A 72,089-nucleotide genomic window follows, 5' to 3' on the forward strand; every position below is an offset into this window, starting at 1 on the left:
GGAGTCCACCTAAAGAAAGGGCTCTTATACTTAAACAGATACAGAATAAGTGTCCTGCCAAGTATAAATCAGAAAGGTTATACTGTGCCGAGTATAACCTGGAAGTCCCAAGGTCAATAAAGGGTGATGGAGAATGACCGAGCTAAGATCTTGTGGGACTTCCAGATACAGACGGACAAAATGGTGGTGGCTAACCAACCGGACATAGTGGTGGTAGACAGACAGAAGAAGATGGCCACAGTGATCGATGTAGCGGTTCCGAATGACAGCAACATCAGGAAGAAGGAACACGAGAAGCTGGAGAAATACCAAGGGCTCAGAGAAGAGCTCAAGAAGATGTGGAGGGTGAAGGTGATGGTGGTCCCAGTGGTAATCGGAGCACTAGGTGCAGTGACTCCAAAGCTAGGCGAGTGGCTCCAGCAGATACCAGGAACAACATTGGAGATCTCTGTCCAGAAGAGCGCAGTCCTAGGAAAAGCTAAGATACTGCGCAGGACCCTCAAGCTCCCAGGCCTCTGGTAGAGGACCCGAGCTTGAAGGATTGACCGCCCACAGGGGCGAGCAGGAATTTTTAAAAAAATATATATATAGGCAGGTAAATGGAAATGGATTCACCAGCACCAGCGTACTGATGTGTACATTGCTGTTGCACAGTTTTATTTTTAATTTTTTCAAAAGTGACCTTAGACAAGAAAGCTTAATTTGTGCTAATTTCTACAGATGAAATTTAATCTTGTACAAAATTGAATCAAATTGAATCATAGATCAAATCGAATCAGGACCTTTTGAATCAGATTTGTATCAGTTATATAAATAGTGATGATACCCAGGCCTACTGTTAACCATTTTAAACCTCTAGCAGTTCACCACTTACTTTTGTACTATTACAAGCTATTCACTGGGCTTTGTGCCATTTAGAGACATTTGAAACACCTGGGGCTTAGCCCTAAAGGGTAGTATGCATGTGGGATTTTTTTTTTTGGGGGGGGGGGTTAGAAATGACTGAAAGATTAATTGGCTCTGTTTTGACTTTTGTTCAAAAAACAATGACTTCATATAGGGAAAAATATATATCACATCTGCAGGACACCTTAAGCTAGTTTTTTAATTAAGCAGCAAGGCAGAACAAAGTCAGGGCTGTATCAAGACATGAGGACTAAACCCCAATTCAATCAGACACAGAACTGATCCAGAATTAAAACAGGACTACAACAGTTCAAAATCAGGACTACTTAGGACTTAACCAAGACAGAACCAGAATCAGAACTAGATGATAGTAGCACTAAAAATCATCATAGACCTGCGCTACACTTATTTTTTAATTCTACCAAAGTAAACTATTTAGATTGAGAAAAGTTTATATATTTAGCCTTGTTGTGCAAACAAGCCTGCATAACTTAATAAATATAGAAGTTGAAAACTAACAAACCTAAAAAGAAACACTAGGTACGAGATACATGAGTACCTATGATACGGTGATACTTTTGGTAAACAACCATTTGACTAACATGTCTGTCTCACCTGCTCTTGTTCCATCTCTGTTCTGTCCAGGGGCGATTCTAGGATCAGAGCTTTGGGGGTGCTGAGCACCCAGAGAGCTGCCCATCCAGGCAAGGTAAACTTTACTCGTCACGATGGAACTTCTTCCCTGTCTGCATCCTTAAATGTCTCCAGTTGTCCCAAGTTCCCTCTGACTGTCTCCTTGGTGCATCTGAACCCCTGTTCCTCCCTGTCCTCATCGTCTGTTGTCTTCATCTCCATTATCAGTCATCAAAATTTAACCATCTCTGTGCAAGTCTGCAAATTTCTTTATTAAACCATAAGTTTCTTAAATTCATCAAGTCTCTCTGTGCCTGGGTCCTCGTCACAAAACATGACATCACTGTTTTGTACATTTTAACACAATTTAATCCCCACATTTGTGAAAGAAAAGCAAAACACTTTTTTGAAAAGTCTGTAACAAAACCATCAAATCTGATAAAGGTTATTTAAATGCTGCCAAAGAAGAATGGATTGGAATTAAAAAATAAAAATACATATCCTAACCTTAATTACTGTGGGAGACTAATGAATGATGCTCACAGTGAGTAAAAAGTAAACTGAGTGCATTTTTTGGACAGAGATTCACTTTTAATGTGTATGTATAATATAATACAGATACATAAAAAATACACTCCAAAAATAGAAGTCCTTGAAATGTACAAAATATTATTAAAAGATTAGAAAAATGGAGACACCTTAGCCTATGGTACAATGTATACAATGTATGAAAAGATCTTTACTGCAGATACTCCTATGGCTCTGCAGATTTTTCCTTTTCTTTTAACCTATGTCGCCTCACCTTGAGGTTGGCAAATCTGGCTATCGCATTTTGGTGGTCAAGTCTCTCAAGCATCTCTTTCTCAACTGACATCACAGCCAGGTGCTGGAGTCTGCTTTGACCCATGGTCCTTCTCAGCCAGGTATGGAGCTGATGAAAGACTCTAAAAGACCTTTCACAGCTACAGCTGCTAACTGGGTTTGTTAGGGCAACCTGAATAACAGTTTTCAGTGTGGGGAAGATCTGATTATCCAGAAGATTGTACAATGTTAACATATCTGGAATGGCACCAGCTTCACTCTTGAGCTTCAAAAAGTTTTTGGCAACCGTGACTTCCTCTGACTGAAGTTCAATATGGTAATGCAGTGCCAGGGCTCATAACCCAGTTTGTTTTGCAGATTCTGTACAGCAGCTTTAATATAGGGAGAACACAACTTCCAGATTGTATGAGTAAAATTAGTTGTTTTTTTTTTTCTTTGCCAGTTTAACAGTTTCTGTTTTGCCTGTTAGTACTCCCGGTCTCTTTACTTACCTGGTTCTTCTTGATCTTGTACTTTCTCCTCATGTTCTCCTCTTTCCTCTCTCCCTCTTTGGACTGACAATCATACACAAATAGATTGTATTCAATTAGATTAAAAAAACACTATTAAGATCACTAATAAAAAAGTCCTCTCTCAGTGTACTTTCAACCAAAAGGCAAATAACCAAACCACATGTACATCTAATAAAAGATATAATGATCCAACATTATCCTTTATTGATGGATCATTTGTTCTTACACTTTTACCTGAATGTGGCTCATTGAACAGCTGGAGTCAAGATAAAGGGGTCACTCGGGTCTGATGAAACCAGGACAAGGGGTCTAGAGTTTATGATAGCAGCCACCTCTGCCATTAAAGTGACGAGAACCTCATGAGTGAGTTTGGTGGTCTTAAGCTGAAAAAACATAGAGTCCAAAGGGGCACGAAGTCTTTTGCAGGTAACACAGTGATGGATGATTGTGCTCACTTTTCTTTTACCGCCCACTATCCACCATCCTGCGGAGCGAACGGCTCCTTATGTGAAAAGGCGACCCTGATGCTGGGTCTGCTCGTGGTAGTGCTTTATGAGAAGTGCTGCAACATGGTGGTGGCCAGGAACTATGAGAGGGTTTTTCTCACCTTGGCTAATGTTTGAGTCTCTGATGCGACCACCTACTCTAAGGAGTCCTTCTTTATCCAGATAGGGGTCTAAGGTTTTGAGAGGACTGATTTTGGGTAGTTTTTCATGTTTTTGCACACACTTGATTTCTGCAGCATACACGTCCTGCTGTACTGCTCGAATGACAAGGTTCTGAGCTTGGTTTAACTCATCCACAGTAAGTCCCGTTTCACAGTAATGCCAGCCATGACAGTGATTGGCTTTGCTTGGTGGTGATTTGAAGTTGTGGATGACATGTATTAGCCTAGAAAGAGCAGGTGTGAGGGATTTCCAGGTAGAAAACTTGGTGAATCTGTCTGAGCCCAGTTCTTTAGTTGAGGCTGTTGTTTTGAGTGCAGTTACCTGAGGTCTTACATCTGAGTCCATGCTGGGCTCTACAAGGTCATAGGAGTCATTTAGAGAACTCTGAATCTGATGCAAAAGGTCAGGACCAGTGAGCCAGTTACTAAGCGGCAGCTGGTATGCAGGAACAGAACGAGTGGCGTGATCTGCAGGGTTCTGACTGCTAGCTACATAGTGCCACTGGCATGGCTGAGAAGATCTGCGGATTCTAGTCACACGATTACTGACATAGACATAAAATCTTCTAGACTCGTTGTAGATGTAACCTAGGACTACTTTACTGTCTGTGTAGAAGGTAGTGTGATCTAGTTTACAGTCAAGTTCATCTGAGATAAGATCTGCGAGCTCAACCGCTAAAACGGCACCACTAAGCTCTAATCTTGGAATAGTCTGATCTGGGCGTGGTGCTAGCTTAGCCTTACCCATTACGAAGCCTACTTGACTGTGTCCTTCTGCATCTGTCACTTTTAAATAGGCCACTGCAGCTATGGCTTTGGTAGATGCGTCTGAAAAAACACACAGCTCTTTTTTCACGGCTGTTGAAGGGGAAATGTCTGTGTATGCTCTGGGAATGGTCATGTTAGGCAGGTCTTTGAGTGAGTCTTTCCACTGTGTCCAGGACTCTTCCATTTTGGGAGGCAGTGGAGCATCCCAGTCCCCATTTTCAGCTGTAAGTTCACGTAGAATTGACTTTCCCTGTATGGTGACTGGTGCTACAAAGCCCAGCGGATCATAGAGGCTGTTTATTGTTGATAGAACACCTCGTCTAGTAAAGGGCTTTGACTCATCAGATACTTCAAAGGTGAAGCAGTCTTTGCTTAGGTCCCAGAGGAGACCTAGGCTACGCTGCATGGGCACTGAATCAGCTTCAAAGTCTAGGTTTTTTAGATTTTTGGCATGATCTTGAGTCGGGAATGCCTCTAGTACTTCCTTTCTGTTCGCTGCTATTTTATGCAGTCTTAAATTTGAGTTTGCAAGTGCATCTCGGGTTCTTTGGAGTAGAGATATGGCCTTTTCAACAGTAGGTAGAGATTTGAGTCCGTCATCAACGTAGAAGTCGCGCGTGACAAAATGCTTCACATCTGCATCGCAGTCTGGTTCGACGCATAGGACAGACTGGTGCAGGCCATATATGGCCACTGCTGGCGATGGGCTGTTCCCAAAGACGTGGACCGTCATTCTATACTCCACAATTTCTTTGAAAATGTCATTGTCGCAGAACCACAAGAAGCGTAAGCAGTTTCTGTCTTGCTCTCGCACGTTGAAGCAGTAGAACATCTGTTCGATGTCTGCTGTGAAGGCAACGGCTTCTTTTCTGAAGCGTATTAGGACCCCAAGCAATGAGTTATTAAAATCTGGTCCTGTTAACAGAACGTCATTCAGGGATACGCCTTCATACTTGGCGCTGCTGTCGAAGACGACCCTGATCTGCGTGGGTTTACGGGGATGGTAGACACCGAATAGTGGCAGATACCAACATTCCTCATCCTCTTTTAGTGGAGGGGCAATCTCTGCATGTTTGTTTTGGAATATTTTGTCCATGAAAGTGATAAAATGTTCCTTCATCTCTTTTTTCTTTTCAAAGGCGCGAAGAAGAGACATTAGGCGATTCAGGGCCTGTGGTCTGTTGTTTTAAATGGTAAAGGAGCTGTCCAACTGTTATTCGTGTCCTTTGTTAGTCCTTCCTCCATTATTTTTAAGAAGGCATTGTCCTGGATGGAAGGTGAGATGTAGTTGTCATTTCTGGTTTGTTTGAACACATTACATCCTAAATGATCAGGTTCACAAGCACTGTCTGCAAGCTGGGGGCTGAAGTTGAGTGGAACTTGTATCCCACAATGTTTCTCTTTTATGTTGAAAACATTAGGACATGGCTCGAACGCTGTGGGACGTCCCCTTTCAGTTGCATTTGTGAACAGAGTCCTTACTGCAGGAGTTTTGTGGACGTCACCTAAGCACACGTTTCCTACTATGACCCATCCTAGGTCCAATTTTTGAGCATAGGGTGCGTTGTTAGGGCCACTTATCTGTTTGCGGACTTTGTGAGCTCTAATGACATCCCGTCCAAGAAGCATTAGTATGGGGGCATTAGAGTCCAAGGCAGGAATGAGGTGAGCCACTGACTTTAGATGGCTGTGGTGTCTAGCTGCACTGGGTGTGGGGATCTCGTCTCTGTCATTTGGGATATTTTTGCACTCAATTAGGCTAGGCAGTGGGATGTGGACTAAACCATCTAAAGCTGCCACTACATAACCTGTAGCTCTTCTACCCATTGTCTCTTTGATACCTGCACATGTCTTAAGCGAGTAAGGGGAACTAGGGCCGCAGTCATTAAACAACTCGAAGAACTCAGGGCGTACTAGTGATCTGTTACTTTGTTCATCATGGATGGCATAAAGCCTTACTGCTTGATGTGGGTGGCCTGCTGGGTAGACATTAACGAGACAGATTTTAGAACATGATCTGCCTGCTTCATTCACACCACAAACCTGAGTGCATTTGGAAGTGATCTCCTCTGATTCAATGGTGTCAGGCTCCCCGCCATGCTCTGCTGCCGGTTCGGTTTCTTTTAGCCAGGGAGCTGGTCCTGGGTGGAGAGCCGTGCAGTGCTTCTCATCGTTGCACTCGGAACACTGTACCTTGGCTTTACAGTTCTTTGCTATGTGTGAAGATGAGGCACAGCATCTGAAGCAAAAGTCGTTTTCTTTTAAGAACGTTTTCCTATCTAACAGTGTTTTCATGCGAAATGCTCTGCACACTGAGAGAGGATGGGCTTTCTTGTGAATTGGACAAAGCTTTTCACCATCTACAGTTTTGTTTGGGGACCTCTGTGTGTCTGACCTAGAGCGAGAGATGACATCAGTTTTGTGCACAGAAATCTCTTTTTGTCTGTTTGCCCTCCAAGGTAGTTTGTCTGGTCTGGGTGCATCAGGTGATGGTGTGAGGTTAAAGCTGGGGTCGTTTCTAGCATCAGCTTCTTGTGCAACAAAATCTACTAGAACACTAAATGGTGGGAAGGAGACACATTTTGTGCGTTTGTAGTTTGCGCCTACTGTGATCCACCTTTCTTGCAGGTAGAAGGGGAGTTTTTGAATGATTGGATTTACTCCTCTTGCTGTATCTAGGAACGCAAGACCGGGGAGGTCTCCTTCAGCTTTAGCACACTGCACTTCCATGAGCAGGTCACTAAATTTTCTCAGTTTTGCAAAGTCTTTGGATGAGATTTTTGGGAATGCATCAATTCTTTTAAACAGTGCATCCTCGATCACTTCAGCTGAGCCGTAACATTGTTCAAGTCTGTCCCATATCATGTTGAGGCCATTGACTGGGTTGTTGATGTGTATGGCTCTGAGTTGTTCTGCATGTTCAGCCGATTCCTTGCCAAGCCATTTTAACATCAAGTCCATTTCTTCACTTGCCGTTAGATCTAACCCACTTATAGCATTTTCAAATGAGCGTTTCCAAGCTCTGAAGTTTTGGGGCTTGTCATTAAACTGGAGCAGCCCTGTTGCCACTATTTCACGACGAGCAAAGTATCTGATGAAGTCACTCACATTTGATTCTCTAGGCTCTTTGTATAAAGGTCTAGCATCATGGAAGCTAGATGCTGACACCTGATTTGACCAATTGGTACTGTAATTTTTATTAGCATGAGGAGAAGGGGAAATGACTGGAGTTTTTTGGCAACAGTCAGGATCATCTGGTAGACCAATTGGAATTTTTTGTGGGTCATTTTCTTTTTTAGGGCTTGGTGGCTGATCACAGGTGAGCTCTGGTTTACTTTGTGTTACATTTTCATTTTGTGATTGTTGAAGAGCAGCATCATTTTCTTTTCTCACAAATGCAGCTTGGCCAATGACATATTGTTTAGTTCGTTCTGCTGTTACTGAGGGACAGATGTTGCTGCGTGTTTTCTGTCTGTGCGGCAGCAGCTGCTTCTAATGACTCTGCTTCAGCAATGGCTGAGGCTACATCTTTTTCATGCTGTAAATATTCGATGGATGCCTCGACTTTAACTTTTGCTACTTCTATTTGTGCTTTTTCTACCTTTAAATCCATTTCTTTAGCTGCGAAGCTGAGACGTGCTTTGGCTGCCTCAGCTTTTGCTCTGGCTTTGGCTGCTGCAGAACCTGTAGAGGAGGCACACAAAGCTTCGGACCGGGTCTTGAGGGATGACGCCTTGCTGGACATGTTGGAGTTGACTAGACGACTGCTGGCTCACTGCTGTATGCCGTGTTGCTCCGAGGCGTAGTAGTGGTCAGCTTCACTCTAGCGTGCGATGACTGTGTTATCTTTGTTCGTGCGGATGACGCCGTTTTACTGTGACGTTATGGGTGCATGTCTGATGCAGGGGCGTGAACACCTTTCTCATATCACCACTCTGAAGACCGATGAGCGTTGTCAACAGGTTTACTGACATTCAAAAGGGTAAAACTAAAAACAAGACAAAAAATACAGTCATGTGATATACATATGTGCAGCATAATATGCATTTATATACCACACTGCTATTACACAGCATAAGTCATATGTCTAATTATGTGAACTTGTACTATTGATGCTATCCAGACGACCTCCAAAATCGCGGGTAACTAGCTTAACAAAGGGACTAGCTTTACAGCCAAATACTGCATTAGCGGGCAACATATTGTACAAAAACAAAGTTGCAACTTATACTTTAAGTACATACCGGCGATACAACCATAAACAGAAGATGTGGACAGTATTTTTTTCAATAGGACACCATAAACTATGTGCCAATATGTTCCCCTTCTTCTTGCTCGCTTGCTTTGCTTGACTGAGCAGACTTCCTGTTCAATAAAGTTTTTTCAAAATAAAGCCGTTTCTAAAGTGCATTACTTGGAGCAACCACAGAGGGCGCTGTAAACACATAATGAATAACAACTGACTGAGAATGATATTTTAGTGATACAACATTTTACAACTTTTAGTGATAACAGAACACTCATTTTTTTGAAAAAACTTCCTCATATCCATTATGAACCTGGCTGTCTCTCTGCACACACTCACACACAACAGGAGTTATAAGGTTAATGGGCATCCAGTCAGTTAGCTAGTAAGTACTTTGGGTTTAATATCGGCACATATGACAAAATAACCAGTTTCTCTCATTACATTTCAAACAGAACAGTGGTAACAACAGCAAGCTACGGAGAATGTTAAGTTTTAGATTTTAAATAGGCTGTATAAATTTCAATAGGAGCAACAGGACGGTCAAATATCGCTGATTTTACTACAGAGCAGGACGGATTGTAGGGTAGCAAACATCGTTGGGAAACACGTTTTCAACACTGCAGGTTACCTGGTGTAATGTTTTTCAGCTAAAAAGAAACATGGCCTGACTCCTACCTAACTATATAAAGAGTAACTGAAGGTTAAATGCAGCTAATATGTCCTGTTTTAAGGCAGGTGCTTCCACCTCCGCGCCGCTGCGTCTGCAGCCACTGGCTGTGTCCCAATTCAGGGTCTGCACGCTTGAAGTACGCATTTCAAGTGCGAATACGTCACCGCCACGCGACGACGGCTGTCCCAATTCAAAGTGTACTTCAAATGCATACTTCAAATGCATACTCCAAATGCGCCGTCGATTTCCCCAAATATCAAGCGTGGTCCGGTGCACGCTTCGTGGTCCCATATATCCCACAATTCATAGCGCAGCGGTGGGTGTGGATAGTTTTGCCGCAAAATACGGCAAAAGGGAGCGGCCGAAAAGTGAACTGTCAAAAGTAAGTACTGAATATTATGTCACTTATTTATGTGCGAATGTTTAATAACATTAAAACATTACTGTTGGCCACATGTCGGGAAAGTTATGTGACATTAGTGATGTTTGTACTTTCAGCGTTAACTTGGTTTTAAAGCCTCTACTTCTCTCTCTCTCTCTCTATATATATATAGCTGACCTTAATCTTACAGAGAATGTGATGATTTTATGGATAATTAAAGTCAGTCATATATCCACAAACACAACAAGCTGAAAGTCAGTGATGCTGCTCGGTATGCAGTCCTGAATATCACGGCACAAGCAGGATTCACTGCACTGTTAATGTTAGCTATGTTAAATTGCTGCCTCTGTTCGGTGGTGTCGAGCCAAACGGACTTTAACGTGTGTTTGAACGAGCTGACGGTTCACTCTTTAAGCTGAAAGAAAGATGCTTTAATCACAGGAGTCACACATGTGTCCACTGTACCATCTGGGAACTCTTCTTGTTTAGCACTCGTAATAACACAAACACTAAATCCTCCTTCTCTTGTGCTGTTTTGTAGCAGTGTATACACCTGAGACTGTCACCTGTCTGTCTGTCCTGCACTCTCTCTCGTTTTCTTTTTCTCTGATTGTGTAATAAAAGTATGAACATGTATTTATAAGTTACACTTGTGTTTGAATCCTGCAGCTTATCACACATTTGATTTCCATGTGTGACAACTGCAAGTGTCCAGAGTGAGGACAGACTGAGGGACCCACTGCTGCACATCATCTGTGAGGCTTTGCACCCCTGATGATCCACCAGGACAAACTCAGCAGTGTGTGAGGAAGAGGAGGAGGAAGAGCCAGCAGCAGCTGACAGATGGAGAGAATAGACAGACGGTTCCCTGTTTGTGAAGGACTGCTAGGAAAGTTTAACATAACTAATTGTCTGTCCTGAATCAGTCTTATTAGGTAATGTTCAAATAATTTTATCATTCCAGTGTTTTCAGTGTGGGAGAAAGTACTCAGGGCCTTCAAGTTACACACTATGAAAGGCAGCAACAAGTTTAATATTCAGAAACCTAAAGTATGTATCAGCAGCAGAATGGAGCTAAAAATAAATGTTTGTTTCAGTTCTATGAAGCTTTGAGTATTTTGGATTAGTAGTACTGCTGTGTTTGTTGCATCATATTGCTGTAATTGTTTATATGCTTTATATATTCTGAGGTAAGTTGATCTATAGTGTTACATCATATTCTATAAGGATGTTATGTGTTTGTTTACTTTCTGCCCAGTTTGACCCATTTAGCAGAAGTCAGCCTGTTTAAGGCTCTGATATCTATTCTGTATGACTTAAAGCAGTTATGACATGGTCTGATTTTCTCACGCAATAAAGGAATATTTAATATATCAGTCTACTCTTCATTCTATCAGAAACAGTTTTCACAGCTCGTACATTTTCCTTTTTACACATATATGTAAGCATTGAGCCAAATGTAATAATGGCAACATATTAGACGAACAATATTTGTCTCTTATGTATAATACATCTATATATACACTGTCAAAGATACTTGTCTTTGAGTGAAGATTTAAGGTGATAGGAAATATAAATAACTGCAACTTTAATCTTTGACCCAGAGTTCAAGCTCACTGCTGTAATATATCCTGTAATATATATATATATATATGTATATATATATATATGTATATATATATATATATATATATATATATATATATATATATATATGTATATATATATATATATATATATATATATATATATATATATATATATGTACCATAATAATCTGACAATACATATAATATTGGCCATATTATATTTACATTACCACAGTGAGATGATTTTAGTCTCATGAACAACATTAGCTGATTGTTATTTACTAACTAATCTTGAAATGACTGTTCAGTACAGAAATGAAGCCCAACAATCATGTTTTACAGTCCTGTGGTCTCAGCCTCAGATAACCAACTAATCAAAGTGATGTCATGACAGAAATGAATGACCAACAGAACATTTTTTCTCCTTCATTTCTGTCACACACTGCTGTATGACACGTTTCTTGCAGTTAGTATCATAGTTGCTAGGCAACCTGAACAGCCCCACAAGGGCTAGACCGTCCCATTTCACAAGCCTCTCACTTCCGCACTTCCCGTACTTATAGTACGCACCGTCCGTAGTACGCGTAGTGTGCGTACTTCAAGCGTGCATACCCTGAATTGGGACACAGCCACTATTGCTCTGGTAGCAACGGAGCTATAGCCAGAGTAACCGAGCTGGAACAAACCATTTTGGGAGGGGGAGGGGTTATCTATACTTTTGTTGTTAAAATGTTCCGTCTCAATTACGTACTGTATGCTTTTTATATTCTTAGTAGTGTGTCCCAAAAACAGAAAATATTGTCAAAAGAAGTAAGAAATCTTTGGGGGTGCTTTGATTCACTTTTGGGGGTGCTTCAGCACCCTCAAAAATGGGCTAAAATCGCCCCTGGTTCTGTCCTCATTCTCCTCTCCTTCTCCCTCTCTGTTCCTCTCTCTCCCTCTTCGTGCTGACAATCATCAAATATACAGTTGAAACCAGATATAAACCAGATCAAAACACGAACACTTTTTTAATTGTAACATCAAATCAGACTAAATGTTTATTTTTTTAGATTGATAAATATAAAAAACATATTTGTTAACTTTAAGAGTAAAGAGAGAAACTATCTGTATTTCTTAATTGTAAATAGCACCAAATTGTATTCAAAATTGAGCCACACTTATGGAGCTCCACAATTCTTTTCCTGGTGTTTTGGTCGACATCTCTTGATTTTCCCATTTCAAAGAAACAGGCTCTGTGTTTTGCCTTATATGCATTCACAGGTGTGCCACCAATTTACTCACATGGACTCTACTAACCTATCAGAAGCTTCTTAAGCTCAGAATGGAATCGTCTGGAGTTTTCTTATTAATTAACAATAAACTTAGTGTATATGTACTCCTAAATTTGATGAAAGTGATAAAAAATTGACAGCTCTCTCTCTTTATTCTGACATTTAACTAATTCAAAAGATATTTCAATATTTATTTATCCAAAACAAAACAAGTTTACTCTAAATTGATGTTGTACAGTAAAAAACATGTTCTTGTGTTTTCCATAAAGTGTATGTAAATATCTGGTTTAAACTGTAAATATACTGCTGTGTACTGAAATTCCTCTTGTTTTGCATAGAAATATACTGAACAACATACAAAGCATAATATATAAAATAACATCTACAAGAGTTTTTTCTTTGAAAGAAGCCCCTTATGTCCATTCTTGTATATCAGTACATTACTGAAACCGATTTATTTAGCCGTGGAGGGTAACAACTGAAAATATGAAATAAACACACATGTAAGCTAAGACTCTCTAAAGAAACAGCATTGTTGTTGTTTGGCTTTTCATTTCGCCATTTGTTGATTCAAACTTAAGCTCTCCTCTGTCTGCCTCGCTCCGTTTCTCCAACAGGGCACTTGCAGGCAGCAGCTGCCCCCGCCCCCTCGCTCAGTCGCTTAGTGTCTGAGCTCGGATCATACCAATATTAGGGGGGATTTACGCACAGTCGTAAATTCCCACAGTGTGCACTATGTGCTTCAAATATTGTGTGTAGTTTTTTGTTTTATACAGTTGTCAGCCAGGCATCTAACTATGAAAAAAATTACACTCCAAAAGACCCCGGGCTTCTGAAAAAACAACTCGGGCTTAAGCCCAGTAAGCCACCCCCCCGCTCCGCCACTGTTTAGAGTATTTAATGATTAAATACACAGCCTGGAGCTGCTCAATTGATTGAATACTCACTTATTAATACTCAAAAATTAAAAATAAAACTGTCAGTGGCAGCTGAACTTCATTCGACCATGGCCTGCAATGACTTTGCCAAATTCTTCACAGAAAAAATCCAAAAGATTAGACAAGCAATTGGTACATCAACAGCAGATTCAGGATATGTACTGTGTCCACCGAAAAACTGTTTAAACACCATGAAACAGTTTCACCCTATTAACAGCAAAGACCTGGAGGACATCTTAGGTCAACTGAACTCCTCCTCTTGCTGTTTAGATGTCCTGCCAACAAGTTTTTTCAAAAAGGTCTCAAAGACTTTAGAGTCAGACCTGATACAGATCGTCAACTTTTCTTTAATGTCAGGTGTGTTTCCAGAATCACTAAAAACTGCTGTAATTAAACCTATACTGAAAAAAGACAATCTTGACAAGACACAAATGAACAACTACAGGCCAATTTCAAATCTCCCATTTTTAAGTAAGATCATTGAAAAAGCAGTTTCTCAACAGCTCAATTACTTCTTAAAACAGAATAACTGCTATGATGCCTTCCAGTCAGGTTTTAGACAGAACCACAGCACTGAAACCGCTCTGACCAAAGTGTTTAATGACATATGTCTGAATACAGACAGTGGAAAAATGTCAGTCTTAGTTTTACTGGATCTCAGTGCAGCATTTGATACAGTTGACCACAACATATTACTCAAACGACTGGAGAACTGGGCAGGTCTTTCAGGAACTGTACTAAACTGGTTCAAAACATACTTAGAAAACAGGAAATACTTTGTATCAATAGGTAACTTCACATCTGAGCAGACAAGTATCACATGTGGAGTTCCCCCAAGGTTCCATCTTGGGACCCCTTCTGTTTAACATTTACATGCTCCCACTGGCACAGATTATAAAGAACAACAAAATAAACTATCACAGCTATGCAGATGACACACAAATATATATCACAATGTCACCAGGAGACTGAGGCCCTGTACAGGCTCTTGGTAAATGCATTGAGGAAATTAATGACTGGTTGTGCCACAATTTTCTCCAGCTAAACAAAAACAAAACTGAAGTAATAGTCTTTGGAGCCAAAGAAAAACGATTCCAGGTCACCAGAGAACTTCAATCTATACACCTAAAAACCACCAACCAGGCGAGAAATTTGGGTGTAGTGATGGATGCAGACCTAAACTTAGAAAAACACATTAAGACAATAACAAAATCAGCTTACTATCACCTCAAGAATATATCAAGGATAAAAGATCTAATGTCTCAACAGGACCTGGAAAAACTAGTCCATGCATTCATCTTTAGTAGGCTTGATTACTGTAACAGCATCTTTACAGATCTACCTAAAAAATCAGTCAGACAACTACAGCTCATTCAGAACTCTGCTGCTCGAGTCCTCACTAAGACCAAAAAAGTGGATCACATCAGTCCACCTCTGAGGTCTTTACACTGGCTACCTGTCCATCAGAGGATAGACTTTAAAGTTCTGATGCTGGTCTATAAAGCTCTGAATGGTTTAGGACCAAAATACATCAGTGACCTCCTGACCCAGTATGAACCTTCCAGATCCCTCAGGTCATCTGGATCCGGTCTTTTATCAGTTCCCAGAGTCAGAACCAGACACGGAGAAGCTGCATTCAGCTTTTATGCTCCATATACCTGGAACAAACTCCCAGAAAGCCTCAGATCAGCTGAAACACTCAGTTTATTTAAATCCAGGTTGAAGACTCACTTATTCTAAGCTGCATTTGAATAAAGCACCAAATCCGCACTTTTAAGCTTAAATTTCAAAACTTACATTTTAACTACTGATTTTATCTACTGTTCTGATTTTATCTACTATTCAAATTTTTTTGATTTTATATACTGTTTTGTTTGTTTGTTTGTTTGTTTTAATCAATTTTAAATCATGCTTTTTATTTGTTTTTGTTTTTAATGTCTCTGTAAAGCACTTTGAATCACCTTGTTGTTGAATTGTGCTATATAAATAAACTTGCCTTGCCTTGCCTTATTTAATCTTTCTTTCCCTGTTAGTTAACACCTGTATTTTATACATAATTTCAATTTTATCTTTCTATATATCTTCTTCTACTTAAAACCTGTGTGTTTTTTAGCAAGTTTGATTTGATATTCACTTTTTGTGTAATTACTGCCAATGACCTGTTAGCATATTCAGTACTTTGTTAATGGTCTTATATTATTCATGTTTTAACCTGCTGTTTTATTGTGAAGCACTTTGGTATACCGTTGGTTTTTAAATGTGATATATAAATAAATTTGTATTGTATTGTATTGTGTAGTATTTAATCTTTTGGTTTCTCTCTGTGCTCCATGGCTGTTTTCCAATCCAGCGACCACAAGCTTCATAGTGCTTATTTGGAGACCGATTACATCACAGCGACGCAACGAAGGGTGTCCCAATTCGAAGTGTACTCCAAATGCGGTCGACAAATGCGCAGTTCATTTTGAAGGGTGGGTCTGGTGTAGACATCATGGTCCCATATATCCCACAATTCATAGCACGGCAGTGGGTGTGGATATTTTTTCCGAAAAAAACGATGGATGGCTGAAGCGGGGCGGCTGAAGAGCAAAGTTTCAAAAGTAAGTACTGAATATCATGTCACTTATTTATGTCCGAATGTTTAATAATGAAGAACATTAAAACATTACTGTTGGCCACATATCAGTGTAACATAGTTAATAGAGTCGCAGTTAAATCCCTCTAAATAGGACATTGGCACCACCTACTGTTGTAAAAGTCACCCTGCAACATTCACAAAAGGCAAGGGATTCTGGGTGATCCTCAGAGTAATGGAGGATTCCTGCAAGGTAAGGAATGAGCAAATGTCGTGGGGAAGAAAAATCATATCGCATGTTGTAACAGTAATACAATCTGACCCGATTATTTTTGTAGTTTAAACATAATTTGTTGCGGGTCATTTCTCCAGTCTTTATGTTAAATTGAGTGCACATTTATAAGAGATTTCTTTATTGGGAAGAGAGGAAAAAAATGGGAGCATAGTTAGCTAACTCTGTTGTTGCTTTTCCATTTAGATCTTGCGCACATTGCCCACGACAATAAAGGAAAGCATTATAACTGTTGTCTTTTTGTTGTGAATGCAGGTATGTGACTGTGCCACACTGTTTAGAGAAACTACATTGTTTTATGTACAGCTCTGAAATATATTTCAGTATTCCTTTCATTTGAGAAATTTAAGATGCAGATTAATTGTGTTGAGGTTCTTCTATTTTGTTTGTATAATTTTAGCACTATATGATCACACTGCACGTGGAAATGTAATCCTCAGAATAATGGAGGATTCCTGCGAGATCTTGCGCTGATTGCCCACGACAATAAAGGAAAACATTCTAACTGTTGCCTTTTTGTTGTGAATGCAGACCAGAGAAGACACTACACAGAGGTCACATCAGCAAAGTTATGTGACATTAGTGATGTTAGTACTTTCAGCGTTAACTTTGTTTTAAAGCCTTTAAAATATACGCCGTTCAATAGTTGACCTTAATCTTACAGAGAATGTGATGATTTTATGGATAATTAAAGTCAGTCATATATCCACAAACACAACAAGCTGAAAGTCAGCTTTTTGAGTTATCACCCAACACTTATCGCAACAAAGAGATAAAATACATGCAACATGGACAAATATTTGACCACATGCAATAATTTGCACAAATGTAAAGTCTTTGTGTTGTTGTGTGTGCTCATTGTTGGTGGAAACTCTCAAAGTGGAGCTAGTAAGAACCCAAAGAAAATTAATATGGAATCAAATCGATAAGTAATATCAATAATGGAATTGGAATTTCAAAATCCTTATCAATTCCCATCCCTAATCAGAGCTAAGAAAGATGTAATAAAGAAAGGGATGCCTCAGAAGTACAGCTAGCTCCCCAGACCTAAGGCCAGAGTCAGTGGCAAGGGAACAATGAGAACATTTCCACCATGCAGCAATACTGGAAGAACATACAAGAGATGAATAGAATAGAATAGAATAGAATAATCCTTTAATTGTCTAACAAGGGGAAATTAGGTTGTAACAGCAGCAAAGCAGAACAAAAATAAAAAATATATACAAACAGAACAGGACACAGAACAGAAACACACACAATTTTTACATACAGACGTGGACAAAATTGTTGGTACCCTTTGGTGAATGAAAGAAAAATTTGCAATGGTCACAGGCCTGTTTAAGGCATTTATTTTTTAAAATAATTCCGTTGAAGCATGGTTAAAAACGGATGACTGACTTTCATTGGTTAAGAATTTATATAATTTTTATTTATTATTACTTTTGTCAGATTAAAGTTATTTCTGTGACCACTGTGAGTTTTTCTTTCATTGACCGAAGGGCACCAACAATTTTGTACACGTCTGTATATATCCGTTAGAATTTATTTATTTAGTTAGTTATTTATTTATTATTAGCCATGAGCAAATTCTGATCACACTCTAAGCCAGTTGGTAGTGATGGTGAGATGAAGCCTCTTGATGAACTGAAGCTTTCCATCCAACTGGTTGACTCATGGTTCGAAGCATTGTGATGATTCATTTGCTCTACTGCGCCATCAAGTGAACGATTCAAGTGAAACAGGCTCTGTGATTATAATGATGTGATGTGTAAACCTCTAAACTGAATAAATAAATTGTTTTCATGGTTATTTATCCCGAATATTGCCTCAGCATGTCTGACACAAAAGAGAAAGTGGAAACTATCAGGACAGAGTTTTGTTATGATTGTGTAACTGTGTAATCATGCTTATGTACATCTGGAAAATGACACAAACTAGCGTGTGGCGCTTCACTTTTTAATAAACTAAAAGACAGACTTCAGATTATAGGATCTGTAGTGTTGTTTATTTTTATTATGGTAATTATCATTTGTGATATTTATTACTGTGTGCATACTTTATAAGGAGAGATGAGATTAAAAAAAATCTCTTCCTTGATGGTTCCATCGAAGATGAAATGCTCAAGCAACTATGTAGCACGTACGTAACCCAATTCCACAACACAATGTGATGGGGGAAATCAGCTGTGTTTTGATGCCCAATTTATTTCGAATCTGGCGCGAACCGGCGAGCCAGTTCCTGAATCAGTCACATGATACGGGCTGCCCGCGAGGGCTCGAACGTCACTGCATAAGTAATCAAAGCAAACCTCGATACGCGCTTTTTACAAAAACTCCCCCGAGATTACCCGACACAGGCTTCGAAGCTTTGACACGCAGGACACATCACTACCGGTTGGTGGCGGTAATGAGTCACATCGTTATTTGCCAACCGCCGACAAACCACAAAGAAGAAGACGAAGTACTGCGCGTGCACACAGCGGAAAGTAGACTTACGGAGGAACGATTATAGCCACAGTCATCAAACTTGTTATCTACGACGGGGACTTTTGTGGTTTTTTTCCCAAGTCGGCTAAGGCAAATATAGTGTGACTGTGCTGAGCTTTCCTACTGGTACGTTTCTGTTTCTCATGCGTGATCGGAAAGATATAGGCTCTCGGAGCTCGGACAGCTTGGTCTCTCTCCTAGTCCAACTACAAAGCCGGCCTTCTCTGCTGGGGGATCTTTAGTTCGGGTTATTCTGAGAGGAGATCCAGAGTGAGTACATTATAATTATATTAGTTTCCTAACTCGATAACTGTCTACAGGGTTTCTCTCTCTTAGCTAATTTTGTTTTCGTCTGTACGTTCTGTTCAGCCCCTGTCATTTTGTCTGCCTGGAGCATCCAGCAGTTCAGGACCTTAATTTTTTTTAAATCATTTGTGTTCAGCTATTTGTTTTCCTTCATGTGAAGATGTTGTACTGAGTATTATGATTTTATGAGGTGGATAGAATACAACAGATTCCACAATTAATAACAGTAATGTGTCTTTTAAGATGGCGCTGATCTAGCCGCAGGCTGTTGTAGCAGCTGTCTTCGTAAGCCGCCCCCCCCCCCCCCCCCCCCCCACACACACACACACAGAGAAAATTTCTTTTTGTTCCTACTATCTAGTTTTTGTCCATCATAACTCTGTTTCTGCTATGACAACTGGGATTAATAAGGTTTTTCTGATTCTGATATTGGTGATGTTGGTATGAGGCACAATAATAATAATAATGCTGCAGTAGTGCCTTATAATAATACAATAAATTTAACTGGATTAAAAAATAAAAATCTTTTTGCTGTCACAGGCGACTGGCAGGAGGCGAAGAGTCTGCTGGAGGAGCAGCTCAGCAGCTGTAGTCAGAAACATCGGTTCTTCATTGAAGGTGACAAAGAAAAATCGCCAACATTATTCTACAGACATTAATTGGTTATTATTTTAATAATAATAACATCTAATTCTGTACACACTGACATTTCGCCTGTTTATCCCAAATGAGAGACAAATCACTGCTGAAGAAAAATACTGTTCTCAACCTGCTTACATTAAATCAATGGATGGCTGGAATTGGCTGTTTTTAAACCTCCAGAAAATAAGCTTCTCAAGGATCACTTTTGGTCCTGTAGTTTTTTGTAACCTTTACACACTCTACGTGTTGTATCATAAAGTATCTAATAATATGTTCTAGTGTTCCACATGATACATTTTTCACAGCTGATACACAGTTGTGCTTTATTCCCTCTGATAATCTCTGATAGTGTATTTTGTAAATAGTATTACATCCTCTGCACACTTTGGCTGCTCTGGAAAAGAAGGCAACAAACCAGAGAAGTTTGACTCCCTGGAAGAACTTATAAGTACACCTACACTGAAGACTAATTTAGGAGAACTTCTTTTGACCTGGACAAGAAAAAGCTCTCTGTAAAGTTATGAAATCTTAGTAAATGAGGAAAACAGGAACAGCTCTGTAGCCAGGCTGACGAAGCCACCAGTCAAATGTTTGGACACACCTTCTCATGATTTTTCTATTTTATAATGACTTTTTACATTATAGATTTTAATTGAAACCATCAAAACTCCAAATGAACACATATGGAATTAGGAGACAAAAAAATGTTAAATAACTCAAAACATATTCATATATTAGATTCTTAAAAATTTTAGATTCTTTAAAATAGCCACGCCTTGTATTGATTACTACTTTTCACACTGTGTGTGTGAGTGTTTGTGTGTGTGTGTGTGTGTGTGTATATCTGTGTATAGATATATCTACACTTTATAGGTTTTGTGAAGTGCATGTCACTGTTTTAGTTCTTTGTCATCATAGGCAAAAGAAGTGGAAGCGTGCCGAAACCTCTCCAAATTTATGACCTCATCAAAAACCAACCAATGCCAGCAAGTAAAGATGAACGAGTTGTGATCCTTGTGGAGAAGACTTTCATCACTATGAAGCAGGCCAGAAGACGCGAGTGCATTGACAGTGGAGACAGAAGCTTCATGTGCGATCAGTGTGGAAAGGCTTTTACTCGTAATAGCAGCTTAAAACAACATCAGCTCATCCACACTGGAGTTAAACCATTCAGCTGTGATCAGTGTGGACAGGCTTTCACACATAATAGCAAGTTAAAAAAACACCAGCTTCTCCACACTGGATTAAAACCATTCAGCTGTGATCAGTGTGGGAAGACTTTCACTGTGAATGGCAACTTAAAAAGACATCAGCTCGTCCACACTGGCATTAAACCATTCAGCTGCGATCAGTGTGGAAAGACTTTCACACATAATAGCAAGTTAAAAAAACACCAGCTCATCCACACTGGATTTAAACCATTTAGCTGTGATCAGTGTGGAAAGTCTTTTACTGAAAATGGCAACTTAAAAAAACATCAGCTCATCCACACTGGATTAAAAGCAATTAGCTACAATCAGTGTGGAAAGTCTTTTTCTACGAGTAATGGCTTAATAGAACATCACCTCGTCCATGCTGCAGATAAACCATTCGTCTGTGCTCAGTGTGGAAAGTGTTTCACTGAGAATGGCAACTTAAAACAACATCAGCTCGTCCACACTGGCATTAAACCATTCAGCTGCGATCAGTGTGGAAGGACTTTCACTCAGAATAGCAGCTTAAAAAAACATCAACTCATCCACACTGGATTAAAACCATTTATCTGTGATCAGTGTGGAAAGTCTTTTACTGAAAAAGGCAACTTAAAAAAACATCAGCTCATCCACACTGGATTAAAGCCATTTAGCTGTGATCTGTGTGGAAAGACTTTTACTCATAGTAACTGCTTAAAAGAACATCAGCTCATCCATACGACAGATAAACCATTCACCTGTGATCTGTGTGGAAAGTCTTTTACTCACAGTAAAAGCTTAAAAGATCATCTTCTCATCCACACTGGAATTAAATCATTTGTCTGTGGTCAATGTGGAAAGGCTTTTACTCAGAGTAAAAATTTAAAACAACATCAGCTCATCCACACTGGAATTAAACCATTCAGCTGTGATCAGTGTGGAAAATCCTTTACTCTGCATAGAAACTTAAAAAAACATCATCTCCTCCACATTGGGGTTAAACCATTCACCTGTGATCAGTGTGGAAAGTTTTTTAGTCGCATGAGTTCCTTGAAAGAACATCAGGCCATCCACACTGGCATTAAACCATTTGTCTGTTGTCAGTGTGGAAAGGGTTTTCGTCGCATGGATACTTTAAAAAATCATCAACTAATCCACACTGGAGTTAATTAATATTTAAGTGGTCAGTGCTGAAATGCGGCCACTTTTATGTAAACATTTAAAAAAAATCAGATTGTTCACACTGAATTGTGGTAATTGTGAAATTTGTGGAAATTCTTTCGTATTTTATTAGATATTGTAATATTTGATGTTTATTTCTATTTATGTTCTTTTAATTGTTTTTCTGCTTGATGTAATATTTGTAGTTTCTAGTCTTTAGGTTCTGTTATCATACCTCCCCTCTTTTTCACATTCTGAGTTTTGTCAGCAGTGGCAGTCCTAGCCTGTTTGGTGCCCTGGGCGAACACCCACTCTGCCCCCAGAGAGGGTGTTTCATGTGTATATATGTATATTAAAGATTGTACATGCATATAAAACATGTCTTACTGTAAAAACTCTTGTTGGAACCATATTGAATTTAGCCAGATAAACACACACACACACACACACACACACACATCTATCTATCTATCTATCTATGAAGAGAGAGAGAGTATGCATAGTTTTCAAATTTTGTACAAACAGCCATTATAATCCATCAGACAATGAGAATAGGACAAATCAACAACCGACAATGACAACACAGTCCAAGATTGCATAAGGTCACTGCTATCCTCTATGCTGTTGCAAGCTGGGGCAGCAGGCTGGGTGTCACAGATGCCAACAGACTAAATAAACTGATCAACAAGGCCAGTAATGTTGGACTTCGTTAGGGTGGTGTCTGAGAGGCAGATGTTGTTCAAGATAAAGACAATCATGGATAATACTTCCCACCCACTCCATGATTTACTGGCTAATCACAGGAGCACTTTCAGTGAGAGACTGAGATTACCAGAAAAAATGAATGACACAGGAATCATTGCTACCTGTGGCCATCTCCCTGTACAACTCCATCCAATACACTGTAAACACTGCAAAAGTTACACCCTTTTTACATAAGCTCTTTGCTAATATTCTTGTCAATTTTCTTGATATTTATTTATTATCCCCTCTGTTAATCCATGATATTTATAATTGATTGATCTTTATATATTAGTGCTATTTCCTAAATGTGTAAAATCTGTAACATAATGTATTGTTTGGAGTTTAGTCTGTCACTGTTGCTATTTTTAAAATTTTTCTTGGAATAACTGTAATCCATATATAGGGATGGGTATTGATAAGATTTTCACGATTCCGATTCCATTTTCGATTCTGTTTAACGATTCGATTCTTTATCGATTCTCTTATCAATTCTTTTTTAAAAAGGAGAACACTAAGGTCGATTAGATTAGAACTTTGTTTTATATCTTCTTTTTGAACAAGATAGAAATTTAGGAGTAACATGGCCTTACAAACCCAACAGTGAGATCTTAAGAGATCCACAGCCTATGGCTCTTCAAAGTGGTGTCACATGGTCCCCAGGAAAAAGAATTGTAAATGTAAAACAATAAAATAAATATTCTTCTGTAGCAATAACAAAGTATAACATAAATTATTCTGTAGCAATTACACAAGAATATCCAGTAATGTCCCTGCCTACAATTAAACACATTCACTTACCAAAAATTGGGGGCATCTGCTGTGGCAAATGGGTGCAAGCCTTTTACCACAAACTTAGTCACTGCTTGGTGACATTCATCTATCCTGGCCTGAAAGGAGACGCTACCGGTAGACTGCAGCGACAATTGCCAGCGAGCGCCAGCCAGACTGTCTGTCTCTCTCATCATGGACCCCTAAATGCAGCGCAAAGTAATGGCAGATTTTGTAATAAGGCAGATCGCGCTAACATAATATGCACCGTTAGTTAATTATTTACCTGCCGCATTAACGGGAGAGGACGTGCAAACGTTACCTCTGCTGGTGGGTTGAGATTCACGAGTCCGGAGCGGAATTAAAAACACGACATTCATTTTAATAAGGTCATCGCGTGTTTTGTGAGCAAATGCTTTTGCGTATTCATAGTGTTTCCTCCCTTAAATGAAATATCTACTTTGCAAGTATTGCAAGTTGCCCTGTTGCCATCCGTTCTCGTAAAGTATATCCAAACTTTTGAGCGTTTGAGCCGCTGTGTTTCCTGCCAGGTAAATGACGCTCCGCAACGTGGTGACGTCATTCGGGGCGACTGGAATCGATAAGGGAATCGTTTGCAAAAATGGCAAACAATTCCAAGGAATTGAAACAGTGGGAACCGGTTCTCAACAAGAACCGGTTTTCGATACCCATCCCTATCCACATAATATCCTTAGGGATTAATAAAGTATTCTGATTGTTTCAGGATTCATGACCTGCTATTTTCCAATGACACGTCTGCTTACTTGTCTCTTTTGCTCGTTTCTCCTCCTCTTCTTTTCTCTTTTTTCTAAACTGAGGACCTGATGGCTTTGAACTTTTCTTGTCCATCTTCCATTGGTTTTACTTTTGTACTCCAGTATGAACACCCATCCTCCAACTCGAAGATCACCACAACATAACCTAATAGACCTACACCTTAGTTGACAGATTCACTTTGTCTAGGGTTTATTTCTGGGATTTCACACAACCCAGGATTCAAATCATGAATACATAATTATTAAATTGTTATTAATCCCTTTACCACTAGTCCTAAAGTGTATATGTATTTTCTTACTCTTCTCATATTTATTGTTTGTGTACTTGCAGTCGTCTCTCTATATACTGTACTGTATATAGCGGAGATGACAATAAAGTTTAATTTGACTTCAGCATAGTAGCAAGCAGGCACACCGAGGGCTCTCACACTCATTTTATAGAATTTCAAAAAAACATCGGTGCAAATTATAAGTCTGTATCACAATGTCTGGTGTTTTCGTGTTTGTTGGATTGTTTTTATTTTGTTTTATTTTGCGAGTTGGTTATTAGATGCTGCTCCAGCCAGCCAGAGAATCCCCCGCTGCCCCGCCCTCTCTTCTCTGTGCCGCAAGCAGCAGGTGCACCTCGCAAACGGAGGGCGCCCTTACCAGTGTTGGGCAAGTTACTTTCAAAAAGTAATTCAATTATAGTTACTAGTTACTTCTTCAAAAAAGTAACTGAGTTAGTAACTGAGTTACAATATTGTAAAAGTAATTAATTACTTGGAAAAGTAACTATTGCGTTACTTTAAAAAAAACAAAAAACGTTTAACCCTCTGGGGTCCAGGGTATAATTGGTCATTTTTTTACAACTCTTGATTTTCCCTCCACATATTACCTTTAAAAACTATTTGCTTTGCCTTGTTTGGTATCATTCTTTTTAGCACAACCTCACGTGCCTGCATCCATTTACCTTTTACCTTGATTTTTTAAATAACCATTTCAAACTATTTACAGAACAATCAGCTGTTCTTCAATAAGATGGCAAACAAATTATTTGTGCCACTCCAAAAAAATATTTTCTGTCCACTACAAAGGACAACATCACAGCCTGATACCTGCAGGTCTGACAGCAGCAGGTGTATCACTCCTGTTTCTACCTGGAGACAGCAGTCGCCTCATTGTTCTAACACACAACACAAAACTATCCACAACACTACACACTAACTACACAAGACAACACATTAACTACACACTTCAAACACGCTAAACGTCACAAATCTCACATCTCAAAACTCTCTCTCTCTTTTTCTGTTCTCTCTCTCTCTCTCTCTCTCGCCGTCACTCCTAAAACTTCCCGTTTTGTTTTGGTTTTTTGCTCATAAGCACAGAGTGCTTGCTAGCGCTAACGTGGCGAAACTATTGAGGAAAAAACGCCGCGTATATATTGTTTATCATTACTCTGGTTTTACGTGGCCTATCAACACAGTTTAAAAACTGGTATATATCACCTTGTTGCTTTGTCTTTAAGTGGTCATGTGATTGACTTACCACACTACTTTATTCTTCCTCAGTCAAACAGCAGCACTCATGCGATTGTTTTGCCCCCTTAGCTCCAGGTGTTGTGCTAGACAGTGATCGTGATTACCGTCCGCGGGAGCGCGCAGCTGCTTAAAGCTGTAGCGTCCAGATTACTTACAGCTACTTCCGTGCAGTTGATATAAGATGCGGTAAGCTGAACACAGTGTCAACCGTCTGTTTGTTGAAAAATAGTAACGGACCGCGTTTCCTTGTTAGTAACTGTAACGCCGTTGTAACGATAGGAATAGTAATTAGTTAGATTACTCGTTACTGAAAAAAGTAACGCCGTTAGTAACGCCGTTACTTGTAACGCCGTTATTCCCATCACTGGCCCTTACTCCCCGCATATGGGCGGCAGAAAACTGATCGGTGCCTATGCCATCTCCAAAATGCACTGGCTTATGTTGGGGCAGCATGAGTACGAGCAACTCATGCTTTTTTGGGGGAGATGTCCGTGATGCCGCCCCCACTACGATGCCATCCTGGGCAACCACCCATGTCGCCCCCGCCAGAGTTTTACCCCTGATACTGCTGGATAAACAGAAACTCACTCAGGATTTTTTTTTTTTTTTTTGCATTTGACAGTATTTTTTGCTACAAAAATAAAGCTGCCTGTTTGTGTTTATTTCCCTGTTTGTGAGTCCTGTATTTTATTTTACATTCAGTACATCATGACAATACTAACACGAGACAAGCAAATTTTCCTTCACTAAACATTATGGAAAACCACGCCAGTTGGTTATAATCAAATACAGCTGGACTGGTGTGGCACCCTGAGTATTTTGAGCATTAAGAACAAGTCTCAGATGTGTTCCTTTTGCGTTCGTGTCCCCCCCCCCATCATCTTTTTTTGCTATTTGTTGTGACAATAGTTTGCATCATAACACAGAGCGAAAAGCTCATTTACTGCCACCTGATGTGATATTAGGGCGATATTTAGTTTCGCCAGTAGGTGGCAGTGGCGGCTCAGCCAAACGGGTCACTGGCAAAATAATCTCTCACAAAAGTAACGCAGGCCAGTTATTACAATGGAAGCCGCCAGTAACACTGAATTGTTTTGCTGTGTTTCAGGTGAGAGCAATATACGAGCACTACATACATTTATGTAAAGTTGATGCTTATTTAACATGTTTGGAGTGTGATTCTTGTTTCTATGGTGTTTAATGTGAGCGAATAAGGGAGTTGTTTCACGTTATCTGTGGGTAATGCTAGTAACGTTTGTGCGCTAGCTAAGTCATGTTAGCCTCCTGCATTAATCTCTTTAACCGTGTTGTTCCATCAGTAATGTGAAAGGAAATTGTTAACTGGTTTCAGTTAAAAGTATAGGAAATAGACCAGACAGTACATGTTATGTTGTCTATTGTTTACTGGTCATTTTCTCTGTGTGCTAAGGGCTGATTAATACAGGGCCATTACACGTAATGCTACAAAAGTAACGCAGGCCAGTTATTACAATGGAAGCCGCCAGTAACACTGAATTGTTTTGCTGTGTTTCAGCGCAATAAACCTTCATGTGCACCTGGATGAACCTTGTTTTCCTTCAGCGTGTAACATAATTTGGCGAGCCAGCAGCCAGGAGCATATTTCCTGCTCCAGACAAGAACCTAGAACACGTTAAATCAACATCGGGTAAAGATGGAACAACTACAGGATGAGATCAGCACAGCATTGTGGACACTTGGGAAACCCGAACTCACCAAGGTGTGCCAGCATCTTAAGTGCAGCGAACCAGCAGGGGTGGGTTTTAAAGGACAGTCCCGACGTGCTCTGATTCGGCTGGCAGAAAGTACTCTGGACGAGATTGAAAAAACAGAGGAATCTGAAGTGTTTCAGCAGTTCATCCGTGATCTCCAGTCATTCATACAGTCATTACAAGAACATCCTGCGACTGAAGTGGAGATACAACGAGCAGAGATCAGTGAGATAGAAAGACTGAAACAAGAGTACAGTCAGCTCCAACAAGCTCAAGCAGAAGCACGATGTGTTCTGGAAGAAAAAATTGAAGCGTTGGGGACCGAGTTTAGAGGTGCGACTGGAATAAGTGAAAAGCAAGTAAGTCAGCCTGCACCCTTTACTACACCAGAAGTGACTCTGAGAAAAGACTTTTGGATCTGGGGTCAGATTGGGGAAGCAGGACAAAAAGACAAGTTATCTTTCACTAGCTTGACCAACCAAATTGATTCCGGGCTTAAGAAAGGCTACTCAGAGACTGAAATCATTGAAGCTGTGATTAAGGCAGTAAGCCCTGGCCTTATCTTCGAGACTTGCTGGAAGTGAAGCGTGACCTCACACTTCCCACACTAAGAACTATATTAAGGGGACATTACAAAGTAGACTCGTCAGCTGACGTGCTTCATCAACTCATGAGCATATCCCAAGACCCCAAAGAATCTGCTCACTGCTTTCTGTTCAGGAAGTCTGGTGATGATGATGAAGGGGAGCAGTTCAGCCCAGACTTAATTCAGCGCAAGTTCCTGCGCTCATTAGAGACTGGCCTCCTCAGTGAAGCCGTGAAGTTTCAGTTAAAGCCTTATCTTAGCAACTACCAAGTAACAGATGAGGTTCTGATTGAGAAGATAAATGAAGCAGCCAGCCTTGAATTAGAGCGACAAAATAAACTGAGGAGAAATACTTCAGTAAAAACACCAAGGATAAATGAGGTACACACAGAGTCACAGCACAACCACACTCAGCCACCTTTGAACAGTTAACCAGTCAGAAAGGATAAAACTAGAGCTGGGCGATAGAACGATAATGATATGTATTGCGAAATAACTTTTTCTCGATAGAAAAATTAAACTATTGCAATAGGCCTCATCTCTCTCGTCCTTGTAAAAAAAAAAAAAGAACAGCCAATCCAAATTAAGTAGCGCAGAGCCGAACCAATCACAGCCGCAGCGTCACGTCACGTGACTTGTTACGTGCAGCACAAGTGTCAAGGCGCACATGTGTATTTGTTTGGGAAGCAGATAGCCGTGCTGCCCGGGTAATGGAGGAAATGAGTGTGCCGACTAGAGAAAAATCAACCGAGAGCGTGAGCGAAGCTTACTGAAGAAAAAACAGATGCTGGTTCCAATGCCGGAGAGATTGTCGAACGGAAGGGCCATAGAAGTACCGTAGTGTGAAGGTATTTCGGCTATTTCAAGTCTGACAAAAAACAGAGTAGCACGCACTGTAAATTGTGCCGAAAGCAAGTCTGGAAATACAATAAACCGGTGCATGCTCAATCTCTGACTGAAAGCGCTAATTCGTCATTCGGCTTTTGTCAGACTAAAGTCACTGTTAAAACTGTTTGAAAAGCTAAGCTATACAACAAGGAGAGATTGAGAATTTCCTTTTAGTTCTCAGTTTATTTGATATTGACAAAAGTTAGTCAATTTTGTCTGTTCTTCTGTAAAACAAACTAAGATTTATTTTTAGAATTAAAATTTTGTTTCTAAGTGGAATTGACAATTTAGTAGTCTGTTTTGTTTGTTTTATTTTGAAACTTAAACGCTTTAGCGGCTGCCTTTTGTGTAGTTTGCAATATTTGCCTTTATTTATCTGAAACTGAAGTCTCACTTTCCTTAAGTACATCTACCCTGTTGAACTTATTATGGGAAATAAATATTTAAATTAAAACAAGCTGCTAATTATTTCACATTTTACTTGCGAGCAACGGCACATTTAAATCTTACAAATGTAGTTATTTGGCTTATATCGTGATATATATCGTTATCGCCAGAAATGAAAAAAACATATCGTGATATGAAAAAATCTTATATCGCCCAGCACTAGATGAAACTCAGACAAAGGGGGGTGAAGGAGGTGCCACAAAGAAGAAGCAAGGACAGAATAAGGGCCTGGATTCAGAGACAGCTAAGCTGATTGAAGGCCTGAAAGCTGATGTGCTTGAAGTAAAGAAAATGTTTAATGAGACTTTAGAAGCAACAAAGGCAAGGTCAAGTATGGACAGTCGGTTCTCTCCTACAACAAGACATGCTAGAGGTTGTCAAATGTGCAGAGAGGCTCAACTTGGTGACCTGTGTAGACACTGCTACCGCTGTGGTCAGGAGTGTCACCTTTCCCGAGGGTGCCGGTAGGCTAGGATCACCCAGGGAAACGGGAGGGGGCTACTGAGCCGGGACCCACAGTAGCCCACTCATCACCCAGGTCCCAGGTAAATCCTGTCTATGTGCAAAACACCTCGCATCAACAAGCACCACAAAATGACGCCACACGCACTGAAACTGGCCCCAAAGAGCCAAACAGCAACAAATTGACAAGTGACACATCTAATGGTTATATACCCTCACAACGACAAACCAAGCTCATCAGTCTCATTGGGAAAAGATGCACAGTTCAGTGCCACCTAGATAAGGTACCAGTAGAGGCCCTGTGGGACACCGGAGCTCAGGCAAGTCTGATTAACAATGAATGGCGAGAACAACACCTACCACACAGCACTGTCAGGCCACTTGCTGAGCTGTTGGGAACAGAACCTCTAGTAGCTTTAGCAGCTAATGGTAGTGAAATCCCATATGATGGGTGGGTAGAGACAGAATTCTATTTGGACTTTAACCCTGAAAATTGTCTTCTAATCCCAATGCTTGTATCCAGTGACCCCAATGTTGCACAACTGCCCATTATTGGATTTAATGTAATAGAGGAAGTTGTGAGTAAATGGGGCAAGCGACAACCAAGATCACGCAACGTTCGAAAAATCAGCCAAATCCTCTCAGTATCAGTAAACACTGCTAAATCAGTACTAAAACTATTGCAGTCACCAGACCAAAACCAAAGTGTGGGCACAGTACTGGCAGGAAAGAGGGGACTATGTCTGGCTGCTGAACAGATTACGACCACATATGTCCGTGCACACATTGGAGCCCAGTTTTCAGGACAGAGTCTGTTGTTTGTCCCAAATGAACCATCACAGTTGCCTGAGGGTCTTGTCATTCAAGAGGGACTAGTCAAAATAATGGAGGGCAGGTCAGTGTACATCCCAGTCGCGATAGCTAATACCAACAAGCGGGATATCAACTTAATTCCTCACACTGTTCTGGGACATCTGGAAGAGATAAAAGCAGTGTACCCCATCACCCCTGAAAAGACACAAGACTCAGTGGAGCAGACTTCGTCACAGCCTCCTATACAGGTGAATGAGGTTATTAACACACCCTCCTCCAGCCATAAGCCACCTCAGTGGGACCCTCCAGTTAAGTTGGACCATCTCAGTGAAAATGAACAACAAACGGTGAGACAGCTGTTAAGAGAGGAATGTCATGCTTTTGCTTATGATGATAAAGATGTTGGGTGCATCCCCAGTTTAAACATGCACATCACATTGCATGACACAACACCTGTTCGAAAGACCTACATATCTGTGCCAAAGCCTCTGCACCAAGATGTGAAAGACTATCTTCAAGACCTGCTGAACCGTGGGTGGATTTCAGAGTCCAGGTCACCCTACTCGTCTCCAATCGTCTGCGTTCGGAAGAAGTCAGGTGAATTGAGATTGTGCTGTGATTACAGGGAACTCAACCGGAAGTCAGTACCAGACAGACACCCAATTCCCAGAATTCAGGACATGCTGGATTCCCTTCATGGCAGCTCCTGGTTCTCTGTTCTTGATCAGGGGAAAGCATATCATCAGGGGTTCCTGGACCCTGAAAGTCGTCCCCTGACAGCCTTCATCACACCTTGGGGCTTGTACCAGTGGAACCGCTGTCGTGGTTCGTATTTTGAGGAAAGGACAAACGACTGCAGAGTCCCAGTAGATGTCAAAAATAGTGATTTTATTAAACACATATATATGTGGGGAAGAAGCGTATTGTTACACTTTTCAAGGCAGTCTCCCCCGAACAAAAATAAGGAGTGGTATATATAACAGTTAATGACGAATAATATGCGTCAAACAGTTGGATTTACTGGAAATCTAAGTATCAATTCTCGGAATCTAAGAACACTCTCTTCCGCCGGACCCTAACGGCCTTTCACTCCTCTCCTCCAGATGTTCCCCGTTATCTAAACTGTTATTGCTAAACAGCCAAGTACACCGGACAAGTCACGTAGCACTTTTAGGCAAAACAAGCTGAGAAACTGTGAGTGTATGTGTGCAGGCCCCCCCTTATGTGTCTTGGGTGTTATCCTCAGTTAACCTCAAAGTGCTGGGCCTACAGGCCTCCAGGCTGTGATTTTATTATATGTGGTGTGCTCTAGTGTAAACAAATATGAAATCATCTTAACATTAGCTTAACTTTCTCACTTACCCATAACTTCAGCCCCCCAGTTAACAACTCTCTAATGAACACTATGAATAACATGAATACAGTTAAACCTGCAATGAAAGATTATTATGCCATTACTATATGTGATTAAATACAAACTATAGTATAACATCAACCGATTCATTAAATTCTTTGATGACATGATAATGATAAATGATGATAATGGTGATAATACTGGTTATGAATAAAACCTGAAAAATAGAAAAAACATCCTCCCTTTCACACTCCTCCTTTTTGGCCTTTCGAGAAAGGCCAACACTCATCAGGTTTGTCTCACTCCTCAGACCACCCAGCCACCTCTCGCAACGGCATCATAGACCCAGGACCAGTGAAACCAGCTGGCCCCGAATCCATAGCCCTCTCCAGCAGTTTCACCAACACTCGTCTGGCCAGAGGGATGAGGCAACATCCTACAAATAATATACTTATAAAAGTAACAAGAGAAAACATGGCAGACATAAACACACCCTTCCATTGCCCAAAAACAGACGTCATCCAGTCCCCCAGCCCCGTGTTCACGCCCGAATGTTCATGCATAGTTTTAGATAACGTTTTCAGACTTTCCAGGGCCCTGGTTACAGTGCCATCTGGAGCGGTGTTGTTGGGAATGAAAGTACAACACATGTCACCAAACATGGCACATACACCGCCTTTCTCAGCCAACAACATGTCTAGAGCCATCCTATTTTGCACCCCCATCAAAGACGTCGGACCTAATTGTTCCGCAAACCCCTCCATGGCGTCTCTGGTAAGGTTAGAGAGTCTCAGCAAGTTGTAATGAACGTAGTTAATGCGATCAACATTTTTATTTGGAGTTATCCATATCAACACACTTTCAAATCCTGCTGCTATTGGGTTAACCAATTTATATTCATCAGGAACCCCCCTGGGGACTCCTATTGAGTCAATCCAGGTCGGCGAGTCCGATCTTGGGTCATAATTACGTGTACCCGTTGTGCTTCTCACCCTCAACAGGTGTCTCTTACGTCTTGCTGTCATTGTATGAGTGTCCTGCTGCGCAATAGTTTTTACCCTGTTCCCTATAAGCATCAATGGTGCACCTAACCGCACCATAGCACATGTCCCCACACTCCCCAACGGAATACGCACCAAAAGGGTGTAATGTCCACAGAAATAATACAACCCACCTCTGGCCCATGTGCCTATTACGGTGTTTGAGTTACTTACATTATTAGTGGTCCTTCCCGTGAGCGTCCTTATACACCAACTTGGGTCAATTTTCCCCAGAGTGTATTTCACGCTATCCGTAGAAAACTCAAAACGTGTAATTATCTCGTTTAGGTGTGAATGAACCTGTTTGCGTACGCTTATCAATTGGTGGATATAAACTTGACAAGGTGGTGCAGTTACCGGTGTCCACAGCTTCTCTAGTTAGTCTCAGCATACAATTATAACCCCACTCATCCTCTGGATACAGAGGCGCAGGTTCAGTGAACAACCGAGGTCTAGCTGTAGCACAGGCAACACAGTCAAATACATTCTGTTCTTTAGCATTTTGAGCCACCCAATCTAGCCAGAGATTACTGTCACTGAATCCGGTGGCACGCTCAATTAAATCCTGAGGTTTTAGTCTAGTGTAATCTGTTGTAACAAGCCATCTCTCTTCCGATTCCTGCTCCTTGTGAGTACCTGAAGTGACTGTTTGCTCCGTCAGATTTGTGACTGCACTTTTTCCAAGCAATTTAGACTTTGGATCAACTAAGTTCACCCGAATTACCCCCGTTGGATCTGACCCTATTACATGCACCCCAATTACTAGGTAGAACGCACCTCCCGAAATCCCAGACTTAGGGAGTTCACTCCACGGTCCTAGGGAAAGAGTAATAGGGTTATGTGAAACAGAATAATCCCTTTGAATGGCTATCCCTTTCAGCGCCTGCGGCACCTTTGGCTGCCACCCTACTCCTGTCCAACTAACCACATCCTCCCAGGAACACCACTGATCTGTTATGTAGGTGTGAACGTGTGCGTCCCACGAGGGGCCCCAAACTGCCTTACGGTAGCATATCATGGGATGATTACAAACCCACACATCATATGCTCTCCAGCTACTACTAGCCCCTGTACATTTAATGACATCACACAGATCGAACGTGTATGCTGTTGTGGACCCGTTAACGTAATCTAACTCGATCCCCCCAGAAGTGCTGAGACACTCATCCCCTTCACCCGAGACGTCACGCTTGAATTTCCTCTGTGACTTCATTGATTTGGACTCTGGAGCGGGTAGACCTCTGCGTCTGGGCAATTCACCTGTCTGCCAAAAAACAAACAAACATATTAGAACACTCACACAAGTCAACACCCCAGCTATTTTCCAATTTCCCCACAATCTCATGGTCTTTGTTCCCAGGCTTTTCTTTTAACTTTAGACTGGAGCCCCAGCCTAGTAAGCTTCACGCCTCTTTGGCACCTCCTTTTTTGCGTGGAGTGATGCTCGGCGATCCCTCCTCTTCGACTCCCCAGGTAGACTACTGGTTAGTCGTTGCACGAGTGAGAGGATTATTCTGCCTCTTTATCACCCGTGTTGGTTGAAGATGAGCTTGTCTCTGCCAAGCTCTCATCAGCGACCGCACATTGAGACCAATGAAACCACGTCTCCCCTTTCCCCTTCAACTGGACCGCTGTTGTGGTACGAGCCGTCACCTCGAATGGCCCTGTCCACCTCGGATCTCTCCACTTTCGCTTGATGACCTTCAGCCACACCACCTTGGCGTCGGGGATGGACCTGTCCACCGTGCTCACTCCAGCTGCAACCTGTTGTGTGAAACTAGACACAAGAGCTTTTAATTCTTTCCAATATTCAGCATGCGTTCTATTACTTTTCATACTTTCTTCCGCCGGGACTGTCGTCCAAGGACCAGGAAACTGTCGTCCTGTCAACAGCTCGTACGGCGTGAATCCTGTGGATTGGTTAACACAGCATCTTATTATCATTAATGCAGTTGGCAGGGCTGCAACCCAATTTAACCCCGTCTGAGCAGAAATTTTTGCTATCTTGTTCTTCAGATTTAGATTCATCCTTTCTACTTTCCCCTGGGACTGAGGATGATACACAGTCCCAAACCTGTGTTGCAACCCCAGCCTCTGTTCTACCTCTGCCAAATCTTTGTTCTTAAAATGAGTTCCATTATCTGATCTGATTCTCTTGGGAAACCCATGCCGAGGAATGTAATGATTGATTAAACACTTAATCACACTCCTCGCATCCTCCCTCTTTGTTGGCCATGCTTCGGGCCACCCTGTCAGAGCATCTACACTTACCAATAAATACCTGACTCCTCCTGGACCCACGTCGATCATGTCAGTGAAGTCAATGACAATCTCTTCTCCTGGTCTCTCTGGAATGGGAAACTTACCTGCTTCTGGCTTGATTACTGGCTTTGGATTGTGCCGGCCACAGATCAGGCACGTCCTGGCTTTCTCCTTAATCATATCTTTCAGAAATGGATGCCACCAATGGCACAGGTGTCTCTCCATTTGGGCCACACCCACATGACCCAGTCCATGGGCTTCAGCAATCTTCTGCTTTGCCAGGTTGGCAGTCAGCACAGGTCTCCCATCAGGTCCTCGCCATAGACCTCCTTCCTCCCATGCTCCTCGACTCTTCCATACCCCTTTCTCCTCTGGGGCTGCCTCCTTTTGGGCCTTCTTGGCCTCCTCCAACATGTTGATTCCTGACTCTTCTTCCACACTTATTTGCACCATCTGCCTTGATGCTTTATATCCTGCAGCTTCCTTGGCGGCTTGATCGGCTTCTTGATTCCCCCGGGCCACCATACCAGTGCCAGAGGAGTGACCTTTACATTTTATAATACTCACCTCCTCCGGATCTCCCAACGCCTGTTCAAGTTCCTCCATCTCCTTCTTGTGGCAGATTGGTGCATTGTCTGCTGTCCTGAATCCTGCTCTTCTCCATTGGGCTAGCTCTACATGAGCTGCTCCAAAGGCATAAGCTGAATCCGTGTAAATGTTGACTCTTTTTCCCTTCGCGAGTCTCAGGGCTCGGCTTAAAGCAATTACTTCTGCTCTCTGAGCAGACTGCTGCCCTTCAAGTCTTCCGGCCTCCTTCACTTCAAACTCAGTCCCATTTCTACAAACTACAGCGTAGCCTGCTTTCAATCCTTCCTTATCTCTGTAACAACATCCATCCGTGAACCAATCTTCAGCTCCCGATATAGGCTCCGCCTTCAAGTCTTCTCTGATTTTCTCTTCAACTTCAGCTCTCTTTGCGCAGTCGTGCGGCTCTCCTGACCCCATTAAATCTGCCATGTTGATTCCCTCATGTGTGAATGTCAGATTTGGAGCGTCTAAGACTTTGCTCACTCTCTGCTGTGTCAGTGGTGTCATAGTGAAGGCTTGTGAGTTCACATACGCCACTACACTGTGTGTGGTCAGCACTTTCAATGGATGGTCCCTCACTATGTGTGCTGTTTTCTGTATGATTTTTGCAACCCCAAGTGCATGCTGTGTGCACACTGGGTGCCTTGTCTCTAAGGGATTCAGTCTGATGCTGACGTACATGAGTACATCTCTCCCTCCCCTCTTTTTCTGAAACAACACCCCATTAACTACCCCGTGTGTTTCTGAAACATCAAGATAGAAGGGTTCATCATAGTTAGGGATGGCAAGATCAGCAGATCTTGACAGATCTTGTTTCAATGTGATGAAAGCCGACTCAGTGGCCGATGTCCATGGCAGTTCAGCCTTAAGATTACGGACACCCACCATTTTTACCAAATCCCTCAAAGGAGCTGTTTTGCCTGCGTAATTTGGTATGTACTGCCGGCTGTATCCCGTTAAGCCTAAGAATGAAAGCAGCTCTTTAACCGTACGCGGTTTTGGATGTGTCAGAATCTGATCCCGGTGTGTGTTCAGCAACCCCACTGATTTGTGAGCAATGACACGGCCCAGAAATGTTACCTCTGGTCGGACCAACTGCAACTTTTCTTTGCTCACTTTGAACCCACATTCAGCGAGTCTCTTCAGTATGGTGAGTGAGGCTGCCGTACACGCCGAAGCAGACGGCGCCGCAACCAACAAGTCATCCACATACTGCACCAACGTGCACCCCTCTGGGAGGTGACACGGTGAGAGAACCTCTTTCAACACCTGGTTGAAAATTCCCGGGGACAGTGCAAACCCTTGTGGTAGCCGTGTGTATCTATACTGTTGCCCCCTGTATGTGAATGAAAAAATGTCCCTAAGAGACTCATGTAATGGGAGACAGAAAAACGCGTTAGCTAGATCAATACACGTGAACCACTTTTGATCTGGTGTTAGTGCTGTCAATGCTGTGTAGGGGTTTGGAACAGGCACCGTATCAGTGCGTAGAACGGCATTTATGGCTCTTAAATCATGTGCCATTCTGTACTTTCCTGTCCCATGCTTCTCTACTGGCAAAATGGGAGTGTTCCAGTAGGATTGTGAGGGCTCAAGCACCCCTACTTTCAATAGCCCTTCGATGGTTTCTGCAATTCCCTCCTCAGCTTCCCTTTTATGTCTATACTGCGGTTTCCAGATTGGTGCTTCAGACTTCAGCTGGAACAAAACAGGCGAGCAAGTTGCCAGACCCACATCCGTGGGTCCTCCAGACCACAAAGTGTCAGGAAGAGTCGCAATTGCGGCCACTGCGTTAGCATGGTCTATTCTTTCCCTTCCATGGATTCTTGAGATTTGTTCATGCTCCAATATCACTGCGTCGTTTGACAGACAAGTGATACGGTAAATTTTACCTTTTGGCGAATACCAAACATCTGGAATCTGAGTGGCTTGCCAACAGGGTTCGTCCAGGGCTCTCTTGACCATCGTTCCCAGCTCCTTTGCCTGGTGACCCTCATGGACCGCCAACGTAATGTGGGGCACTGAATCAGGTCCCATTTTAAACCAAGGCCGTTTTTCTTCGGTTAAATTTACTGCTGTAGCGACGCCTTCGGGGCCTACATAGATGTTTTGAGAACACACATTCCACGTCTGACCTTCAAGTTCAGACTGGAACTGGTCCCTGTAGATTTCATCATCGTCCCTATCATAATAGAGGGTGACGTGGTACGGATCTCGTGGAGGAGAATAGACCGCCAAGGCCATAATCCAAGGTTTCCACTGCTGGTACTGTCTCAGAATGCCTTCTTCCACCAACCGACCCCAGTATATGTCAGCTGTCGATTGTTCACAGTCTTGTAGCAAATACTGGTTCTTTGAAAGTGTCCCCAGGCACAGGAACTGTTTTCCTCCTGGAAGCGTAACTGTTAGTCCATCAGCCGAACACATGATAGTGGCTCCCAGTTTTATGAGCAGGTCCCTGCCCATCAGATTCACTGGCACGTGAGGAGACACCACATATCTGTGCTTCAATGTCTGTTTTCCCAGCACCGTCAGGGCTGGATTGGTGATTGGCAGAGTCATCGGAACCCCAGAGAAACCCACAACACTCACCGTGTGATTGGAAAGTGTTGCACTGCTTGGTCTTTGTCTCAGCGTTGAGTAAGTTGCTCCAGTGTCCACCAGGAAGGACATTTCAGTCCCTTCCACGGTCATCGACAACATAGGATCTGCCATTCCCATGCTGTCGGATCTCTGTGGGTCCCGTCAGTACAGCTCCTCCTCCCCGCCCCAGTGGGCCAGAGGATACTGAGCCACCGGCGCCATGCCTGGGTTTGGAGCATGATGTCCCCTTGTTTGGACGGTTCTGCCTCGAGGAGCTCCATGTGCCTGGGGTGGATAGTATAGTTCTTGTGGCCTTGGTGTAGGACACTCGCGAGCCCAGTGTCCTTGTCCTCCACACCTGTGGCACCTGTTGGGGTCCAGTATAGGTCCCCCCAGAAAACGACCTCTTAGTCCTCCTCCTCTTTGAGGTCCACCACGCCCCCTCAGCGACCTAGTAGCCCCCCAATTCCCCGCGAGTCTTCCTTGCCTTGGTCCATTGGCGGGCCATCGGTCATCAGGGTACAGGACCGGGTCCAGATCTGGCCAGTCAGGCCCCGGATCACCCTGAGGCTTTGCCACCAGCATTTTCTTAGCTCCGTCTTTACTTTCTTTTTTCTTTTCGTTCAGTTTTTCTCTCGCCTCAGCCAGTTTTAATTTTACCAGCTGCCCTTGCGCTTCTTCCAACTCCTGTTTCTTCTTGGTCACCTCGTCTCGTTCCAGCTCAAGTCGATGAATCACATGCCGCTCCCATTTAGTTGAATCTGCAACCGCAAAGTCTGGATTCTTTTGTAGGTCAGTTCTTACACGTTCTGGTAAACCTGCCAGCAGCGCAGAACGGAACCACGCCCTATGTTCCCCTTCTTGTCCAGGATGCTCCCCAGTCTGCATAATCCACTGTTCTTTTGCATGCTCTATAAACTCTCTAGGAGTGTGTTCTGGGCTCCACACTATTTTAGGTGTGGTGCCAGTGTTAGGGGTTGGATATTTGTCACGCACTGCGTTGGCGAGAGCATTTCGCACCGTTTCATAGGGGACATCATTTGGAGCACATGTGGTGCCTGCTATCTTTTCCACGTCAGCCAAGCCACACCCCCTCATGACTCGTACAGACACCCCTCTAAAATCACCCAGAGCAAGCTCCTCCCCTTCTGTGAGACTGCCCAGCCTTCTCAGCCAAGCGGCTCCTCCCTCTGTGATCGGGGGCAATTGCTTCACCAGTGCCTCCAAGTCTCTGATATTATAGGGATGATAGTCTGGTTCTCCCTTCAGCCCCTTCAACAAAGGCATAGTGAGTGGCACCACATCTTCTGGGTCAAGCTCCCCCTCATTGGTTTGCAGGGCGATGCTGTGGGTCTGCTGTGTCTTGAAAATCGACTGTCTCTTGTCTTCTGGTTCCCCCAAAGCCCTTCCAGAGCGAAGAGTCCTCAGACCCAAGTCAGCGTTAAACTTTGGGGCAAACCCTTCTGTCAGAAGAAAATTATGTTTTGATCAGTTACATGAAATGTATTCTTTATGTTTATCAGTGAAGCACATGTCTACGTGACTTTTCACCTAATAACTTTTGACATGAACTCTTCTGTGATAAACAACTTACAGCTTCCTCTTTTTATTCTAGAACATACAGATTTAGAAACGGGGAACATCAGCTCTGAGTTCTGAGAATAATGTTGTTATCTTTGTACACACACACACATACACAGACACACACACATACACACAGAACAATCTTGTATAAATAAAGAACGCAGGCAGTGATGGGACGCAGGTCGTGCGTCCATGGCTGCCCTCGCGAGTAAAAATGGCACTGCAGTGTTTGTGTGTTTTCTAACTCAGACGTCTCAGCTGAAGAACGGCAGGGTGATTTAAAGAAATCCCCTGTCATTTAAATTGGTCCTTCGAGCCTAGAGATGGAAACACCAGACACGTTTCTGTGACTCTAATAAGGTCTGATTGCTGCATCCTGACGTCGTGGGAAAGCCAGAACCGAAGTCTGTCGACAGCCCTCTCCGGGTAGAGGTGAAAGCCCTGGGCGTAAATTCGTATCCAGGCCGGGCCTGGTCCACGACGTTGGGGTCCAGCCAAATGACCTGAACAACCAGCAAAAGACGACTGAGGGTGAGAAAACACTTTTTAGGTCTAACCCGCCGCAAGGGTTTGAAAAGAGAAGCGCATAGGTCTTATCCGCCGCAAGGATTAATAGCGCATTAGGCTGACCCACTGCACGGGTGCACAGAAGAGAAGCGCATAGGTCTTATCCGCCGCAAGGATTAATAGCGCATTAGGCTGACCCACTGCACGGGTGCACAAAAGTTAAAACTGGCCTGGTCCGCTGCAAGGACCCGCGCGCGTAAAGAAACAAGAGTGAATATATGTGTTTTCTGTATGTCATTTTTCTGTCTGTTGGAGGTAAACTAATTTTACAGCACAATACGCTGCTGAGTTGCTTCCAGTTGTTATTGTTATTTTATTTGCTGTAAGACGCTGAAGTACTGGTGACAAAGGAAAAGTAGGTTGGGCTCCGTCCCGTAAAACTGACACCGTTCCGCGGAAGTAGTCCCGGAGTAGAAGGGCGTGTCAGCAACCACTCCTGAGTCTCATACCAGAGAAAGCTCTGCAGTTGTGTTGTAACAATGGGGAATCAGCCCAAAAAACTCACTGCTGACGAGCAGTGGCTAGAAAAGAAATGTCCAGGCGCCGGACAAATTAGTGCTTGTAGATGGAGAAATTCCAAAAAAAAAAAAAAAAAGTCCCAGTTGGGAAGGGAAATGCAGCCCCTCAACACTTACACAGTTGAAAGAAGCTCTTTTGCAAGAAATAGCAGAAACAAAAAAGAAAGGAAAACTCTCGCAAGAATCACAATATTTCCAGGCCTGGAAAGAAGAAGCAGTTAGACGAGAATGGAGAATAAACAAGCAAAATTAACACCTGATGAGAAATGTTTAGAAAAACAACAAACCAGAGTAGGACTAATTCAAGAGAAAGACAGAGGAATGCTTAGTGGAACAGCAAGAGGTAGAGGTAGGCCTATACACACACCAAAAAATTGCTTTAAAACTGCATGCTGGAGATGTGGAAAAGAGGGACATTTTGTATGTGATTGTAAGAAACAAAGAAGCAGTTCAGACTAGGAAGTACTTAATAATCCCTGGTTAAATTAAAGATTGGAAATCAAAGTAGAAGTTTAAAAAGGGTTGGATACGGACCCAACTGAATATATATATAAATACTCTTAGGAATAAAGTGGAATAAACAAAAGTTTAAATCGAATTAGAGCTTATCTCTACTATATTCAAACTAATAATAGGGAGCATAGCAACCTGTAAATTGGCATTACCAAATGAAACAAAATTGGTTAAATAACCATGCCCAGAATGAATAGAATGAATGAAAGTAGATAATTCACACGAAAACATTTTAAAATAAAATAGAGAGATGCATAAGGTATATTAAGGCTGCCTCATTGTTCAGCCAAGGACAGAGTGTGAGAAGGTAGATGTCTCCAGCTTGGGAGGGGGTGAAACTGCAGATCACCCCCAAGCCCTGGATGGACACATAATAAAATATAAAATAATAATTTGTGTATATTAGTAGTATAGTAGTATATTCTAATATACTAATAAATATTGTAATGTACTATTGCTGTTATAAAAAACAACAACAAAATAATAACATTAATAATATTAATATTAAATAATAAGAGGCACCTCAGTCAGTTATGATGTGAGGTGGATAATTGTTAAAAGTAGTCTGATTCAAGCTTAAGGTTTGCTCAAACTCAGTACAATGATATATGAGATGAAGAAAATAAGGAAAATACCTAAACTAATCAAGTGCATAGAGACACTTGACCTGCTTGTATACCTGTCATCCTAGATGAGACTTTGTTGTGATGAAGAGCAAACCTGTACTAACCACTAATAAGCCAAACCCTGTATACAACAGCTGAAGCTACAGGTTTGGGAAGCTGAGTTAAATATGTGGACACTACCAAGCTGTTGAGCAAGTTACACATTTTTTATTTTTATTTGTTTTTTAGACTAGAAGATGCATGTCTGTGAGCTCAGTTTTTTCTCATACTTCTGCTTTGTTTCTGGAAGCAGCTTTTTCTTTTTCTTTTTGCGTCCTGACTCGTGTGTAAAGCCTTAATGACATCGGCAATTTATTTTTGTTTTTGTTTGTTTGTTTTGTTGGTTTGAAAAATAACTTTGTGATCATACTTGTGGATCACAGTGACACATAATGATTAGGCATATGATTTACTAATGTCTAGTTTTAAAGCTGTGAGCAATGCATCCACATAGAGATTAGAAGCCTGGTGCATGATGTATATGAAGCTGCTATAGGAAGAATGGAACCTTGTGGGAAGCGTTCACATAAAGAAGTTTTTAAAAAAAAAAAAAGGCAAAGAAAAAAAGAAACAAAACAAAAACAAATCCTAACTTAGCAGTTTGAAATATGTGAGATGTGTGAGTTCTTTGAGAAAATAGAAATGACCTAAATGCCTTAAGTCAAAATGTAGTCTTGCACCTGAAAAGAAATAAAACAGAAGCATTCAGTAACTTGAAACTAGCATTACAGATGAATATAGTTTACTTAGTGACTTCAATTTTAATCTAAGCCCATTTGTCTTACCTCACACATGCGAGACAACTCTAAAATGATGGAATCTTATTGTCGTAATCACAGATTAGAATTGATAAATGATGTCAGTTGAACCCGAGCACACCTTTGGCCTCACCCGAAGAAGGTCATCTACACTGCTGTGTAACAAAACTAGATGAGGAGACAAAGCCGCGAGCTGACATTTACTGTACACCACAAGCTGGTTCCACTGACGTTTTGTAGACGACTCAGCGTCTAAAAGTAGCCATCGGCTATGCAGTAACTACAACAGACAGAGTTGCGGAAGCGAAACCGTTGACATTCTCACACACGCAGGCCAAGATATAAATATATATACTGACAGTCAGTATGTTTTTTCAGCAGCGTCACTTTGAAAAATTTGGCAGAACAGAGGAGTGATTACATCTACTGGACATCCAGTACAACATGCAAATCTTCTGAAAACACTATTAGGAGTGATTGCATTGCCAAAATAGTTAGCATTATGTAAATGTGCTGCACATCAGAAAGATGAATCAAAAATAACTAAAGGTAACAACTTTGCAGATCAAGCAGCTAAGTTAGCCGAACAACAAACTGTAGACACATTAATGTCTGCATCCATTATGCAAATATGAACAAAGAGCAGCGCCGACTACAGAACAGGAGAAATGGTTAAAGTGTGGAGCACAACTATAATATGATTTGATGTTGTGAAGGTAAACCGATACTCCCCAAGTCCCTGTGCAGAACAGCAGCATTAGTGACACATGGGGTGACCCATGTGTCCTCAGGGCGGATAGTCCAGGTCCTTAATACACACTTTTATACTCTAGTGATTATAGATTTATTCACAAAATGGCCAGAGATTTATCTAGTGTAAAAAGCAGATGCAATCTCAGTTGCAAAAAGTGACCCTTAGAAAAATCCGTCAGAGAAACAAGTCTGGCAGAATGGATGGCAAAACTACTAGAAAATAAGGATATTGTTTTGAACAATAAACTGCCGTAAGACTCTTCTTCAGTCTCTTGCAGGTTGAAACCAAGTGCTATTGACAACACCCATAGCCTGTAAAATTGCAGAGAGACCATCTTGGATACATCAGAGCCACTGCAAAAAGGTTGAGGTCCCGGGAAGCCCAGACACCAAGGAGGAAGCGCCTATGCCTGGTTGTTTCGGGGGTGAGGGTGGTAAGTGCGATTCTTGGGCCCCCGTGGGGTAAGCCCGCACTCCGCTCTCTATCCGATCAACTTTAGGCAGCCAGGTGTAGGTGTGAAGGGGAACCCTGGTGGTTACCTTGACTACAAGGCTCACCCTTACAGGACCCCGGCTGATGCCAACAGCAGCCGAGCCACGAGGCAGAAAGAGAAGATGGACGTACGACAACTTACACCTAATGGACATGACACAAGATCACATCCATCTTTGGATGAAAAATGCCTGATACAGATATGTGTTTAACAAAACCACAGAGAAAGACTGTTACGTCTGCTCGCACATGTCGAGCACATTAACACAACCATATATGGGAAACACCCTGGGACAGGTGCACTAATTCTGATCTCCGACCACCTTCAGAGTGACTTTTGTAAAGTGCACAACAACAACAACAACATCGTCATCCTGATCCAGGAAGAAACGCTCAACTTCAACAGTCAGACCACATGACTCAACCTGGGAAACCGATGTACCTGAAGAATTCAAACTTTGGACAATTGGACAAAAGGTACTCAACTCACTCTTTCTGTGGGCAGGAGTTGGAAAACATGCTCTCAGAATTGAGATACTGGACTATAGATTCGGCTTGTTTCTCAAAGCATGCTGCAAGGTCAACGAGGGACAACATCAAGAAATAGCCGCTCTCAGAATTGCTGTAATGCATCATCGTGTAGCACTGCACATGATTTTGGCTGATAAAGGAGGATTGTGTTTTATTCAACACAAACGCCACATGCTGCACCTACGTACCAGATAATGTACATTCTTCAAACATGGCTTCAGATGCTAAAGAGACCGTTGACTGTCGTTGGACTTTTCCTGATTTTATTTTGTTTTCTCTATTTGAGTTATTCCTTGTTTAAAAGCTGTAATTTCACAGATGATGAGTTTATCATTCACAGCATACGCAGATGTACTGAAATCAATGAAGATCATGAAGATGAAGAGTAACAAATGATGTACTAACTGAGAATGTGAAAGACAAGTAGTTACTTATTGTACATTTCATTTCGCTGATAAACAGGGCCGGATGTCAGAAGAAAATTATGTTTTGATCAGTTACATGAAATGTATTCTTTATGTTTATCAGTGAAGCACATGTCTACGTGACTTTTCACCTAATAACTTTTGACATGAACTCTTCTGTGATAAACAACTTACAGCTTCCTCTTTTTATTCTAGAACATACAGATTTAGAAACGGGGAACATCAGCTCTGAGTTCTGAGAATAATGTTGTTATCTTTGTACACACACACACATACACACACACACACACATACACACAGAACAATCTTGTATAAATAAAGAACGCAGGCAGTGATGGGACGCAGGTCGTGCGTCCATGGCTGCCCTCGCGAGTAAAAATGGCACTGCAGTGTTTGTGTGTTTTCTAACTCAGACGTCTCAGCTGAAGAACGGCAGGGTGATTTAAAGAAATCCCCTGTCACCTTCAATCCCCAAAGCCCGCACTTCCCGTGGTTTCCGTCCTCTTCTTGCTGACACCTCAATCTCCTTCTCCAATGTTTCGATCCTTTGTGCAACTATCCCCTCTTCCAGCTCTTTCAACTTCTCTTCCAACTTTGTCACAGCTTCCTGATTGGTAGATAACCTCCCAAGGACCTCCCCCTGCCACTGATTTTCCTCCAGGTCGCCGACATCTAGCTTCCGACAGGCCTTTTGCTTCACCTTTGCCGGCAAACTCTGAGGTTGTGGTGCAGGCGTATCCTCCTCTGAGGTCCATGAATCCAGGGTTATCGCTTCCTGGCTGACCCGCTCTGGTGTCACCTTATCTGCACTCCTAGGAGCCACAGGTTGAGCTTCTTCCACATCTTCTTCTGGGCTGAAGTGCGAGGGAGGAAGCAAAGTCACACGTGGTGTAGTTATGCTACCTCGTGATGTCCCCGCAACTGGCGGAGTCACCTCTGATGTAGCTGCCGCTGATTTGGGCTGTGTCCCTCCTGTGTTGACTCCCTCTGCCTGCTGGGTAGGGGTCGCTTGCCTGCTGTCCTCCTGGAAATCCACAATTCCTCCCTTCACTGTTCCTGTTTTTCCTCCTCGTCCACACAGAGTACCACCCTCCACAGCCAAGATTGGAAAGGCGTACGGAGGGGGAGGGGCACTCGAGAATTGTGTCAGGCTGGGATAAACTGACGTTGATGTCCCCTCAGCCATGGCTTCCTTTCCCAGGGCTGGTCTGGTCTCATCCACGTCCTCTTTCATCCAATGAGACACCCCTTGGCACACAATCATGAACTTACAATACTTACCTTGTTTTCCCATCATCGCCTTCTTTTCTGCCTTCACCTTTCTCCCCAGGAAGCGTCCCACATATTCCTCTTCCAATTCTTTTATTTTCTCTTCACATTTTCCACCTCCAACTTGGAAGATCAAATGGAGGGGTACTCTGTCTTCCAAAGTTTTTTGTTGATCTTCACATAATTTCTTCACCTCTTCTTCCATTTCCTTACACTCCTGGGCAATCTCCTTAGGAGTTCCCTTGGAGGTAATTTTAATAGCCTTCTTCAGTTGTTGAATCTGCTCCTTAATTGGCTTGTACTTCTTTTCCCCACTGGGGGTCGCCTTTTCGTTGTCAGCCATTTTGCTTTTGACCTCACCCTCACAAAGATGGCCGCTCTTGAGCTCCTCCCTTTGGGGTTGCCTCGCTGTACTTCCCTTTTAACAGTCAGAGGCACCTAGACGGTTCAAGCTTCACTTCCCCTAAGCTCTAACAGCCCCTCTCGTACACACATACACACACACACACAGACGCTCTCTCTGTCTCTCTCCTCTCACTCACGACTGCAACAGTTCTCCACGAAACACAAAACACAACACTTCTCAACCGTCCACTGCAACAATTTAAGCACGCAAAACCAGCAAAATTCACTCTCACATTCACTCCACCTAGCAACTGCAAAGTTTTAACATACACATAACTCCACTGTAAACACACTTCTCCCACCCTTACTAGGGAGAAAACATAAATCACTCTACATGAAATGCTAAAATAACTCACCCACTTCTGCCTCCTTCGGCCAAACAGAAATATCAACCCTAACTCGCACTTATTTCCTTTTTCACTTATATATTTCACGAGAAGACAACAACTCTATTTTACAGGAATTTTACATGCGAGCCCTTGATGACCTCCTCATGAAATATCACCACACCCGTGCTTACACTCCAGAAACACAAACACAAAAACTACAGGGTTTATTCAATATGCACTAAATATTACACACAACTTCTAACAAAATCTCCAAACGCTCTGTTATGCTCCTTTCTTCACTGGACCATATCCACATTCCACACACACTTTCATGCCTCACCAACACACGAACTTCACCCTTAAAAACACTTGAGCACTTCCCCAGCACACAATATTCTACTTACTCCTTCCTACACTCAGCTTCTATATCCAATCAGTTTCACAGCGCACCCCGTTATAATCAATATAAGCAATTTACACAGCTAATTTACACTTTATTTTATATACACAGGCCTATATGAACATAAAACAAAAAGACACCAGATGCCAGGATCCGTTATTCAGCTTATTTTCTCCTTATCCTTATTCCTGTCACTTTTATCCTTATTTTTATCCTTATTCCTGTCCCTTTTTCCTATTAAAACCTCTGTAGCATCACACCTAACTTTTTGACTAATTTAAAAGCATCTAAGCCCAGGCCCAGCCTTGCTAATCAATAACTCCGCTTCGGAAACTCCCTTTCCGTCCACGGCCAAATTTTCTAAGCCCTAATTAATTTATAACCGCTTCCCGTGACTTTGACAGAGAGCTCCACATTCAGCGTCTAAGTATCACACTTGCGCCTTCAGCTATACTTAAAGCTACACCGGTCAGTCACGTTTAAAATGGTCACGGCCGGTCCGACCTGTCATTCAATCAGCGCAGTAAAACTGTGGTCTCCGTCGACCACCGGGTTTTTAACGGGTGCTCGAAGTCCCGCGGGTACCACCCGAGCTACCTGGACGCCGCCAGAGATAACCGTGCGTCCACGGTTACCGGTCGTTGCCACACGCTGAGCAACTGCGCTCCTCGGAGTCCCACTCCGGTCCTTACTAATTTAAATACTCTTTAAAAGCATCAAAGCGGACCTCACTTGCCACCTTGTTATATGATGCCCGGATCCGCGATCCTGCTGGTCAAAACGGGGATAAAATCCCTCAGCCAAATGCCCTAATCTAAATTTTGCTTGACTGGCATCACAGTCAGCAAATATAACACATTAACTTAAGCACGTAACATATTCACTTAAACATACAACTTATTAACTTAAAATTCACCCCAAAATTAACAGCAACAAAATTTTGTCAGTCCAATATTCCCTTTTACTTTTATCACTAAATTTTATCACTAATTACCCCAAATCACCACGGACATTTCCCCAGAAGCTCCACTGAGTGAACATTTAATTTAGCTTTAATTCCCAAATTCAGCACCTTTGGATATTATTAATCAACAGGTGGTACTCACCTTTCTATGTCGCCTGGCGTGTCACTCAGTCGACCTGCTGGGTTCCCGTCCGTCCTTTTGACACCACCGGACCTCAGCCAAACAACCACACGTCCCTCCTCAAACCGGGATTTCGGCACCAAAAAACTGTCGTGGTTCGTATTTTGAGGAAAGGACAAACGACTGCAGAGTCCCAGTAGATGTCAAAAATAGTGATTTTATTAAACACATATATATGTGGGGAAGAAGCGTATCGTTACACTTTTCAAGGCAGTCTCCCCCGAACAAAAATAAGGAGTGGTATATATAACAGTTAATGACGAATAATATGCGTCAAACAGTTGGATTTACTGGAAATCTAAGTATCAATTCTCGGAATCTAAGAACACTCTCTTCCGCCGGACCCTAACGGCCTTTCACTCCTCTCCTCCAGATGTTCCCCGTTATCTAAACTGTTATTGCTAAACAGCCAAGTACACCGGACAAGTCACGTAGCACTTTTGGGCAAAACAAGCTGAGAAACTGTGAGTGTATGTGTGCAGGCCCCCCCTTATGTGTCTTGGGTGTTATCCTCAGTTAACCTCAAAGTGCTGGGCCTACAGGCCTCCAGGCTGTGATTTTATTATATGTGGTGTGCTCTAGTGTAAACAGATATGAAATCATCTTAACATTAGCTTAACTTTCTCACTTACCCATAACTTCAGCCCCCCAGTTAACAACTCTCTAATGAACACTATGAATAACATGAATACAGTTAAACCTGCAATGAAAGATTATTATGCCATTACTATGTTTAATATTATGTGATTAAATACAAACTATAGTATAACATCAACCGATTCATTAAATTCTTTGATGACATGATAATGATAAATGATGATAATGGTGATAATACTGGTTATGAATAAAACCTGAAAAATAGAAAAAACATCCTCCTTTTCACACCGCATACCCTTTGGCCTCAGCTGAATGCTACCTATAGAGATTGACAGACCACGTGACTTTCGCGCATTGCATGCCGGTAACTGGTGGCAAAACAATCCAAGTACCGCATCAAATGCAAGCATTTGCAGCACCGCAAAGCGTTTATTCTCTGGTTCCAGTACCTTCTTGGTTTTTCTTTCCTCACCAAAAAAGGAATGTACAAAACGAAGGAGAACAATGCCGGACCGTACAAAGACACACTCGACGAAAAGGCAAAGAAAAGGTACGAGGAAAAAATCAAAGGAGTGAAAGGGTTAGACCCTTACGAGCACACAGAGTGGACAAAAGACGTCAGCGTGCTGCCCAACTTTCACCACGCTCAGATTTATAAATATATAGTTTTTGGAGTGAGTGCATACACTCATGAAGTTTAGTAACTTCAGGTCACTGCAACAAGCCCGGGTACAGTTTACCGACGGATGGGTACAGGACCTTGAAATGCACCGTGTAGAACGAAAGACCGTCATACGAACAAAGGTAAGTTTACCAGTCTCACAAATCATCTTCATAAATACACATTCGTTAACCGTTTATTAATAGGACCTTTGAGCTCAACGGTAATTAATTAGTAGTAGAAATAATTTCTAGTACGCATTACAGAAATGTAGCAGTGACAATAATATTGTATGCTGTAATCGTACTGGCCAATTAGTGATACAAAAGAACTGTTTTATCCTGTGAATAAAAGTATATGATTTTGTCAATGTACCATGGTAATAACAGAAGCGAAACGCAATATTCTGTCAGGACAATTCACTATTTATGCACAATAAACAAAGGAGCATAACGCGAAAATTTCTGTTCAGCGCCAGACTTGCTTGTAACCTATATCACCAATTATGTTATGAAAAATGACGTATTAACTACTACAAAACACTGACCTTTGTGGGAATGCTTGGAGCAGACTAACATGTGAGCTGGAGTGTTCTGGGACGTTATATTTGGTATATCCAGGCCATCCGTCGGCTCTTTGTTACTTCGGAAACATGGCTTAAACAATTCCTCTTCCACGACGTAATCCGATAAAAACCGACCGGCTATTGCAGTTAATAATACAACAGCTTCTTGCCATTTTTTGTGTTTCTTTTTATCGCTGTGTAACTGATTTCAATTGAAAGCCTGCATGCGCTAGTACCTCTTGCCACCAGTTCCCAGAATCCTTTGCGGTTTTACCCCTGAATGACGTCACATTTTCAATCTCTATATTATGCCCCACATTTTGTTGTCTACACAGACAATAACCCTTTAACATATGTCCTCAGGACAGCAAAGCTGAATGCCACAGGCCACCCCTGGGTGAGTGAACTGGCTGACTTCAAATTTACTATCAAATACCGGCCAGGGAAGAAAAATGCTGATGCAGATGGCCTATCCCGCTTACCACTAAACATCGAACAGTATATGGCACAGTGCACATCAGAAGTCAAACAGGGTGTCACTAGAGCTGCTGTTGAAAGTGCAGTATTGCAGAGGGAGAATCTGCTGTATGAAACTGTTGTTGTCAGCTTGAGTGCTGTCAGTTTAGTGCAAGATGCAGTCACACTGTCTGCTGGAAAGTCTCTGTCACCAGAGGAAATGCGAGTGAGTCAGAAGAAAGATCTCATCATCGGTCGCTTTTTGCAACACAAAATCAACAACTACTTACCAAAAGGTCGTGCCCTAACAGCAGAACACCCTGATGTCAGAATCTTGCTGAGGCAGTGGAGCAGAGTGCAAATAAATGATGATGGAGTCCTCTATAGGAGAGTGAAAGGCAGAGATCCGCTCCTTCTCCCTAAAGAGCATCGTGATACTGTGTTCAGGGAACTGCACAAAGAGATGGGACATTTGGGGGCAGAAAGAACTCTGTGTTTAATAAGGGACAGGTTCTACTGGCCTCGAATGCAAAGTGATGTGGAGCATTTTGTAATGAATGCCTGCGAATGCCTCAAGAGAAAGCGGCCAAGTAAGATTACCAGGGCCCCACTGACCACCATTACAACGACATTCCCATTTGAGCTTGTGTCCATAGACTTTCTGCACCTTGAGACTTGTGTCCTGATTCGTATTTGAGGTGAAAGACAAACGACTGCAGAGTCCCCGTGAGGTTGCGTCAAATCAGTGATTTTATTGAAACACATATATGTGGGAAGCCGAGCACGATCACACAAACAGCATCGAACTTCCCAGAACAATAATGGGGTGTCATATATATAACAGTTGATGACGAGTAGTATGCGTCAAAGCAGATAAAAACATGCATCGATTCCAGTAATCCCAACCTTGGACATATCCTAAAAAAGAACAGTTCCTTCCTCTGTTCCTCCACCACCCGCCGGATGCTTCCTGTTTTTGCACCTCACTTATCTGTGGAACTAAACTGTCACGTATGCAGGTAGACAACTTAGCAGTTTCGAGCAAAACAAGTCTATATACTGTGTATGTGTGTTCAAGCAAACGATGTGTGTCTTGACCTCAGTGCATGACCTCACTCGACAAACAAAAGACACTTTAGAAGCATACTTCCTGACTTATTCTGAGTCACCTGTTACCAGGCAGACTTCCACTGCCGCAGGATGCTGAACACACAGGCCTCTATTCTGTCTCTATATTATATATGGTGTATTGTAGGCAATGCAATTCTTTCATAGCTGTACTTTGCTCCATTGATCGGTCGAACTCGCGTCGGCCGTAGCTTCAAACCATTAATTAACCTGACCGAGCTTCAACTCTTTTAATAAGCAGAAAAATGCAATGTGTATATGAGAGATTATTATGCAATTATACTCACACCTGAAATACAACTTTGATGTAACATCAACAGCTTCAATAAATGCTCTGATGAAATGATAATGATAAATGATAAGTGATACAACAGTAATAATACTGGTTATGAATTGTAACAGTAAAATAATATTCATTTTCCACACTTGTAAACAGGGATATGAGTACATACTGGTAGTGATGGACCACTTCACACGTTTTGCACAAGCTTATGCAACAAAAAACAAATCCGCAAAAACAGTGGTGGATAAGGTCTTCAATCACTTTGCTCTGAACTTTGGTTTCCCAGCACGAATCCACCATGACATGGGTAGGGAGTTTGAGAATCAGATGTTTTCCCAGCTGCAAAAAGTCTGTGGTCTACGTGGCTCTCACACTACCCCATATCATCCACAAGGAAATGGGCAAGTGGAGCGTTTCAACAGAACTTTATTGTCCATGTTGAGAACACTAACTGACCTTGAAAAAGCAGATTGGAAGGAATCACTGACAAAGGTGGTGCACGCCTACAACTGCACTCGGAATGAGGCTACTGGATTTTCCCCGTACTATTTGTTGTTTGGCCGTACTCCAAGACTTCCTATAGACATCTTGTTCAACCTGCCTTCACAGGAACAGCAATTAAGCTACGAGGAGTATGTGACAAAATGGCAAGCCCGAATGAAGGAGGCCTATGAGATTGCATCTATGGCAGCCCAAAAAGAAGCTTCGAGGGGTAAACAGTATTACAACCGTAAGATCTACGGAGCTCAACTTCATCCGGGGAACAGAGTCCTGCTCCGCAACCTCAAAGAGAGAGGAGGCCCAGGCAAACTTCGGTCATACTGGGAGAATACAGTGTATGTGGTAGTGAGTCAAAAAAGTCCTGACCTCCCAGTTTATGAGATCAAGCCGGAGAGGGGAGGAAAAAGCCGCACAGTACACAGGAACCTGTTGCTTCCATGTGACAGTCTACCTGTAGAAAAAACAAACAGACACGAGCAACACGAAAGACAAAAAAGCCTGAGACAAAAGGGGGTAGACGCTCAACCACAGCTAGTACAACAAGACACAGACATAGAGAGTGAAGATGAGGGTGAGCTTGTGTGGAGGTTTCCACAGCAAAACAGTACGACCAGCATTATCCCTCCAACCCTGGAATCTCTGGTGGGTGAACAACAACTGGGGGAGCCTCAAACAGCTGACTTTGACCCTTTCTTACAGGACCACAGAGAGGTACACGAACCTGAGTTGCAGACAGCAGAGCAACATTACAACCAACAGGAGCCACAGGATGAACAAACATCAGATGAACAACAAGATGAGCAAGGAGACAGTGACTCCAACAGTGAACAAGGGTTGTCACCTGTCCTCAGACACCCCAAGAGAGAGCGACGTCAGCCCAAACTGCTGACATATGACATATTAGGACAACCCACAGTCAGACAAGCTGATATGGACAGTGTTAAGATGGGAGCTATTTGCACCCAGAGACTGTGGAGGCCTTGGTGGCCTGAAGATATACCAGCAAGGTGTGAGAGACAGTAATAAGAAACTGATCCAAAATGAAGACATTAACATGAACATTGTGACAAGGAGAATAGAGCAAACAGCACCAAAAGACAATTGACAGAATCTAACACTCATTCTTATAGTGTGTGCTAACTTGTCACATGCTGAACATATGATGATGATGACCATCTGTAAAAGTGCCTTAATACGTAAACAAAGTTAAGTGTGGTGACAGACTAGTGTATTGTTGGCCGAATATTGAGTCATCAGTAATGTGAAAGGAAATTGTTAACTGGTTTCAGTTAAAAGTATAGGAAATAGACCAGACAGTACATGTTATGTTGTCTATTGTTTACTGGTCATTTTCTCTGTGTGCTAAGGGCTGATTAATACAGGGCCATTACACGTAATGCTACAAAAGTAACGCAGGCCAGTTATTACAATGGAAGCCGCCAGTAACACTGAATTGTTTTGCTGTGTTTCAGCACAATAAACCTTCATGTGCACCTGGATGAACCTTGTTTTCCTTCAGCGTGTAACACTAAGATAAGATAAGATAACCTTTATTAGTCCCACACGTGGGAAATTTGTTTTGTCACAGCAGGAAGTGGACAGTGCAAAAGTTATATAGCAAAATTAGAATACAATAAGAATAGAATAGAATAGAAATAAGGATACTGTACACAACTGTAAAGAATAGAATAAAATAGAATAAAATAAAATTCTATATACAGTAGAATAAATAGAATAAAATATACAATAAGATAAAAATAGAATGCAAATGCTTTATACAACTGAGTAAAAAATACAACTTTTTCAGAAAAAGAGTATTGCACTTAGTGTTATTGCACATGTGTGTGTTAGATCAGTTGAAGTATTTGTTGTGGAGTCTGACAGCAGTAGGGAGGAAAGACCTGCGAAGTCTCTCCGTCCCACACCGTGGGTGCCGCAGCCTGCCACTGAAAGAGCTGCTCAGTGCTGTCAGAGTCTTCTGCATGGGGTGGGAGATGTTGTCCAACAGCGATGAAAGCTTAGCCACCATTCTCCTGTCACTCACCACCTCCACTGGGTCCAGCGGGCATCCTAGAACAGAGCTGGCCCTTCTGATCAGCCTGTTCAGTCTCTTCCTGTCCCTGGCAGAGATGCTGCCACCCCAGCAGACCACACCGTAAATGATGGCTGAGGCCACCACAGAGTCATAGAAGGTCTTCAGGAGTGGGCCCTCTACTCCAAACGACCTGAGTCTCCGCAGCAGGTACAGCCTGCTCTGCCCTTTCCTGTAGAGGGCGTCTGAGTTATGAGTCCAGTCCAGTTTGTTGTTCAGATGAACACCAAGGTACCTGTAGCTGTCCAGAGTCTCAATGTCCATACTTTAGATGTTCAATGGTTGCAGTGGGGGATGCTTGTGCCTGCGGAAGTCTACCACCAGCTCCTTGGTTTTACTAGCGTTGATCTGGAGGTAGTTCAGCTGGCACCAGTCCACAAAGTCTTGAGTCAGTCCTCTGTACTCCTTGTCGTCCCCATCAGTGATGAGGCCGACTATAGCAGAGTCATCAGAGAACTTCTGCAGGAAGCACTGGGTGGAGTTGTGGGAGAAGTCTGCAGCGTAGATGGTGAAGAGGAACGGTGCCAGAACCGTTCCCTGTGGGGCCCCCGTACTGCAGACGACCCTGTCCGACACACAGCCCTGAGTCCTCACATACTGTGGTCGGTCGGTGAGGTAGTCCAGTATCCATGCTGTGAGGTGATGGTCCACTCCTGAGTTCTCCAGCTTGTCCTTCAAGACCTTGGGAAGAATAGTGTTGAAGGCACTGGAGAAATCAAAGAACATGATTCTCACAGTGCTCCCAGCGATCTCCAGGTGAGCGAGGGAACGATGTAGGAGGTGAATGACGGCATCATCCGCTCCAATGCCAGGCTGGTAGGCAAACTGAAGTGGGTCCAGTGATGAGCTCACCAGGTGCCGAAGCTGAGCCAGGACCAGCCGCTCCAGGGTCTTCATCAGGTGGGATGTTATAGCCACCGGCCTGTAGCTGTTGAGGTCCTTGGGGCGTGAAGTCTTTGGCACTGGTACAACACAGGAGGTTTTCCAGAGCTGTGGGACTCTCCCCAGCCTCAGGCTCAGGTTGAAGAGGTGCTCCATCACCCCACACAGTTGGTCCGCGCAGGACCTGATGACCCTTGAGCTGATGCCATCTGGACCCGCTGCTTTCTTGGCTTTAATCCTCCTCAGTTCCCTCCTAACCTGGGTGGTTGAGAGAGACAGGCTGGAGCCTTGTGTTGAGTGTGTATTGGATGCTGTTGTTGGGGGTGGGGAGGAGTGAGCAGGGTGAATAAAGGAGGTGTGAAGTGTCTGAGGTGTCAGAGGTGGAACAGCAGACTAAAATGAAGGTGTAGAACCATCTCAAGGATGATCAGAAGAAATGGACAGCACCTGAGTCAAATATATGAGTGTCACAGCAAAGGGTCTGAATACCTAGGGCCATGTGATATTTAAGTTTTTTCTTTTTTAACAAATCTAGAAAAATGTCAACAATTGTGTGTTTTTCTGTCACTATGGGTTGCTGTGTGTACATTGAGGAAAAAATGAACTTAAATGATTTTAGCAAATGGCTGCAATATAACAAGGAGTGAAATTTTTAAAGGCGTCTGAATACCTTTGGTACCTACTGTAGTGTATGTGAGCACCCTTGTGTACACCTGTGAGCGTGCTTGAGTTCAAAGGGTTTCTCCATGTAACGATCTGCTTGAGGGTTTGGGGAGCCATACCCATCCCCCCCAAGAGCATAAAGCGGGCGCAGAGGAGACCCAGGGCCGGACATCCACAGTGCAAAAGCCCAAGGAGGACCACCAGAGAGGCAACCGCGCCACCCTCCCTGAAAGAGCTGAGGAGAGCCCTAGATATGGGGTCACCCAGCAACCACGGTGCACAAGCCACAGAGGGCCGCAGTGATGAGCCCACAGGACCCGCCGGTAGCAAGTCACACCAGAGTGGACTGAGCCACGGAGACCCAAGGCAACGCCACCTCACCGGAAGGTGCCCGACCTGGCCACAGGCACCAGGCCCCACCAAGCAGCCATCAGGAGTGAGCTGGGTACATGCCCGAGTGCTCAGCCCCAAACGCAGAGAACCACCAGCTCACCGACGACTGAGGGCATCGGCCACCAGCAGGTAGTGAGGTGGGTGACGCTAGGCCTCCACAACTGTCGGGGCCTGAGATATTCCAAGTTAGGCGGAGGTGGGGACTCGACCTGACTCGTAGACATAGACAAACTGGCACACACAGACACAAACATACATTCCCACCCTTATTCACACAAATACAAATACTCAGCACTCGCCCAACATGGAGAAAAAACGAGAGTATAGAGTAACCCAGACATACTCTATACTCTCAAGTCCAGGTATTACCGCCGGTGGGGGGAGGCAAACAGACCACCCCCGGCCCGGTAGTTGCAGGGAGGCCCAGCATCCCAAACCCCGAACAGACTGCCAACTCCTCCCAGCCTCTTGCCCTGATGGAGTGCAGAGAACGTGGGTGTAAAGACAACATACCTCACTCCACCCGCTCATATGTTGTGTTACTGCATACTGTTCTAAAGTGTATTTAAAACATGGGAGGGGCATGATGATTTCTGCCAGAAAGCAGTAGGTGTTACCATCCGAAATTTGGGTCATCGAAACACACACACACACACACACACACACACACACACACACACACACACACACACACACACACACACTCAAAGAGCGTAAAGTGAACTGGGGCTGTTAACAGTGTGGCCATTGTGTATCTAGGTCAGTCAAACAGCCTGGAGCTGCTAAATTTGAATCCACCAATCAGAAAGGTTGCTTCTTTCCCACCAAAACACCAGCATCTGCTGTAGCCCTTAAATACACAAACAGAGAGAGGGTTTTCTGCAATCTATTTCTGATATTGAGGATTTTTTCCATGACATTTTCGGTGGATTTTCCATAGACATTTCAGCGTGATAATGACCCAAAACACACACACACAGCAAATGTGGTGACGAAATGGATATCTACATCTATCTATCTATCTATCGCAAGTTCGATTCCCGCCTGGGGCGTCTGTTTCCAGTAAGGGTCCTAAGGCTAGACCCCCTATGCTAAGCGTGGCTACCGCAGACATGAGCGAGACAGATTAATATGAAGGCATGCCCGGATCAACAAGGTCCGCGTCAGGTGTTGAGGGACCAGAGCACCCTGACGAAAAGTGGGCTACTGGAACAAGAAGGCATCGGTGGGCAAGAGACGAAAACAGGGCGTTGTTGAAATACTTCTAAGTTACTAAGTAACTCTGGCGGAAGGGGTTACATGAGTAGGATGAGGGACCTATGGATTCTTCGATACCCATTGTTACATCCCCCAGGAGGATGTTTCTTCTTCCTACTAACTCTTTGTTTTGTCTAGGCTCCACCTCCTCTGTCCTGATTGGATGCAGCTCAGAGTCCAGCAAATTGTTAATCAGCAGAGCACTACTTAAGGCCTGTGAAGCTGTGTTTCTGGGCCCTCTGGCCATTTTGATTGCCATACCTGTGCAGGCTTGCATGCCTTTGTGACTTGTATGTGCATTTTTGTTTTCATGTTCAGACTGCCTGTAGGGGAGAGCTGCCTTTTGTTTTGACACCTTGTTTTCTCCTGTTTATGTGTTGTTAGGTAGGTTATGGTTATAGGTTGTATATTTTGTTTTCTTTGGGAGTTAGGCAAGTTTCTTTTATTTTCACATCAGGGATGTTTTGTTTGTTATGTTGGCCTTGGCTCTCCCTGAAGTTATACCTCAGTCTGAACCAAAATTTCATCACTGGCATTAAATAAACCTTTTAAAGTTACCATCTTGGCTCCTCCTTCACTATTTACCTTTATGTTTGTTCCTTCAAACCCCCTAGACTAGCCAGGGGACGTAACACCCATCATCCACAATGACGCCGAAACAACTAGTAGCTCAGTGTTCCAACATTCGAAAGAAGGGACTGCTCTCACAGCTAGAGATTGACGAGGTACAACATAAATGCTACAGCAAGGGGGAGCCAGGATGCCAAGTCAGGGGGGAGATATCATCACCCCCACCCGAGATTGGGTTCCAAGCCCCAAGTGCGATAGGAGAAGGATCGTTGAGTGCGAGAGGAGGAGAGGAGAAGTGTGACCAAGTGGACGGCGGGGTTATAAAAGAAATAGTAATAAAATGACAACGCCACCTAGAGGAATTTCACCCCCAGGAAATATGCACACCGAGGCGGGTTGGCTCCAATATTAATACAGTTTTCTTTATAGTTAAAATAAATAAAATATTAGAAAACAAAATATAACGTCGTTGTGACAGTGTCCTAAAGTTAAAATAAAACCATCATGGAACCTGGACTTGCCAGCAGCCGTGGACCCAAAAGAAAATCACACAAAAAGAAAATCACTACAGCCCACCCAGTGCTGTACAAAGGAAAGTGTGAAAACGACCCACCACCTGAGGTCCCAAGGCCACTGGCACGTCCTCCGTTCACTGAAATAAAACACAGAGCAATACATTAAAAGAGTAAAAGGACACTGAGCGTCAGGTTCACTACATATCATAAGAAACTAAAACTTCAATCTTTAATAGCTTTAGTAAAAGAAATCACACATGCAACCACATACACACACACACACACCAAACTGGAAGGCTTACACCCCACAAGTCAACTCGTGCTGGTGGCAATTGTCCAGGCCTCGATCACAAGCCGGTCTGGTTCCTCACAGGCTGAGACCGGCAACTGAGACGGTTTAAAGTTCCCAGCATGACGCTCGGGCAGAGGATCGCTCCAGCTCGATCACAGAGGCGTGGGTACAAGCAACAATCCAGAATAAAATAGGATAAAACCAGGCGAACCAGAAAAAAGGTAAGCCCCCTTAATAAGAACAATTCCACAAAAATAAAAGATGACACCAAAAAGACGAGACAAGACAACACAGCAGCTCCACCGAGGAGGAGCCCTCACAACAGCGGCTGGGAAGGCGTTTCACTCTTTCGATTAAGGTCGGGCAGTTTGCCACGGAGAGGGTAAGGCAGCAATCAAACCCCCAGAACCAGAGCTGCTATACTCTCACTGGTGGAGATAACTCGACCACCTCTCTCAGCAACTCTGGAGTTAAACAGAAACAGCCGCACTGTAGCTGTCATGCAATCTACTCACTTGCTGATAAATCCGTCGCGGTGTGCTAGCATTTACTGCTGCGTTGCGCCATATGCACGGGAGGAATAATCCAGGAGAACACCGGCTTAACTTTATACGGACTGACGCCACCCTGCAATCAATATGCAGGTGAGTTCCCAATTAACCTAGTTGCGCAGCCAAGAGAGCGAGTGCAGGAGAGAGTGAGGGCGATAGAGTGAGAGAGAGAAAAAGAAAGGCGAGTAGCCCATCCGGCTAAAATAGGATCATGGCCAAGCTTGAAACCTGGATCCCCCGTAGCTGGTTACCAAGACTATGTGAAGTACCCTCAGAAGGTCTGCTAGATGATGTTAATGCACCACTACGAACGATAGGTTAGCCAACTATCGGAGTTGCAGAAAGACACGATGAAGAACATGCCCAAGAAGTACAGGAAGCTGTCCATACCTGAGGGCTTGGAAACTGCCAAGCAACCACTCACAGCCTTGGCCCACCACTTTAGGAGTTACACCAGAGAGATAGAAGGCAGGAGAATAAACCAGCTGTTCTCCACGGAATCAGCCAAGGTGTACTCTCAGTGGCAAAGGAACAATATGAGAACAGCACCACCAAGGCTTGAGACAGAACAATGCTGGAAGAGCATATGGGAGAAGGACATAATCCATAACGGCAATGCTCAGTGGCTAGTGGATCTGAGGGCAGACCACCCTGAACAGGGTCCAGTAACCATCACAGTGGCAGATATCCAAGAAAGGGTCTCCAGTATGAAGAGTTGGACAGCACCAGGCCCTTATATGGTTCACGCCGACTGGCTGAAGAAGCTGACTCCACTCCATGAGCACTGGCAGCACAAATGAACCAGCTGCTAGTTGATGAGAGAAACCCAGAATGGCTAACCAAAGACCGGACAGTCCTGATCCTCAAGGACCCCCAGAAGGGACCGGTCCCCTCCATCTACCGACCAATAACCTGCCTCAGCACCACGTTGAAGCTCCTGTCAGGCATCATAACAGCTAAGATGAACATGCACATGGGTCAATACATGAGCAGGGCACAGAAAGGGATGGGCAAGAATACCAGAGGCGCAAAACAGCAGCTACTGGTAGACCGAGCAGTCAGCAGAGACTGCAAGACCAGACTGACCAACCTGTGCACTGCCTGGATTGATTACAAGAAGGCCTATGACTCAATGCCCCACACCTGGATCCTGGAATGCCTAGAATTGTACAAGATCAACAGGACCCTAAAAGCCTTCATCAGGAACTCAATGGGGATGTGGCATACAACACTAGAGGCCAACTTCAAGCCCATAGCACAAGTCACCATCAAGTACGGGATCTACCAAGGAGATGCCCTGTCCCCACAGCTGTTCTGCATAGGCCTTAACCTCCTCAGTGAGATCATTTACAAGACTGGCTACGGATACCGACTACGGAATGGAGCAGTTGTCAGCCACCTCCTGTACATGGATGACATCAAGCTGTATGCCAAGAGTGAACAAGACATCAATTTGTTTATGTTTTTGAACCCATTTTGCACAGAGAGGCATTTTTTGAAAAATGTATTGATAGCAATGTTGAATATTATTACACAGGGAAAAAACAACTACACGTTGGGGGGGGGGGGGGGGGGCACGCGTGAACATTTTTCTTGTAAACAAAGGGGGGCCCAGCAAAAAAAGTTTGGGAACCACTGCTCTAGTCAATGGGGAATTAAATCCCTTAACCAAATATCCTAATCTAATCTCTTTCCTTGGCACACTTGACTATGACACACTTGACACACATAACACATCAATTTTAAACACACGTCACATCAACTTTAAAATTCACCCCAGCATTAACAACAATAAGCTTTCATCAAATATTCCCCAGACTTTACTTTTTATTTGTCACAAATTACCCAAAATCACCATGGACATGTCACCCGAAATCTACTGAACAGATTCTATAATTTAGTTTAATTTCACCACTACTGAGCCAATTTAACGGTGAAGATCATTAACTCGGCGAACAGATAATTTAGAATTCATCCAATATGCACAGTTTGCTTTTTTGAACAGGCTGTGCCTACCTTTAAATCTTTTTAGACTGGTCTCCTGTTCGCCTCATTTCAGATCGCACCTTAAGCCGAATTTGTCCTCTCAGCCGTAAAAGAATCCGGGTTCATGGCACCAATTATCAAATTCAGTTCTTTTAATTCTTTTACCGAGAGAGAAAGACCTCCAACTGTGACAAAGTGGAGGAGCGGTTGCAATGCTCTCCATTTGTCCCATATGTGTTTACCTTTTTTTTTTGCACATTGTACACATTATTCTGTTTCTATGTATTTGCTATGATTTGCTATTTGTCAAGTAACATTGCTTCACTCACTATCCCGGGTTTGTTTGTGTAAGCGTTCTGTTGCCGGCAAATCAAACATTCTGCAAATTAAGACAAATACTTAGTTATGTTTCTTTATATTTTATTATGTTACAGATTAAGTCATTTGTTCATACTTACTTTGTTTGTCTTTTCAGTTTTCACGAGGGTCAGGTGTGGGGAAAAGCCCGCCTAGCATTTCCTCATTTTAAAGTCCTGATGATGTCAAACATGACATCAGCAGGTCAAACCAAGTGGAGAGGTTTCTTTTTCCATAGAGATGCTTCCTTTTGTTTGTGTTAAGGTTTAAAGGAATTTGTTGAATGTTTTTCTTTTTGTTAATATTGCCATTTAGTTGTGTAAATGTGCATATTAGAAGTGTGAAGAGGTTTTGTGTTTTTAGATCATCTATGTAGAGTTTTACATCCCTCAGTTTGAGTGACTGGTACTGGCTGGGCAATTGGAGGGAAATTGATGGCCCTACTTAAAGCCAGTCTCTACCAGATGCAGGAGAGAGGAGAGGTGAGCTGTGTTACCAGAGCCATGTTATGTTGAGTTTTGTTAATAGAGTTTATTTGGGGGGAAGTTTTGTTAAGTTACATTATATTAAGTTCACTGTAAATAAATTGCTCACCTTGGAAATCTGAAATGTCTGCCTAGTCTGCTTCCCTACCACCTTCCTTGACGTTCGAGTCTGACTACTCTACACCAACTCAGTGTGGTGAAGCTCAAAAACCATCTTTATTGTACATTTTGGGAAACGGAGAGCTGTTAGGCACTAGCAAGCACCCACAGGTCTGAAAGCATTGCAAGCCAAAATGCGTATATATAATTCTGCTATACGTCACACACAGTTTCGATCTGGAGTGAACTCTGCTTAGTTTCACTTTCTGTCTGCCATGCTTCCTGTTCTCTGCACAAAGCGTGCAGTTTCCTGTCAGCCTCTGACCTAGTTTATACTCATAGTTGGCCCTTTCTTCGACTGGAAGCAATCTATATTAAAAATAAGTAACAATAAGCACTAAATAAGCACTAACAATATATTTATTTTGTGACAATAATTAAAGTCAGTCATATATCCACAAACACAACAAGCTGAAAGTCAGCGAATGCTGCCCGGTTTGCAGTCCTGAATATCACGGCACATGCAGGATTCACTGCACTGTTAATGTTAGCTATGTTATATTGCTGTCTCTGTTCGGTGGTGTCAAGCCAAATGGACTTTAACATGTGTTTGAACGAGCTGACGGTTCACTCGTTAAGCTGAAAGAAAGATGCTTTAATCACAGGAGTCACACATGTGTCCACTGTACCATCTGGAACTCTTCTTGTTTAGCACTCGTAATAACACAAACACTAAATCCTCCTTCTCTTGTGCTGTTTTGTAGCAGTGTATACACCTGAGACTGTCACCTGTCTGTCTGTCCTGCACTCTCTCTCTTTTTCTTTCTCTCTGATTGTGGAATAAAAGTATGAACATGTATTTATAAGTTACACTTGTGTTTGAATCCTGCATCTTATCACACATTTGATTTCCATGTGTGACAACTGCAAGTGTCCAGAGTGAGGACAGACTGAGGGACCCACTGCTGCACATCATCTGTGAGGCTTTGCACCCCTGATGATTGTTAAATATCCCAATTCTTTTGTCTTTGGGCTCAAGGAATACACTCGGTGTATAAATGCTTTATCAACAATCTCTTTATTCGAGGAAAACATTCTGCAATTATCTGGAAGAACAGATCAAGTTGTTTTTTGAGATGAATGACAAAGACGATGTATCACCTCTTTTATTGTGGGAGACGTTTAAAGCATATGTTAGAGGCTTTGTAATTTCTTTTCAGTCGTCTGAGAAAAAAGGTAATAACATGGAACGCATACAGTTGGAGGTTCAAATACAAAAATTGGACTCTGAGAATGCCAGACAACCGTCTGTACAGCTACATAGTAAAATATCAGCTCTGAAGTATAAACTCAATAACTTGCTCTCTGTTACGGCCCGGGGCCTTGGGGGGAGTGAGACTGCCCTTTTGTTTATGCAAATCCAAGTGTGCTAGGACTCGTGGAGGATTGGCTGCTGGGAGTCCTGTGCCAGCCTTCTTTTATGCAGATCACAGTGTGCCAGACCTCGCGGACGATTGGCTGCCTGGAGATCCCATGACCACTCCAAGACCAATTGACTGGCTGATTGTCTGCACCTGGGAGTATAAAAGGCTGAAGATCCTTCACACTATGGGGAACTGCTGCTCTGATGTGAACATGCAGTGTCCTCCTCGTCTGTCTAATACGTGAACTCTGTTTGTAACCTCTGATATTCAGCTGACCTTAGGTTTATAAGAGTCTTGTGTTTGCTGGCTCACCTTAGTTAACACTTAGCTTTTATTTTGTGTGCCGCCAGCTTACCTTAGTTAATCCTTAGTTTAGTCTTGCCTGTTCTCTTCATTGTGTATTAATTGTTTCCCCGGTGGTCTGTTGAACAGCCCCGTCGGTTTTCGGTTTAATGTTTGTAATAAAACCCTTTATTAACTCAGATTTCGTGAGAGGGCTTGTGTATGTTTCTCCCCTCCTGTCGCCTAGCAGAGGGGGTCGTAACACTCTCAGATAAAATTTCCAGGGCCGTCATGTATGTTAAGCAGACCTATTTTGAATTTGGTGATAAGCCACATAAGTTACTGGCCAGGCATCTAAGGAAGAGAGAAAGTGATAGGGCCATTCATGCAATCAGGTCAGACTCAGGGTTGTTGACTAACTCTTATAAGGATATTAATACTGCTTTTAGACAGGTTTATGAACAGTTATATACATCTCAGTGTAATGCACCTCCTGAAATTATGCAGGATTTTCTAAGCAAATGTAACTTGCCTACATTGGCACAAAAGGACAGGACACTTCTAGATGCAGACTTAACATGTCCAGAACTGATTAGTACCATACGCTCCCTGAAAAACAGGAAGAGTCCAGGACCTGATGGTTTATGTAATGAGTTTTATAAAAAGTTTAGCAGTTTACTAACCCCATATTTGCTAAAAATGTTTAATATGGCCTTGGAAGATGGTGCACTTCCACAGACTCTGAATGAAGCAACTGTGATTCTCATTCCAAAGAAAGGAAAGGACCTAGAATTGGTGAGTTCTTACCAACCAATCTCTTTATTGAACACAGATCAGAAAATACTGGCCAAATCTTTAGCCAGGAGACTTAGCTCTCACACATGCATCTCATAACCTGAGACGTCTTTTTGACATTATTTATTCCTCTAGGGATCCAGATAAAGACCTAGTGATATTGAGCCTTGATGCAGAAAAGGCCTTTGACTGTGTCGAATGGTCATATTTATATGCAGTATTAAGTAAGTTCGGAGTTGGACCTAAATTTGTTTCCTGGATTCAATTGTTATATAGTAATCCGTGTGCCAGAATACTCACAAACAGTACCCTTTCCGAACCATTTAAGCTATTTCGTGGCACAAGACAAGGTTGTGCGCTGAGCCCTTTATTGTTTGCCCTCGCATTAGAGCCGTTGGCGGAAACAATTCGGAAACATAAAGAAATACATGGCTACAATACAGGATACACCTCCAATAAGATCTCGCTGTACGCCGATGATATTCTGTTGTTTGTAACCAGACCATTAGACTCAATCCCTAAGGTGCTAGTAACAATAGATTTATTTAGCTCTTTTTAAGGGTACAAAGTAAATTGGGGGAAGAGCAAACTGATGCCAATTAAATGCAGTAATCTTGATTTACTAAATCGTTTTCCCTTTAGAATAACGTCAGAAAAATTTTCATATCTTGGAATTGAAGTTACTAAGTCATACAAGTCATTATATGAAGCCAATTTTGTGAGAATTCTGGATACATTTAAAAACGAGGTTGAATTTTGGAAATCACTCCCACTTTCCATGATAGGTAGGGTGAATGCATTTAAAATGATTTGTCTCCCCCAACTCCTATATCTGTTTCAAAATATCCCTGTGTATCTAAAAGCTACATTTTTTCAAAAATTGGATTCAGTCCTTCTCCCTTTTATCTGGAATTATAAGAGCCACAGGATAAAAAAGGCTCACCTTTGTAAAGAGAAAATACATGGTGGCCTAGCTCTACCAGACTTTAAAAATTACTACTTCGCAGCTAATATGCAATACATAGCTTATTGGCTAGATGGTACAGTTATAATGGGAAGTTGGTTGGACATGGAGCGAGAAGACTGTATGCCTTATTCTCTTGGTGCAATTGCATTGTCTCCTGTTCGTTTTAAAAAGACGTACTACAACTGTTATCCAGTTATTCACAATACAATTCAAATCTGGAGACAGATCGTGAAAGAGTATAGACTCAGAGCCTTCTCGCTTTTGACACCTATTACAGCTAATCCTGCATTTAAACCCTCAGTTTCAGATGGGACATTTGACCGCTGGAAGGAAATGGGGTTGCGAAATGTGGGACACCTGTATTTTCAGGGCTCTTTTGCTTCATTTCAACAGCTTAAGGAGAAGTACAACTTATTAGCCTGTGATTTTTTTAGATACCTTCAAATAAGGAGCTATGTAAGGTCCCAACTACAGCAATTTGAGTCTGCAACTCCAGGTAAGCTTGACCAATGCCTGGTGGATTGTATAAGAGAAAAGCATGCTGTTGCTTTTATATATGAGATATTACAGTCACTCCGGCAGAAGGATACAGGTAAAATAAAATCAGTTGGGAAAAGGAATTAGGGTCAGAAATTCATAATGATATCTGGACTAAAGGGCTACGTTATGTTAATTCCTGCTCTATCAACGCTCGACATAGGTTAATTCAGTTTAAAATTTTGCATAGATTGCACTACTCGAAGACAAGATTACATCGGATATTTCCTGAAACGTCACCCATCTGTGATAAATGTCAATGTGCAGAAGCTGATTTGCTTCACAGTTTTGTAATGTGTATCAAATTACAAAGTTTTTGGGTTTCAGTTTTTTCTTTTTTTTTCCAAACTTTTTGATGTGTAGTTAGACCCTGACCCCATTTTGATTCTTATTGGACTATCGGGACAATCTAAAAAACTTAAGAGCACACAGATTTCCCTCCTGTCCTATGGCCTGATGTGTGCAAAGAGACTGATTCTCCTCCTATGGAAGGGAAAAGAAGTGCCCTCCTTGAAAGTCTGGATTTCAATACTGACAGATACTCTTCATCTGGAAAGGATCCACTATATTATAAACGACAAACTGGAGGACTTCGATCAGATTTGGAGGCCACTCATTGAGCACTTGGAAATTATGAACAAATGAGAGCTATTATGTGGACTTGCTTAAAATAAACTGATAGCACTCTGGGATAAGGGAAGGGTGTAGAGAGGAGGGTTTTTTTTTTGTTTGTTTGTTTTGTTGTTGTTGTTTTTGACTGCCCTTTTTGGTATTTTCCACTGTCTTGGTTGTGTTTTTTCTTTTGTTTTTTCCTGTTTTGGTTTGTTTTTGGGTTTTTTTGTTTTGTTTTGTTTTGGGTTTTTTTGTTCGCTTTGTTTTTCCCCTTTCCTTGATGACAAAACTGTAAAAAGGAAGCAATGTCAGTTCATGGGACAATTTGTGATTGTTATTTGTGCTTCACAATAAAATATTTGAAGAGAACAATCTCTTTATTCCATACAATTCTCATTGAATACTTTGAGCATAAACGTCCGGACGGAAGATGTGCATGGGAGGGTGTCCACCAAAATCTCGAAGTGTCTTACCGTTTCTCACATTCTTATAGCTTCGGCCCCACTCCACACTGAGCATTCACGTTCTTTATCTCTTACGGCGCCTTAGTGATGGCCTTGGTTTCCTGTTTTATCTCCTCCTGATGAGATGGGGCAGAAAACCTCTACGGTATGTTCTATTTTCTTTGTAATGTAAATATCAACACTTCACCGAGTTCTGTTCATTCCTCACAGGCATCCAATGGAAGACAAAACACTCCTCAGTAGACCATTTAACACTTTTTTCACTTTCATATTACTTCTAGAAGGGAGATGTGTCACTGGTGTAAGATAAAAGGGAGCCCCTTCTATAACGGGGAGAGCAGCAAAGGGGTGAGACGTATTACCCGGTTAAAATAGTCAAGAAAAAATAAATACACTTTATTGACAAAACTAAAAAAAAAACTAAAAATACCCTGATGAGGGGAGAGGAAAATAAAAACATAAAAGTCAGCATAATAAAAAATATAACAGTGCTCATTTCATAAGCTAAATCCCAAGTTCCGAGTCAGGCTCCGCCACACTTCCCGGCCGTGAAGAATCCGCCGATTAGACCAGTGGGAGCCGGGCCGACCGCGTCCTCTGTTGGTCCCCTCTTATCTACATTTTCCCAGGCAAGCATGAGAGTCTACAGCTTTCTACTCCCCAAGGACACATGGTCTAATGACATTATTTTTAGGGCTGTGTCCACATAATACTACACTATACAACTTTATAACACTTATTAATAAAAAGCATAGCATAGCATCATTGAGGCACTACAAATTGTTTGGCAGATCAACACTATTAAAACTCATCAAGCATCATCATGTTGTCTGCTTTGGTATTGGATCCCCAACAGCCCTGTTAACCAACTTTACCAATAATCCTCAAATAGAAGGCAAACAACACCACGAATAGCTGTAAAAACGAAATAAGGAAACCCTAATGGACCTACTACACCCCTTCCATTGCCTAAGGACAGACATCATCCACTCTTCCAATGGATTATCAATTCCAATTATTATGCATTTATTCATTTTCTTAAATGATGTTCTGAGTCTTCCCAGAGCTCTAGTTACATCTTGAGATTGAAAATGCAGCACATCCCTCCAAACATTATACACACACCCTTTTTACCCACTAGATGTCAGTTCTCTATGCTTCTTTTTCCTTTGGCCCTCTGTCCCCCTTTAACGGGTGGACCGTATGTGGGATGTGTTTGGGCAATTGTCATAACATAAAAATCACAAACTACTAGTAAAGCTAATCCCCCGATCTCCATTTTGGTTGCTTCCTGCTTCTACCTTTGTGCTCAGACTAGAACCTCTGCCTGAGGGGCTTTTGACCTTTTTTACAGTTAACTAATCTTCCAGCTGCCACAGCTGCCCTGGGGCAGACTGACAGAAGCGAGGCTGCCATATCGCGCCATTGGCTCCTCTGGCCATCACCAGTAGGCGGTAGGCTGAAGTGGCTTGCCCAAGGACACAACGACCGAGACTGTCCGAGCTGGGGCTCAAACCGGCAACCTTCCGATTACAAGACGAACTGCCAACTCTTGAGCCACGATCGCCCCTAAAGTTGGACTACCCTTCAGTTCGTTGCATAGATCAGGGGATTATTCTGCCCCTATGGCCGAGATCTATGTGTTCTGGGGTCACAGCTGTGTCCCCCTTTCTTAGTCAGACCCTCCTTGTTCTGGTGCTTCTGGATTTCCGCCAACCCCTTCGTGGTTATTGCTGTGGTTCTGGGATCCTCTCGAGGTGACTAGCAGGAGCCCAAACGGTATGACCCCATCTGCTGTCTTGGCAGTCTCTGTGTCTGCCTCTGCTGTGAAGGATCCTCATATTTCCACGAACTCGTCTTGTGTCTGCTTCTTCCTCTGTCAAAGACAGAAAAAACAAACAAACGAAATTTTTTCCCCAGTGTCCTTCCCTCACTGAACTAGAGTTGGATGTCTCGAGACTGGTTTGAGACCACTTTTACGTGGTCTTGGTCTCGCTGTCTTGGTCTTGCTTTCTCAGATCTACATTGGAGTCAACCATCAGATGAAACAGGAAGTGGGGGGGCGGCTTACTTGGCTTAAGGGTCACTTTTTCAGAAGTCATGAAATTTGTTTCATAGTTAGATGCCTGACTGACAACTGTATAAAACAAAAACTACACACAATATTTCAAGCACATTGCACCGTCATAAATTCCCCCTAATTTTGGTATGATCCAAGCTCAGGCACTAGGCGATGCATACACATACGCATGTGAGCGAGGGGAGAAAAGCTGCTGCCTGCGAGTTTGCTGTTGGAGAAGTGCAGACAGGCAGACAGAGGAGAGCTTAATTTTGACCAGGTACCAAAGCAAATCATTCACACTGTACAAATAATGTAAATATGACGGTTTATCACAAAAGATTGATATCAAACGGATCACTTGACCCATATTACATTACTTGCTCTAAGAGTGAATCAACATATGGCGAAATGAAAAGCCGAACAACAATGCTGCTTTTTAGAGAGTCTTAGCTTACATGTGTGTTTATTTAATATTTTCAGTTGTTGCCCTCCACGGTGTAGAATTAAAGAAATTAGTTTACTGCTGAACTGTATATAACCAGCATCCTTATCATTACATTAATTATCATTTCATCAAAGCATTTATTGAAGCTGTCGGCATTATGTTATAATTTGTATTACAGGGGTTATCATAATCAAATATTAACATGTTTATGACAGGTGCAGTTATAACCACTTTAAATCGTTGAGGTAAATATATCATCTTAAAAGCTTATAGTTACAGGTGACACAAGGAGGACAAGTCCATGGGGACCTCAAAGGCCTGAGATCATCACCATATTTGGATGGATGCCAGAAAGGGGAACTTCTGTGTCTGCAGTTATCTCTTAAAATACATGAATGTTCTCTACATGCAAATTATGTGCTTGTAAACGCAAGAGGGGGCGTTACAATACCCTGATGTTATAAAAGCAATCTAGAGTGTATTTTGGGTAGAGATGTACAACTGATGTTTTGCAGTTTACACCTCTCCACGCTGCGTGCATTCATTAAAATCAATTGTTTGACCGACCTCTTCTGGACTATCATTGTTTTACTCTCGTCCTCAATTTCGAACCCGTAACATTTGGTGCATTGGCCGAGGGTTGAGGGGGAGAAAGTTGGAGATTGAGACCGAGAGGGTCTGAGGTGCTCAAATGGGCAGACACGAATCAGTGGTCGAAGTGAGTGGACATAAGCCGGCTTATCTAAAGGTAAGGCACTACCTGTTGAATTATTTCCAAACTGTGCCAGATTGACGATTACAAAATTAAAAGTCTACTCACTGAAATTACTGGTAAAGGTCTGTTTTGATTTTGGTGAAAATCTCATGAGAATGGAAGTTGAAGTAATGATAATGAAGTATAAATGACAGTACTGAGTAAAGAGAATAAGAGAAAATAAGTAAAGAGTAAAGAGAATAAGTGTATTTAAAGCAGTTGGACTGCAGAGTGAATTTAGAGTTATAGGTTATTGGCGAAGTGTTTGTGACATTAAAGTCTCAATTGAATATAAAGCCGGGCTTGGACACCAATGTGGTTGGTTTTGTGGTTTTGTGGGGTGTCTTTAAAGTAATTAAATTTCTGTAGAACGGAACTCTGGGAGTTCTAAGAAGTGCATTTCTCGGAGGTGACGCTCCAAATTTCCTGG

At 42.5% G+C, this 72,089-nt stretch overlaps 2 protein-coding genes across 2 annotated transcripts; one reads left to right on the top strand and one right to left on the bottom strand.

Moving 5' to 3' along the window:
• The first annotated feature begins 18,338 nt into the window (after positions 1 to 18,338).
• LOC134624509 (gastrula zinc finger protein XlCGF26.1-like) lies at positions 18,339 to 24,895 on the top strand. Its single transcript, XM_063469500.1, has 3 exons — positions 18,339 to 19,033; positions 19,610 to 19,687; positions 20,630 to 24,895. Exon 3 carries the CDS (start codon positions 20,692 to 20,694, stop codon positions 22,054 to 22,056), a length of 1,365 nt encoding a protein of 454 aa, XP_063325570.1. The 5' UTR covers positions 18,339 to 19,033; positions 19,610 to 19,687; positions 20,630 to 20,691; the 3' UTR covers positions 22,057 to 24,895.
• A 9,810-nt stretch (positions 24,896 to 34,705) lies between these two features.
• Positions 34,706 to 38,767, bottom strand: LOC134623185 (uncharacterized). Its single transcript, XM_063468379.1, has one exon. It carries the CDS (start codon positions 38,765 to 38,767, stop codon positions 34,706 to 34,708), a length of 4,062 nt encoding a protein of 1,353 aa, XP_063324449.1.
• Positions 38,768 to 72,089: the final 33,322 nt, after the last annotated feature.

Source organism: Pelmatolapia mariae, linkage group LG3_W (genome assembly GCF_036321145.2).
Source record: "Pelmatolapia mariae isolate MD_Pm_ZW linkage group LG3_W, Pm_UMD_F_2, whole genome shotgun sequence".
NCBI lineage: Eukaryota > Metazoa > Chordata > Actinopteri > Cichliformes > Cichlidae > Pelmatolapia > Pelmatolapia mariae.

Coding starts and splice junctions, on each gene's coding strand:
- LOC134624509 (XM_063469500.1), top strand. CDS start 20,692: ATGCCAGCAAGTAAAGATGAACGAGTTGTGATCCTTGTGGAGAAGACT.
- LOC134623185 (XM_063468379.1), bottom strand. CDS start 38,767: ATGGGAATGGCAGATCCTATGTTGTCGATGACCGTGGAAGGGACTGAA.